At 42.3% G+C, this 60,948-nt stretch overlaps 1 protein-coding gene across 1 annotated transcript; it reads right to left on the reverse strand.

Moving 5' to 3' along the window:
- Nucleotides 1-2,126: 2,126 nt before the first annotated feature.
- XRN2 (5'-3' exoribonuclease 2) lies at nucleotides 2,127-44,740 on the reverse strand. Its single transcript, XM_072140614.1, has 30 exons — nucleotides 44,579-44,740; nucleotides 38,084-38,211; nucleotides 37,888-37,999; nucleotides 36,803-36,914; nucleotides 36,288-36,346; nucleotides 36,116-36,205; nucleotides 34,328-34,400; nucleotides 34,204-34,254; nucleotides 33,415-33,572; nucleotides 33,199-33,273; nucleotides 32,954-33,087; nucleotides 32,798-32,855; nucleotides 31,919-32,026; nucleotides 31,780-31,824; nucleotides 31,474-31,602; nucleotides 28,034-28,119; nucleotides 25,854-25,989; nucleotides 24,829-24,936; nucleotides 24,177-24,266; nucleotides 23,787-23,859; nucleotides 22,290-22,373; nucleotides 21,642-21,739; nucleotides 16,258-16,337; nucleotides 15,876-15,932; nucleotides 15,722-15,790; nucleotides 15,389-15,523; nucleotides 15,166-15,296; nucleotides 4,498-4,561; nucleotides 3,002-3,101; nucleotides 2,127-2,613 (listed from the first exon to the last, which is right to left on the reverse strand). Exons 1-30 carry the CDS (start codon nucleotides 44,651-44,653, stop codon nucleotides 2,551-2,553), a joined length of 2,781 nt encoding a protein of 926 aa, XP_071996715.1. The 5' UTR covers nucleotides 44,654-44,740; the 3' UTR covers nucleotides 2,127-2,550.
- Nucleotides 44,741-60,948: the final 16,208 nt, after the last annotated feature.

The following is a 60,948-nucleotide window of genomic DNA, read 5'->3' on the forward strand; positions in this document are numbered from 1 at the left end:
TCGCCATCAAAACCTAGTTAGTTGTTTAGCGCAGCCAAAAAGACTCAAAACACAGCCACTGAGCAAATTCAAGTATGGCCGCATGGCTTGAGGTGACTTTTGGGTCTAACTATTAATTATTGCCTATTACTACTGGTGTAATTCTTTCCGAATATTGTGGATATTAAATGGAACAATAAGGGGGGATATTTATATAGGCAGCTAGGTGTGAGAAGACTAAACAGGATTTCTAAGATTGTGTTGGGTGAATTGATACCTTTTATATCCGATTCCACCTAGATTCACAGGCAGTCCCTAGTTACGTACAAGATAGATTGGCTCATAAATTCAACTTGAGAACAAACCTACAGAACCTAAAGTTTTTTTTGGTCTTCGACAATTGGATTTTATTTCATAAGAAGCAGGATTAACAATAAAGCTGACCGATTTGTCAAGTTCTCTGTAGCGCTGCGTAATCTGTATACGCTATATAAAAGGAATTATTGGCAGACACCCAACGCGCATGTTATTAAGTCAGGGACTGGGTGTGTGTGTGTAGAAAAAAAAAATTATAATATATATATATATATATATATATATATATTTTATATTATACATATACACCCTAAAGAGTATTGTCATGAATATAGCCTTAACAAGAGTAAAGGAAGAAGGCTTTGAGTTATGTCATACATTTTTATATTAAGGCTACACCTTCCAGATTCTGGTTCACAAAATATTCTGATGCCAATTGAATAATCTCAAATTCCATATAAAGGCAGTCCCTGAGTTACGTACAGGATAGGTTCTGTAGGTTTGCTCTTAAGTTGAATTTGTGTGCAAGTAGGAATGGTATATTTTATAATCAACTCCAGACAAAATGTTTTTGGGTCTCTGTGACAATTGGATTTTAAAAATGTTGGGTTGTCATAAGAACCAGGATTAACAATAAATCTTAATTGTAGACACCTTTAATAACTATTATAGCTCTTTATTGTAATCTAAGGCTAAACTACAGTAAATTACCAACATCCAGAGGTCCGTTTGTAACTGTAACTGTCGTCTGTAAGTCAGGTGTTCTTAAGAAGGGGACCGCCTGTACATTTTAAGTGGGAATGTTTGGAGGAAATCTTTGTATAATCCCAGCTTGATTATTAGTGCCTATATAGCAGCAACAACTATTCTGTCTCCTTCATATGGTCAAAAAGTTTATTCTTCAGTACAAAACACACACATAAAGTTCATCCATTTCTACAGGTTTGCAGCTCATGTACCTTATAGAGTATTATGTGTCAGATATAGAATCTGTATTAAGATCTAAAAGGAATCCACATCTACAAGTTCTGCATATGTATGTTATGAGCTATACAAGTTCTGATACCTTCAATAAACAAAAAATAAATACACACAGCTTTGTTATGTCATGTAGCTTGTTGGAGACTTTCAATAATTGCACAAAAATGTTTAGAAAAATTGAGGAATTACAAATACAGATTTTTAGTTACTAATATCAGCCATGTGAATCGATATAATCTACAATTTTTGAAGATGCCTTGTAACATTTTCGGATTGTGCTACTTGATTATCAATAGAAGAAATACAAAATAAATTTTGAGGTACACGTTAGATTCTGCCCATTTGTTTTATAATGAAGTTTTTAAGGGGTGCTTATTAAAGAGACACAAATAGATCTAACTATCATTATTTAACAGCTAGATTTTTGGGTTAGGGTGCACACAAGCATATTTTTGAAAGGTCTACTTGGTAATTTGGCAAGTATTTGCATATATAAATAACATACAAATATACACACACACACACACACACACACACACACACCTTTCTAAATCTGTGTGACAGATAACTAAAATCAAGTGGAAAAAAAAGTAAAAGAAATTTTAGCTTCCTTTTGTTTTATGGATCAGGTGGTAAAATTAGTAATGCAAGTCAAAACACATTATTCTCAGAACAAAGGATTATTTCCACCAAGTATGTAAGTGTTGGCTTCACAGTATTTTCAGTTTATTTTTTTTTGGCTACTGGTTACTCTTTAACCACCTGGTAAATATATGTTCAATTTACCGCAACTTCTAGACATACAAAATGTTAAATAAAAGTTAATAAAGAAAAAATACACAACACAGTCACAGCCTTCTCATGTCTTTATAAAATCATTTAGGAAGAAAACAAGCAGTAAAACATTGCTCAAAATAAGGGATACATCATTTTCTTAAAATACCTCAGACATTGACTGACAAATTACATATTAAAGAAAAAAAAAATCATAATCTTCCTATTAAAACAGGAAGTGTGAATATTCGGCACCTCTGCGCTTATCGCATGATGCTCCACCACATAGAAAAGGTTGATGAATGTCAGAATAGTGGCCTAAAGTTTTCTTACAATTTTTTTTTTTTTTTAAAACATCAAGTGTAAATTTCCAAATACAACTCTACATACACAAAATTAAAAAAACATTTTACACAGTATGTTTATACCAAAACAGTCTACCAGCAAAAAAAAAAAAAAAAAAAAAAAAAAAAAAAATTGTAAAGAAAAAATCCTTAAAATTTATTTCCAATTGTATCTTCCCGACTGACGCGGTGGTGGGTAGTTTCTCCCTTGGTTGTAATTCTGAAAAACATAAATAAAAAAAAAAAGAGTTTGTAGTAAGGATTATAAAAACACAATAGCAAACAGCTTTATTCACACAAGTCAAAACCCAACAATGATTTTATAACAAAAGCCGGGACACAGAACTAATCAGAAGTTAAAATACGCTCAGAACATCTCTAAACACGGGGTATAGAAGGGGAGATTTGTCCGACAAGGGAGAAAGGACAATAGTCAAGGAATAAAATACAATAGGAAAAGGGGAAAGGAGTTACAAACTAAAATTTAGGACCAGTGACTTGGGAAGCCGTACAATGCATGGATACAGTCATATACTTCGCATACATGACGATTACATTACAAACTGATGGGGCTGCAGCCAAGTCAGTCCATCAATGCTCTTACTCACCTGCCGATTCCTGTCGTCTTGGTTTCTCTGGTAGTAATTGCTTGGTCCACTGTGTTGATTTGCATATGGATTGTGCATATTCGGCATCTGTCCATAGTTTCTATAAAAACAAACAAATAAATAGAAAAGGCAATTCCATCAAACCCAAATCATGCTTTCTAAATTGCATCTTGTGTCATCGGTTGTGTGCGCTCTTCCTTCTGAACTCTGAACACAAGGTTTCCAAGTCAAAGTACATGATCCAAAAGGTAAACATAAGCAACACAGGAGAATGCTTTATTTTCTCAAAGTCCAGGCCCTCTAAGGCTCATCATTCTTTCGAGTTAATTGCAGATTGCAAATGAATTCTTACAGCAAAGAATTTGGAATCTAGGGTAGGGTCCTTGTCAGATTTTTTTTTTCCCATCCATTATTCTGTGCAATATGTCACAAGGGCTGATCGGAGAGTGTGTACATGGAGGGGGGGGACCTTCCCAAGTTCTATTGATGTGGCTTTCAATTGACCACCGTGACCTAGCAACATCAGGACTAATTGGCATAGACTGACATTTGGTATACAGTTTATATGGGAACACAAATTCAACATCTATTAAGACCCCACATAACTAGTCGCAAAATGTTTTAATTGCCTTGTCGTAGTAAACCGATTCAAGACCCTTGGCAAAAGTGGGACACACCAATAAGACCAAACGCACGGTTATGAGAGCTGAAAAACTGTAAAACATTTGCGGCAATGTGTCAGTAAAGACCTAAATCTTTGCTTTTCTCTGGAAAGGAGGAACTAAAAATACGTGATCAAGGAGGAAAGGCAAGTGTCACCCTGGTAGCCCAGCATATCACTATGTAGCACTGAGATAGTTGTCGCAGTCTGACTCATTTATTCCTTCTTGGGGGTTTAAAAGAGTTCATTAGAAGTTTTACAATGGATGGAGACAAGTAGGGACCTTTACAAACTTCTGTGTTTTGTCAGCGAACATATGTATAACATCCCTCATTATTAAACCACGTCACATTCCTCCCCTTGCGCGCTACTTATTAGTCTGTGGATTCCATAATCCTTCCAGACCCTTCTGCTTTTAATTCAGCCGAGTCTTAAGTAGTTAAAGAAACTGTTTTCAGTGGCAACTAATAACTACTGACCTACAGTGACACCGGCCTACAATGGACTTGTCAGCCTTGAAAAAGTTGGACCAAAGAAGTTGATTAGGACTTCAAGAGGTTTGTAGCAAGAATCAATAGTGGGTCTGTGCTAACACTGAGCTTGGAAAGGGGAACATCATTAGTTATGCCTCGTTAATTTCCAGCAAGCTTCTGAAAAGAAATTTGTTTAGCCTACCCTAGGCATTCCAAATCTTTGTTCGGTTTCCAAACTTTGGCAAGCTATCGATATCCGACTACTGGGTGTCATTTTCATGGGATGTCTATGGTAATGCGCTCAACTGGAAGTCTATGATTTGACAGTTCTTTTTCGTTAAAAGACCGACATGAACCCTTACCTTTGTGGTGGCGGCTGGTTGAAAAGAGGAGGGCGACTTTGCCAAGAATTTGGGGCTCTGGGGTCTACAGGGAGCATAAAAACAAAACTGTTAGCAAAAGGCACACATATTTATATCACAACATTGTAAGTGCATTATTATCACATCCCTCTCCCTAAAAAATCTTAGCGTTTTATTAAACATTCTCCTACGGTGTGGCTCTCCTACACCACAGAATAATATTTAGTAAATATTTCCTCTGATATTTGGAAGCCAATAGCTCAAGCTAAATACCGAATAGGAACACACAGACACCAGAGCAGTTGCTTTTATACCTGCATCTAAAACAGAAGAATTTTTTTTTCTTTTTTTTAAACAAAGTTAAAGAATAGGAAGTTCCATGATTTACAAGGCATACACAAGTTGCACAGGTTTCATTTGTTGGATAGAGCTCAAGGCTATCTGGTTGAGATACAAATCATCTTTCAGCAGACCGTGCGTGTATGTGAGCTGAAGGGCCACCCACTCCTTCCTTTGTTTGTGACAATACTACAGTAGAAAACACGGCCACAACAAAACAGGCAATTAGATGGATGCTCTTCTTCTAAACAAGATTGGCCAGTGCACAGCATGAAAGGCTTCTAATCAATAGATCCTCATTCCGTACACAGCACTCCAGAAATTGTGGTGCTTGCAAATCTTTGGCCTTCTGTGGGATCCTCATTGTTTAAGTGAGACCTAATTAGAAAGGCCCAGTCAAGTATCTCCCCCCCTCCCCGAATCGATCGACATATCTGGCCCTATGCATTTTACAAAAATAGTGTAGAATTCTCAGTCTTGATATATATCTATACGATTCCCCATATAGACATGAGTATATATATGTGTATTTAGTCATTTACTTTAGGGGTAATTAAGTTAAGAAAAATGTAACTTACAAATTATGTCCATTATGCTCCATTAATCTTTATGAGGCTGACAGATTGCCGACCCCATGTTATTGTAATCTCGTCTCATCACGTGAACCCACTGTTAAGCAAGTTAAGCCCCATCGTGTGGAAAGGGCCTAACTGGGGCCCAAGTATGTTAAATAAGAGACCATACCGGGGAAATCCACCAATTCTCAACAAAACAAAATATTGTGCCACTCTGTTGGGTTCTGCATTACAATCACCATTTACTATGATGGACAAACCTAATAGATGCCACCATGTTCAATACTTCAGAGAAGGGAGTCTCCATACTTTAGCATTTTGATAACAGGGAGGGGACACTGGGAATTGGCTAGGTAAGTTAATTTAGATATGGAAGAGATCATGAGTCCGTATGGATCACAGTATAGAAATTTCCATTGCCCAACCTATGCTACTGAGATCTCTAAGTAGGTTAGTTATTCTACTTATTAGCAGAAACCCGCATGTTTTTTTTAATGGATGACAGGTTATGCATAGTACAGAAGGCTCCGAAGACCCTTCTGATGGTGTTGGCTCTAGCATAGCAGAGCACTAGATCAGAATTTTGCTGGGGAGAGGACAGGTAGGTGGGGAGATACGTCTTCTATATACTACTTTCAGCTTTAGTTTTGAGGGGTCAAAATTGCTTAACTTCTTTTATGTAATGGCACAATTGCCTTGGATTGTAGTACTCTGTTTTCAATGAGAATAATAAAACTAAAAAGGAAACCAAAAAAAAAAAAAAAATTCTGCTCAAAATAGTGGAACAGCAGTTTACAGGTTACTAAACATTGCACAACTGAATAGAGCAGATGATAATGGTAAATACAGGAGAAAGAAGCAGAACAATATCAAGTCCTGCACACAGCTTAAAAAAATTATGAAAGGAGACTACAGGTGAACTCCATCCATAGAGAATACATCACGTAATTCAGCTCTGTGGAGATTAGACTAGCGGAGAGGTGAGCGCCTCCTGCTAATTTGCATAAACTTTTAACGCATTTATGTCAGAGTAACGGACATGCCAGAATGTGGCAGGAGGACTCCATCACCCCCAAGGTAGCAAGCATGCATTTGGTTACAGTCTACCACCCCTAAAATGGGGTGGTAGGTGTCCTCTAAATGACAAAGGACAATTTATATATTTTTAAAATCAGAATACAACATGCAAAAATGCAAGGAATGACCAAGGACACACCATGGGGCCACAAATCCTTCAGCGCTAAACTCCAGAACCACGTTCAAGTACAATTTTACTCAGGCTACATTCACACTGCCGTTGCCCGTCGTCCCGTAGCACAGCGGGCACACTGCAGTGCCGGGGAGAGGAGGGAGGAGAGCGCCGCTCAATCCCACCCCTCTCCATAGGAACATAAGCCGCATGGCACCGTCCTCCGAAAGACAGGACGTCTTATCTTTCTTCGGGGTACGGAGCGGTATGGTACCGTTCCCGTTGGGCGCAAAGCGCCCCTTGCTGTCTAGATGGGCCGTATATACGTTGGTCGCATACATACCTCCCCCATACGTTAGTCTGAATGTAACCTTGCTCTTTTTTACTCTTACCGTTTTAGCGCCTATCACTGATGGTCAGTGTGAGCAAGAACTCTCTAAGCAGAGACTTCATGAATCCTTTGTGCTATGAGATGCTGTGTGCTGACAATGTGCTTAGAGAATTAAGTGTAGTTAAACCATGCACCCTCATAATCTAAGTGTCATCATCTGAACATTCACTAGTATCAAAATGAAAGACAGATCAGAGATGAGAGATCCACAAGATGCATACAAGACACAATGACATGGCTGAGATAGCAGAGCTGAGAATAACATACACTGTCAGTTCTGCTGTGAACAAAATATGAACAAAACCCAACAACAACTGTAAATTGCAGCAATTCTTAGGTTGTTAATAATTCTCAATCCGCTTTCTCGCTGTATAATGCTTTTTGCACGTGAGCTCCCATCTACTCAACCTTGTCTGTACTAGACTCTACACCTGTAGGTCCTGGACATTCCGCAGATAGAAGCCGCGCTAGCAGACATGTTACTGCCAGGAAAATCAAAGGGATGTTCATTTTCTTTACAGATGCAATGTATGTTAAGTATCCAAGCTCTCGAAAAGTGTGCACTTCTGAGTGTCAATGATAAAAATTAAAACAGGCAAAATGTTAAAAACCATATAACCCTAAACATTACTGGAAGAACAGGCTACATTCTGGGTGACATTCCACAAATATGAATATGCATCTGCTTTGTAAATGGGAACATGTATTTTGACTTTAAACCGTCATAAAAAGGAACCAAATTTGCACTTTTATACACTTCGACTTGCGTTGCAATTTAAATGGTGTGAACCCAGACTTAGACCTGTTAGCTGAGGCTGTGTTCAGATGGAGCCCTTCGAAATGTAATTGAGCGCAGCCCCTCAACATTGCGTTTCAATCCCATATGGCAGTGATTGCGAACCTTTTAGAGCCCGAGTGTCCAAACTTTAACCAAAAGCCGCTTATTTATTGAAAAGTGCCAGCACAGCAACTTAAGCAGTAATTTATTTCTCCTTGCTCTTTGACAACTTTCAATGATTCAGCCTCCGAAGAACACCAACACAGTTGAAAGGAGGAGGGCAAATTTGCTTATCATTGTAGGAAGATTCTTTGAGTCCTGTCTGGTGAACTTCATGTTGGGGCGATGGCTTGGGTGCCCACAGAGAGGGCTCCAAGTGCCTCCTTTGGAACCCATGCCATAGGTTTGCCACCACTTCCATATGGGTTTCCAGTTTACTAGCAAAAGAAGAGGTGCTCATTCTTTATCATGCGCGTTTCATTGGAAACACAAGTGATCAGACCATGCCCAAAGGATCCATCATATAGAAAAATCACTGGAGCGGTAGGTGGAGCATGTGCCATCAATGGCATGGACAGAAGTAGCCGAATACTGAACTCTGCCACCTCCTTCGGCGCCGTAGGGATTAATAAAGCAGAATGCATGTACGACCTGTTGGTTTATTCATCGGAACACAGACTCCATTCTCCGCATACGTGGAAGTGCCAGCACTGGAACCTCACACATCAGCAAGTTATCTCCTATCTAAAGGACAGTGGATAAACTTGTGCAGTTAAATTTAAAGCGGTATTTGAGTAACAACGCACCAAAGCACAGAAAATCATAACTCCCATCAGGAAACAATGATAAGGGAAAATGTGCAAGACGACCACGACAACCTTTGCAGCTTCCTTTACTTGAAGATCGGCATTCGGCACAGCTACCCTAATAGTCCAATCAGTAACACTACAAAAGTGTCGCAGTATATGAATATATATTTATTGAGTGATAAACCATAAACGCTCCATATGTTGAGACGCTCCTAAATCTCTTACAAGTGCACATAAATATTTAAAAGCTAATCTTATAGACATGGATTTCATATGCTGAACTCGAGCCACGAATGTATCTGATGAAACTAAATAACACTTCTAAAGTCCGGAGAGCCGAGGGAGAGGGTGCGTGATACTGACGCTAGAGCACAAGATGACAACAAAACTATAAACTAAAGGCTCCAAAACAGCTTCTTAAGAGAGGATTTAGCTAATCAGCCGGCAATCACAGACGAGACCTCGTGTTTACTGATTGCACTAATGAAAATCGCTCTCACACTCAGCTAAGTGACAAGTTTACCGAGAGCAACGGAACAAAGTCAGGAATCACATCCTCAGCTTTGCATAAACTAAATCTGCCATTCACCCCGAACGCCAGCAGACTGTACTTGACTCCTGCAAGTTATCAGCATACAGCCAATTATTCATCAGTCGAAAATTGGCACATCAATGTCAAATCAAGGAAAAGCAGAAGGGAACACCCACCGCGGCCACTTGAACGAGGTGGCGGTATGATTGACCGCACTGCCCTTCTCCATAGTAATGTCACTGTGAGCGTGTAACCAGACTGTCATCCCATAAATATAGCAATGCGCCTTCTCCTTCAAGACACGGTCATTCTTCAATCTAGTTGTCATTCAGTACCGCCAGCCGCAGCAATGCAATTTCCATCAAGATATCCTTTCATACCCAGAAATATGCAGACAAGCTCCCATGGCTCATTGAGAGCTTAACCAATGCTAGGTGGTTTACGGTGGCAAAATTTTATTAGCCCCATGTACATTTTGGACCTCCTGGAAGTCAGGGGAACAAAACAACCGTTTTAGCAAATGTCATTTTGGTTTACATCTGTGTGTAGAGTGGAAATTTGAGAATACAAATGCCATCATGCTACCGAATCAAATTCTTCATCTAACAAAACGTTTAAAAATGTAACCCTCCAGAACCAAGCCTGATTTATAAAGGTTTATAAATGTTTTATAGCTTTCTGACTCTTCTACGACAAGCTCTACCAAAGGGTAAGGCCTAAGAAAAGGGGCGTGGTTGTGTGCCAGAAATACTGCTGACCCCTCAGAATTGTGAGCTGGTGCCTGAGCTTACTTTCGTTAGTGTTATAAACCGCTGGATCCCGGTTCAATCACTTTTTAAAGTTTATAGCTGAAGCTGCTTCGGCGCTTGGTGCGCGCCCCCACATAGGAAATGCCGGTCGCGCGCAGCGCCGAAGCAGCTTCAGCTATAAACTTTAAAAAAAGTGATTAAACCGCGATACAGCGGTTAATAACACTAACGAAAGTAAGCTCCGCACCAGCTCACCCTGAGCTAGTGCTCGGTACTTACAGCTTACACCGACAATTTGAACTGGTAGGTTTCCTTTAAATGAAAAAAAGCTCCCCAATTTCGCCCGAGTAGGAGGTTGCCACAAATTTGTTGTTAAACTGCTGTATGGGCACATAGCCGGGCATAGAAGGGAAGGAGGTGCCATTCACAACAGATCTGCATCATCACATTTTACAGGCTATAAAATGTTTATTTTTTTTGTAATTTGGACACGGGGGATAAGCTAATCAGATTTTAGTAACGGTTTCTTAAAAAAAAAAAAAAAATCATCAATAAAGGGGTTGTCAGACTGTATACAAACAAACCCCAACACAATGGTGAAAAGAAGGAGGCTGTTAAAAAAAAACCCCCAAAACATACATTTACATACCTCCCAGAGTGCCGACAATTTATTTTTGGTCTCTGACAATTGGATTTTAAAAATGTTGGATTGTCATAAGAATCAGGATTAACAATAAAGCTTCATTGTAGACACCTTTAGCCTTGGGCTACAATGATCAGCTGTAAGTTATTAAAGTACAGTTAAATTGCCAACATCCAGTGGACAGTTTGTAACTAGGTGTCGTATGCAAGTCGGGTGTTCTTCACACCTGTATTTAAGTGAAATGGACTTTAGCTTTCCTAATTGAGGAAGGGGTCTTCTTTCTCTTAAGCCGAGCCAACTCTCTCTGCTACATAATTCAAGTACTATTCGTGTGGCTGATGAGAGTTCCTGAGGGAGGGCTGAATGCGAAACTATGTAACTGGCTGAAGAGAAATCCGCTCACCCCTGCCTCAGGAATTCTCTTCAGCATGGGGAACAGGAGGCAAGGTGAAAGAAGGACATGAAAGACAAAACTAGGAGAAAAGAAAATGATCAGACTCACATAGGGTCAGAAGGGAGTATTTTTTACTATCCTGGAAAAAAAAATTGGTGCGACATTTCTTGAGAAGTAGTTTTTGCCGAAGAGGAATATGATATTTTCAGTACTAGAAATACTACATGGTGACTATTTATGGGCAGTGATGCGGAAGATGGGCTTTGGACCGCAATACATGACATGGGTGCGCCTGCTGTATTCACGGCCAACTGCGAGGGTAAGGGCAAATGGTTGTCTATCAGAGGCGTTCGAGTTGGGGAGGGGTACTAGGCAGGGCTGTCCCCAGTCTCCCCTGCTGTTCGCGATAGCTATAGAACCTCTGGCCAGTAAGATACGAACTATGCCGGGAATCCAGGGGTTTCCATTAGGTACCAAGGAGGAACGCATTTCATTATATGCGGACGATGCCTTGCTCTATTTGGGTGATGTGAATAGCTCTATAGAACCAGTTATGGAAGTGATTAGGCAGTTTGGTGATAGATCAGGACTCAGAATAAACTGGGACAAATCGTCAATTCTCCCATTGGCCGAATTAGATATGGAATCTCCGGTACATGCACTGCCTTTAAAAATTGTTCAAAAATTTAAATATTTAGGCATAATAGTTTCCCCCGATCCTAGGGACTACATTGAAGATAATTTAACACCCTTGATGAATAAAAGCAGGCATAAGGTTAATACATGGTGCAGACTTCCTCTCTCTGTGATAGGCAGAGGAAACCTAATAAAAATGGTACTTATGCCCCAATTGCTCTACATTTTGCATAATACGCCTATATGGATACCCTTTAGAATATTTTATGGCATACAAGGTATGTTCCGGGAGCTGCTGTGGAAAAAGGGGCACCCTAGGATTAAATTGGAAACCCTGCAAAGAGCTAAAGATAATGGGGGCCTGGCTATACCTAACCCATGGATTTATTTCTTGGCTGCGCAAGCACAACAACTAAGAGGTTGGGTGCAGGATTTAGATAGAGCTGGACCAAATGGTAGATTAATTTCAATCATGACTGGCATGGTACCACCAATTGCAGCAGTAGAGATGGGGAAAGTGGGAACAATAAGTGGATTGAGATGTCCGACCTTAGCCCTCATGGCGAAAACTTGGCGCAAGATTAAAAGTATACTGGGGGTCAAAGGGAATAGCGAATATTTTCCTATTTGGCACAACCCACAGCTTCCGGAGATGTTCAGACTTGAAGGGTTCTCCCCATGTGAAGGCAAAGGGATTTGGTTCCTTCAGCAATTATTAGAGGGCGAGACCTTTAAATCCTTTGAGCAGCTACAAGAATCTACCACATACACAATTTTATAAGTTTCTCCAATTGAGACATGCATACGAAAAAACGATCAAAGATGAAAGGATTCAAACCTCAAACCATAGTGTCCTAAAAATAGTAGTAGGAGGGGGCTCGAGTAAGGGAATTATATCCTGTATTTATTCTAGACTATTAGAAGAATATCTAAAAGAACACCCTCTTAATATAAAGGAGAAATGGGAAGCAGATCTGGGGGACATTTCTGACGCTCAATGGGACGTAGTCTTGGAGAGTATACCATCATTGTCTCCGTCGGAGGCCCAAAGATTATCACAAATTTATATCCTACACAGGGTGCATAAGACGCCAAGCTTGCTCCATAAAATAGGACTTCGGAATGACTCTTGTTGTCCTAGATGCTCAGCTCCAAATGCTAGACTGCTTCATATGATGTGGGAGTGTAAGGAGTTGGAGGAATTCTGGAAGCAAGTTCTCCATTTAATCCGGAAAGTATTATCGGTAGACCTAGAACCGGACCCGAGGGCTTGTTTATTGGGTCTGATAGAAAGTGACACCATGGAAGGAGCTACATTGTTATGTGCACAGAAAATGTTATATTTGGCTTGTAAGGCCATAGCGGTTCGGTGGATTCAAGCTCTGGCACCTACAGCGCAGGAATTTATAAATAAGGTCAATAATATAATTAGATTGGAATGGGGAGTATATCTAAAAAGGAAGTGTCCTAAGAAATTTGACAAGATATGGGGCAGATGGCTGAATACGGCGGGACTACCAAACAAAGCTCTAATAGATCTGAGAAATAGTACTCGATACCAAATGATGTTACTAGGCACATAAAAATAGATACTTTTCTGTCTAGGTCCCTTACACTCTCTAGTGTGAAGTATAAGATCCGGATGAGCGGTCCTTTGGTGCAATCATAGAATTTAGCCTTAAACTGTCTGCTTGGGGGTAGAGGGGAAGGGGTGGGGTGTGGGGGTGGAATGTTAAGATGTTGTATTACTTTGGTCTTGTGTGTCAGACTGTATGTTATAAAAATTGTTAAAAAAAAAAAAAACACACAATAAAAAAATGTTTTTATCAAAAAAAAAAAAAAAAAAAAAAAAGAGAAATACTACATGGTAATAATTGGCTAGTTATATAGGCACCCAGACCAGGCTGATTTTTTCTTTTTTTTATATGACACACCAACACTACACACACAAAAACATACATAGAGTACAATACAATACATACAATCTACTAAAAGTTACTTTATACCCTTACTGCCAGAGACAGAAAACTGGTAGATAAAACTTCTAAATGGATCCCACAGGATATTAGGTGACAGGGGGTCTGTACTGTACAACAGAGAAGGCTGCATAGAAAGCTTGCAGACATGAGCTAGGAGCCTCTTCCCCCATCCTCACACAGTTGGTGGCTGCAGGAGAGGGGGGACTCAAAGCTTCAGCAGTGAGAGAGGCTCCCACCCGGCGTTTGGTCATGTGACTGGAACAAGATTGTAGCGCAGTAATTGTGTACACATTGGTCACATGATGTGCCTGCAGCACGGCCAGGACTGAGGGGGGGGGGGGGGGGGGAGAAATACGTGCAAGGCCTTTTTTTTTAATGGAGTAAATTGGTCTGTACATGAGTTAACGCAATCTTTGTAAAGCTGTTTTACCATCTAGGCAAATAATCCCATGCAGACTGCAGAACTATGGAAAGGAATATAGCGATAGTTGCACTGCTGTAAAATAGCAGTTTTCAAAGACATGTTAGGTTAGTGAGTTATTTTAAGTGCCAGGATCCCTTTAGATTGAAACCTTAAAACTTCATTTTATCTTGTGCCAAATACAAAACTTACAAAAACAAAAAAAAAAAAAAAATTTAAAAATCATTACATACATTTGTACCTAACATGCACATTCTCAAAAAGTTAGAATTATAGATCAATATACGCACAAACTCGCTAATCTGCATGAGAAAGTACCAACCAAAACACTGACAGTCTTGTAACATTTGGCTGTCATCCACAAACATGTTGTTTATACATTCTGGACACAGAAAGCAGCTATTACAAAATCTGCACTGTCTGAGAGCACATTAACGATGCAAAAAATAAAATAAATATAAAATTAGAAGCAGATCTAGATCTTCATGCAAGAAACAGCTAGACATGCTGAAACACCAGCAATTACTCAACTGTGTCTCCATGGTCAGGGACTACAAACCCTGAATATGCAGTCACACTTGCTTCCAAGCAATTTCCAATTTCCTACTTCTTAAAGAAAATCTACCACCAAGATCAAGGATTGATCAAGCAAACAGACATATTGGCAGGATCCGCTCCCTCCGAGCTTCCTGTGCCCTTGTTTTTAAGGAAAAAAGGCTTTAAAATTAAGCATACAAAAATGAGGGGCTGCAGGCTCCATTAACACCTTTGGAGGCCAGAGTCACTAATATTCATTTGCATAAATTTAAACACGAATACAGGCAGTCCCCGGGTTACGTACAAGATAGGGTCTGGAGGTTTGTTCTTAAGTTGAATTTGTATGTAAGTCGAAACTGTATATTTTATAATTGAAGTTCTAGACATTTTTTTCTTTTTTCCCAATGACAATTGAAGTTTAAAAATTTTTGCTGTAATTGGACCAAGAATTATCAATAAAGCTTCATTACAGACACCTTACAGCTGATCATTGCAGTCTGGGACTATAGTAAAGCATCCAGAGAGCTTTACCAGAGGTCACAGTGGGCGGAGGGGTCCGTCTGTAACTATGGGTTGTCTGTAAGTCGGGTGTCCTTAAGTAGGGGACTGCCGGTACACAAGATTCGTTTTGCCATCCTTTGTGCCTCACCATACCAAGACTACAAACAAAATTGTAAAAAATAACCATAAGCTTACTGTGCATTAAATTAGGAAGAGGTTGGTGATTAGGCATTCTGTATGTATTTCCACGACTGTAAATATTTGGTGGAGGGGCATTGCTGTACTGTCCACCTCTTGGGGGTCCTCTGTTTTGTGGCATGACATGGCTGGGAAGATAAAACAAAAGTCAATTTACCAGTACAAGTTTACAAAACCAGTAATGAGGTTAAGGGATATTAGAAATAGCACAACAACTTACCCCAATGTTCTAAAGGCTGACTGATCCAAGTGGACTTGCTTCCTATCCCGGTTGAAGCCCACTTGTGGCCTCCAAGGCCTGCCATTGTTGTTAGTTCTCTCCCAGTCTCCTGGTTTTAAAGTAATCGGTGGTTTTCTACAAGACAAAAAGGGGAAACAAGGAAAGGGATTGAAAAAAGTAACAATTTAAACCCTATCCCCCAACTTGCTCATTGATGGAACCCCTACAGATCACAAGAACAGATGCCCGCTGTTCCCACAACAGGAGTACCTTAGGGAAACCCTCTTAAAGTAAAAATGAGCATATCTGTGCCTACAAATTATAGTTACTTACTTTGCGCCTTGTAACATCACAGCTTTAAAAATATAACCATCTTCAAATTGTGGGTCTTTAAATTTGATGCTACAGTAAATAAAATAGCAAAAGGTTAGTGAAAATTTTTGATTATTCTCAACTGCGAGTAGAAAGTCTTCTCTGAAACACATACCTGATGGTATAATTTTGTGTTAAACTTCTTAACGTAGGAACAGGAGACTCTACCGTTCTGAAAAGTAATGAAATAATGGGTAAACTGAATAGCTGCCTCGGCAAAACAGAAGAACGTCAACATATGCAGAAGCTTCAGTAAAGCCCAGTTATGGGACGTTACTGCTGGTGGAAGATGAAGAAATGTATTACATAGCAACTCCACAAATGAAATAAAAACCACAAAATAAGTGGCTTCTAGCCAGTCTTCTCTGGTTAACAGTGAGGATCCAAAGACGAATCTCTGATCTGAGGGTTGCACTCCGACTAAAAACTTGATTTGTGCGAAAAGTAAAGGGGGGGAGAGAGGGGTGAAGCAGACAAGAAATGTGTAGGTTTCTTACACATTGGGAAGGACCGCTCCATCGTCCGTTTCAAGCAATCCTTGAATCCCGTGGCACAGCTCAGGTGGTATTCCAGTTGGCTGCAGATGTACAACAAAAACACACACAATATTAGTGTATATGAACGAGAGTGCAATATGGGAGTCCGCTTAAATGGGGTGTGTAGGAAGAGGGTCCCCTTCCTCTTACAGGTCTTCTACCCTTTACAAAACAGACTTAAGATACATCGCATGGAGAAAGAAAAAAAAAAAAAAAAAAAAAGAAGACATTATGACCAGGCAAGAATAATAAAAAAATTATAATTCTTTATATTGCGTACACATTCACACGACCGTGTAATTTCTCCAGTCCTGTATTTACAGGCCGTATGAGCCCGTATATACATGGCGTTTTTTATCTGTATGCAGCACGTATTTAACCCGTATTTTATACATCCCCATAGACTTCTAGGGCATACGGAACTGAAATACAGGAGAAAATAGGACATGCTCTATATTTTTATACGGCCAGTATACGGTACACTACAGTGTCAAAAACGGCAATATAAATGGTTGGACGTATTTTCCATTGAAATGAATGTGGCCATATGTAACCCGTTAAAAAAACGGTACGGATACGGACGTTTTCATACGTCCGTGTGAATGTAGCCTAAGGCTATATTCACACTGCCGTTGCCCGCCCGTACCGTACCGTAGCGGGCAACGGCAGTGTACGGGGAGAGGAGGAGGAGGTGAGCGCAGCTCACCCCCGCCCCTCTCCATAGCAACCTATGGCGCACGGCGCCGTATTACGGGAAAAGATAGGACAGGTCCTATCTTTCTCCCGGGTACGGAACGGTACGGTGCCGCACCGTACCGCTCCCGTAGGGTGCCGTGCGCCCATAGAAGTGTATGGGGGACGTATATCGGCCGTATATACGTCCCCCATACGTTAGTGTGAATGTAGCCTAACAGTGTGTTTTGGAGTGTGGGAGGAAACCCACGCAAACACGGAGAAAACATACAAACTCTTTGCAGATGTTGACATGTGTGGGATTTGAACCCAGGACCCCATTGCTGCAAGGCAGAAGTGCTACTCACTCAGCCACCGTGCTGCCCTAAAGCATAAAGAAGGATACCAATTCACCCACACAGTGTACACTTATGTACCCTTCCACAAAATTTCTCATTCCTAGCTCTGTTAAAAAGAATCCTCAACTTTGGTCAACCCCCACCAGCTTCAAAATAATTTTATATCAGCACCTTTTCGGAATGCTTTGTAGCGCCAGTACATTTGGCAGTTCCAGCTGCCAATCCCTCTAAATTGATGAAGAATCGTCCTGAACTGGCCGCCCCCACACCCCCAGAAGAAACCGAGTCTACTTGGTAAAGCGCGCGTTGGGACGATTCACTGTTTAACAGGGAGAGCAATATCTAGGGATAGCGTGCTCACCTAATTTTTTGTGCCGAGACCAGGTGAACTCAGCTCCAAATACAAACAGACGGAGGGCGACAGCTAACCACTCCGTCCGTGATCCTTGTATAGCGCGGTATCCCGTTGATCGGCACGGCCGCAGAATGAATCATGTGTGCAGAGACGCGGCATGTTTTTGTAATAGCTGCGTTGCTTCAGGATTTAACTGCACTAAGTGATGTGTAGGAGCGCGGCATGCTCTTGGAATAAGGGGTTAAAGTGTCAAATGTTACAGTTAGGGCTCATCCACATAAGTACACATGCTGCACCTGGGCGAGTATACATCTGCGTGCAGGTGGGAGGAGCTCTCCTCACCCCTCCTCTCTCCATTGAAAGGCGAGTGCGGTAAATACTGCAAAAACATGGGACACTTGCTATATTTTGCGGCACATCACTGTGTTCACCGCACTGTGACTGGGTGCCAAAAATGTGTATGTGTGCAGTGAAACTCCTACAAAATTGGGTGGCTGTATGGCCGGCCCCCATAAGGTTTGTCTGCATGAGGTCTTAGGTCAAACTATATGAAAACTGAATATGTTTAATAAACAGGTAAACTAGAAAAATTGTGAGATATAGAGAGAGATATAGCATGGAAAGAATCCAGACTTTTAGCTTTCAAGTGGATGAAGAGCTTTTCTATAAAATAAAATCATATGGTCCATTAGAAACAAGATTGTTGTCTTTGGATACGACCACCGCTGCTGGGATGATTGCGCAAAGAAAAATAGTTTTTGTATATGAAATGTCCAGGAGTTACTGCATGTTCCCCAGCCACCCTTATAACAGGCTATTGAATAAAAAAGTTATATATGGCAGATCTATACAAACTGGCGTGTGCCCCCTCTATTAAGATCTGCTATTATTTAAGTTGCTTATGCCCCTATATTTACAAAGAAAAGGCTTTCAAACTATTCAATTGAGTTTAAGGGGCTCAACGCTCTATAGATGTTACGCTGACCGGAGCTCCAACGATTCTTTATGAATCTAACAGTATATTGCTTGACGCATCGATCCTTTTCTATGAGTATTGCACGTCTCCACAGGTTTCTGACAAGGATAGGTCACCATTCAGACCAACTCCACCGCGTTTCCTAATCCTCCTTCATTGCCCTCTCTCTTTAAGACAATTTCACTAGAAGTATGTGTACGGATAGTGTAGTATATTCTTTGTAGTTTAAAATTTTATTAAAAATCTACTCAAAATATTTGTTAAAATGTGCATATCTAGACATAAGCAGGACGCCAGTCACACACATCCACCCGACCCTGGGTTTCGCCTACACAGCTTCTTCCGGGGCGTTCAATTCCTGATGGTAGATTTCCTTTTAATCGCATCTACCATAAAATTAACTGACGTAAGAGGACTAGTACTTACCTCCCTGTCCCATCCCCTGTGTGTACCAAGCTTAATTTCTTATATATTTGCATGACCGCATTTCTGTAAAAATATTAGTTTCTAAGATATGCAAATTAGCTTGTGGTGCTCTGCAGAGCACCATCAGGCTCCAGTGTAATAGCATTTACGCTCGCCCCGGGCCATTCCAGCCGCATTCTGAAAACCGATGAGATTGGAAAAGATCCAATGACATCACCGGATCTCAAAACACAGATGCAGAGCACCACAAGCTAATTTGCATATCTTATACACTTATTTTTAAGCAGAAATGCAGCCATGCAAAGATATAAGAATTAAAGCTTTGGCCATGAAAGATGCGCCCTTAAAATATAGGGCAAAATGGGAAGGAGAAGTGGGTCCTATTGAGGATGGACAGTGGCTCTAGAGTTAATTTCTACTCTCTCCCCCAGCGAAGCTCGCAGAATGTCTCACCTTTTACTGTTGCATAGAGCCTATAAATCCCCCCAACTTTTGTACCGAATAGGGATTAGTACAGTGGTATGTGGTACAGAAGATGCAGGAATACTTCATATGATGTGGGACTGCAGAGAATTGGAAATTTTCTGGAAGTCTATTTTGGAGTTAGTACGTAAAGTCTTTTCCATTGCTATAGAAGCAAGCCCTAAGGCATGTTTATTAGGGGTCTTAAGGGTTGATAACTTGATAGAACCAAATAACATCGCAATCCAGCGCTCCTTATACCAAGCCAAGAAGGTCATAGCCGCTCACTGGATAAGGCCTCGGCCTCCAGACAAGAGGGAATTTGTAAATCGCCTGAACGCGATACTACATATGCAAAACGGAACTGCATTCAAAAATTTGAGAAGATATGGGGCAAGTGGATGGGCACACCAGGCTTGCCAACAGCATCCCTGATATGTTTAAGGGAAAGTTTGGAATATCAGCTATCTTTGGTGAAATAGGTAACGGAGGTTTCCCTTTGTGAACAGAATAATTGGAAACAAGGGTGTTGGAGGGGGAGCTGGCTCATAGGGGAGGGGGGGGGGGGGGGGAGGTTTGGGGTAGGGTAGAGAGGGATATACACTCACCGGCCACTTTATTAGGTACACCTGTCCAACTGCTGGTTAACACTTAATTTCTAGTGTCTCAAATCGCCACCCGTTACAACCAAGGTAGGCAGAAGAGCATCTCTGAACGCACAGTACGTCGAACTTTGAGGCAGATGGGCTACAGCAGCAGAAGACCACACCAGGTGCCACTCCTTTCAGCTAAGAACAGGAAACTGAGGCTACAATTTGCACAAGCTCATCGAAATTGGACAGTAGAGGATTGGAAAAACGTTGCCTGGTCTGATGAGTCTCGATTTCTGCTGCGACATTCGGATGGTAGGGTCAGAATTTGGCGTCAACAACATGAAAGCATGGATCCATCCTGCCTTGTATCAACGGTTCAGGCTGGTGGTGGTGGTGTCATGGTGTGGGGAATATTTTCTTGGCACTCTTTGGGCCCCTTGGTACCAATTGAGCATCGCTGCAACGCCACAGCCTACCTGAGTATTGTTACTGACCATGTCCATCCCTTTATGACCACAATGTACCCAACATCTGATGGCTACTTTCAGCAGGATAATGCGCCATGTCATAAAGCTGGAATCATCTCAGACTGGTTTCTTGAACATGACAATGAGGTCACTGTACTCAAATGGCCTCCACAGTCACCAGATCTCAATCCAATAGAGCATCTTTGGGATGTGGTGGAACGGGAGATTCGCATCATGGATGTGCAGCCAACAAATCTGCGGCAACTGTGTGATGCCATCATGTCAATATGGACCAAAATCTCTGAGGAATGCTTCCAGCACCTTGTTGAATCTATGCCACGAAGAATTGAGGCAGTTCTGAAGGCAAAAGGGGGTCCAACCCGTTACTAGCATGGTGTACCTAATAAAGTGGCTGGTGAGTGTATATCGTTGTATTTATTTGCGCAAGTTGGATTGTATTGAAGAAATTGCAAAATATAGTATAAATCTGTTACATTCTTGATAATATTACTTGGTTGTAATGTATATTTGTAGTACTGACTATGCCTGTCAATGATTATATTTGCTGCGATGTATATTTCCCTCATTGTTGTACTTGTTGGGTTTGTAAAAGGGGGGGGGGGGGGGAGACTTTCAATAAAAATATCTGATTTAAAAAAAAAAAAAAAAAAAAAAAAAAAAATTAAAGCTTTGGACACACAGGACGGGGAGGTATGTAATAGTCCTCTACCATCAGGTAATCTGTTGGTAGTTGTCCTTTAACGCTAAGCCAGAGTGGTAACTAGAGTTTTTCCATTTCTTTAATGTGCTGGACCAGAAAAGAATTGCAACACCATTACACGCCTATGCACCTAAATACACCCCCCCCAAAAAAAAATTTTTTATTTTTATTTGAACAGTACTTACCTAGATTAGAAACACAGCATTCAACATGCGGTGAACCTTCTAGTTTTAAGTGCAACTTATATTAACATAATGAGACAATAGAATATACAGATATTTTTTGGTAATTTGTACAACCAGACAATCATGTACCTCTCTAGTATGGGTCTTGTAGAGCTCATGTATGAAGTCGTTTAGGGGATGATGTCTCCCAACAAATAGATGATCACCTCCAAGACTATTTCTTCTTACTACGGCAAAGAAAGCAAAGAATAGCGCTTAGCCCAAGCCGTTCCTTATTCCGAGTGTATCTTCAACAGCTGCCATTAAGTTCATTAACGTATAATCCAAACACACGCTAATTCATTCCCGCCGATGATTTTGGCTTTCATAAAGCAATTTAAAAACTTAATTACACGGCTAAAATTCCCACTTTTTCTAATTGTTTGGTGGTTGTGGTTTTAACAGATACTCATAAAAAGGCTTTCCTGTGAAAACAGATCATTTAAAGTCACACAAGAAACCCTGCAAATGAGAGTTTAATTAACAAGTTTTAATGCAAGGTGGCTCTATTCTACTTTGTACCCGCCAAGGCTCCATTTTTGCATCAAGGATCATTCAATTTACTGCAATTAAATCATCTATGAAGCAAAAGGTTACAGATTTGTTTAAAGGCAATCAATAGCAGCCATCCATTATATCCTGTTCATTTGCAGCCTAGCAGAGCAGAAATGACAAGTACGCTAATGCAAAAAACCTTCGTGATTACACAGACAACACAGACGAATATCATAATCTTACTTTCATCAGGAGTGAGGTCAGGGTAAACCTCTTCCAAAGCAGCTCTTAGACGCCGCTCATCAACAAATGGCAACAGAGCAACACCTGAAGGGGAAAGGAAGCAATCAATTAACCAAAGACGAATTGTAAGGAAACTAATGAGCCGGAAACAATATAGGCCAACTTCACAAAGTATGAGGGGGGAAGAGACAACTTTTCTCATCAGATCAAGCAAATCTACACATATTATACGTTGTGATCAGGTCTTCAAGTAATTATTGCATTACATTACACTGCAAGCGTCATAGGACTCAGGTAAACGTATTCTCCAAGACGTATACATTAAAACAAAGGTATAAAAGTGATGAGAGCAGGGCAACTATGAATGCGTTCAATGGAAAGATAAGGTGTATACAGAGTCTACCCTAACACATAACTTTGGTATATCGAAAAGACTGAAGGTGCTGGTGCAGGTTTCGCCCCGGCCATGTAGGAATACTAAGGGGACTGTCGCACGTAGCAGGTTTAAAAACTGAATCAAAACGCATGGGGGCGTGCCACAGCCCAATCGCATTAGTTTCCATAGACTTGCATATGTGATCGGAAAGCAGTACCCAATGTCTTATATTTAGACAATACAAGACAAGGTGGTTATGCCCCTTGCACTCCGCTTCTGTTTCTAAACAGCGACGTAATGTTATCATGTGATCGCTGCAGCCCATGACTGGCCTGGGGCAGTGTTCAAATGTAGTGTTTTCCCTTCCGTCATAGAAATCCATCAATAAATCCATCCGTTTTACTTTGGGGAAGCTCGCTGCTCGGAGTCTCAGCCCCAGGAGAGTGTTTGGTCAGTGAAGCAGGACCCAACGCGGTTTGTGGTTGTGATGCCACTAAGAATCGGGAAGAAGTTTTCATCCCTAGCCTACCTGCACCTATATGTCCGTGTGCCATCCGTTGAACTAACAGATAGAATCCAGGGAAAAACATTCGAGCAGATGCAGCCTTATAATGCATTAGAGGTGGTAAGTTCTGGGTAAAAAATACACTTCGCATTTAAATAATTACAAAAACTTAAAAGAAAAAAAAAATACGACAAAGCTGCATGGCCATAGAAGAATTTCACCCATAATGCATTAATACACAGATGAAACCACTGCAGACAACAGGACGGCACCAAGAAAGGCTCCTTCTCCACAGTCCCTTCATCTGCTCCTACACGCTCCAGTTGCCAGGGTTAAATTGATCCAAGAATTTGGAATACTTTATTTGCACTCTGTGTAAAAGAACTGTGTGGCAACTCAAGCCCCTACACAAGATCAAAAGCCACCAAGGAGATGAAAGACTACACTAAGCAGGTGGAATAGTGATCCGTCTGATCATCATGCAACTGCAGAAATGGCAGGATTTGAGTTTCCCATTTCCAAGACTACATGATTATATGCTCAGCATCTATTTTGATGAACTATACATTACACACACATATACATACACTTTTTTTTTTAAACTTTATTCAATTACCTTGCCAAGCAAACTTCTTTCCGTTTATATCGATTGCAAAGTCATCAGGATAGAAGTCAATGATACTGGAGTCCTGTGAGCAAAGTAGGTAAATTAGCAAGAGCTCCATTTATGGAGCCCACTCCATTGGAATTGCACTCATTGCCACAACTATATTTTAGTTGTGCTTCAATCATTGCTAACAGACTATGTAAAAGACACCCCCTTAATTCATATGAGGAATAGCAGTACGCAAAGCTATCAAACGATACAACAAAAGACAATTAAAGGAGCATTAAAAGAGTTTTAAAAAAAAAAGTATTTTTCACTTGAGTTGCAATATACAAGAAAGCTTATCAGGAATAGATTATTTAAAAAACCCCCCCCCCCCAAAAAAAACCCATAACTTACCGGATCTGACATGAGCCGTCTCCATGAGATTGGCAGGAAGTTACCGCTAGCAGCCGGAAATACTCCCATCAGTTGTTCAAGTGGTTTGAACTAAAAGGACAAGAATACACAACATACATAATCAGTTACTGTATCAAGACTGTTATGGAAGTGGCAGGTCAGGGCTGGGAGAGGAAACCTGACCAAATACAAAGCCCTGATTTTGAACAGTGTGGCACATGCCATGAAATGTGGAGAAGTAGAGGAAGGCAAGAGTAATCAATCACCTCCTCCCTGCAATCCATCATATGGCTGGGTAGTGGTGTATTGGCAGCTATACCCAATGTCTGCTCACATAAGACTACATGGTCTGTAGCTGTGGCAATGTGTGCTAGAGAGCATGTAAAGTAATGAAATAACTGGGTTACAAGAGCAGAGAGAGGGAGCTTCCTACTCACAGCCTGCTGTGCAAGTCTTCACAGGAATAGTAGTCTCAGAAAGTAAAAAATGTGCAAGAAAATTTAAAAGGAATAGTATATATTGGGATCGTAGAAATGTTCATAGCCATGTTTTTATCTTTATACCCCCTGATCCCTGAGACCCCTTTAAGAATTCAATAAGACACAATACACAACATAAAAAGCTCAGCACAAATCTTTATCAGGGAACCTACCGGCTTTGTGTTCTTCTCAAACTCCTTGAAAAGCTCGGAAATATTTTCAAAGTCTGAAGCAAAAGGAGCATAGTGGAAGGGGAAGAACCATTTCCAAGATGCGCAGCCCTGGTTAAAAGACAAAATAACAGATTATAAGGAGATTTATTAGCGTCACAAAATCTGCTACATGTTGTAGAATAAGTAGGGAACACTAAAGAGAACAACTTAAACGTGTAGATCAAGGGATTGTTCTCAGTGTAGGTGCAGGGGTCCAAAACCAACAAAAAATTGGTAAACAAATATACAGGTACCAAAGCCCCACCACAAGCAGCAAAGAAAACCATACAAGCTACACAGCAATGTAATTGAATCCTTCAGGAGTGAATGATAAACTCTGAAGGAAGGTTAGGACGTAATGTAAACTGAGCCCAATAGCAGAACTAAAATTTCATAGTGATCGTTTTGCCTCCGGATTACTCAAGGTTGTTCTTATTGTGAAGTCTCTGCATGCAATTCTAGCGTCTAGTGGCTTTTCAGGCCATCATTCTGCCAATAATGACAGAACACAGCGAGCTTAATGAATTATCATATCCACACTTTACACACACAGCAGATAAGTGCGACAACTGTTGCTTAGCAGGTAAACTTTAGCTTTCCTCAACCAGATATATTATGTGCCTACTCTTCTCCCCAGGCATGCAGATGCTTATTAGTCAGCCTTGTACAATTGCTCCATGTTTGTAACTAATCTTTTTGCCTAACATTTCAATTATGAAAAGATTTTCATCAGGCGCTGATCACTTCAATTACACTGCACTTCATGTAACATGACAATATTGCAGGGCGAGCGGCTGACTGTTCCTTTGACAGCTTGCCAGCACTTATTAAATAATTGCAATTCTTTGCAATTTTGTCTATTCACCCTACTGACATGCGACAGAGCTGCTGTAAGTGAAGTCTGAAGAATACACTGTTTACAAACTGGATTCCTACTAAAGCCGAGCCGTCTGTCATATTAAAGGAGACTGATATGTTACATGTACCTGGTAATAGTATCGGAGCACCCAACACAGGCCTTCCACGTAGGACTGCACAACCTTACGGCGGAAGTCATCGTCAGTGGCGTCCACATCAAATTTATTTTTATAGTAGCGTTGTTTCCATCCTTCTTCCCATAATCTGCAACATAGACAAGTCAGTAAAAATTCTTCGACCTTTAAAGAATAATATTTTTTTCACAACCCTAATATCTGGACATTTGTTTTCTCTAAAAGACAGAAGCCAAGTTTTTTCATGTCCTGAGCTGGGAATGGACTAAATGCTTAGACCAAGTGCTTTAAAGGGATTTTCCCACCAAACAAGTTAGGCCCAATTCTAACTTGCTGTCCGATGGGGATATCCGTGATAAGACCCCCATAGATCCCAAGAACAGGGGATCTGATGCGGTCTGGAGTACCTCAGTTCGCCCCTTCGTAGCTCCCAGAGATGACTGGAGTATATATGGCTGTGCATGTCCATTTGATTTTATTACAATTTTTTCTCTTTATAAAATTTGGTACCGATTGACTACAAATGTGAAAAAATAAGCTGTCATTTTCTGATTGATGGAATAATGCTATAAACACATTAAAAACTTTACACTTTCCCAGGGTGAGCTACAGATGCAGAGGGTGCATGTACATATAAAACATTTATTCGTACAACGGCCAAACCGCCATGTGCTGGAGGTGAGGAGAAGGTGACCCCTCCTCCCTCCATAGAAAACAGCAGTGCACCGCCACACACTTTCAGAAAGATAGAGCAAGCTCCATCTTTTTGCGGTGTGCAGATCGGTGCCACACGTGTGGCACTGGGCCGCCATTGCCATCCATGGGGACGTATATTCGGCCGCAAATTTCCTTCCACATGTACGTCCCCATGAACTGCCCTGCAAATGAGCCCTAAGGGTGGATACCTCTAGTTCTGTGAATGTGGCAAGTTTCAGGAGATAAGGTGGTTTGAATTTGTTCACCATCATCGTTTATATGACGTCCTTCCTGCACGGGGCATGTGCAAATAGGACGTGTATAGCCGTAGGGCAGTTGTGAAGGGCTTACAGGAAATCTATCCGTCCAATTCATACCTTAGAGAAGCATCGCTGACTGAATCCACTTTGCTCTTTGATGCAGGATCTGGCCTTGCAATAGTTTTTTTATGGTCTCCTTTTCCTAAGAGCGGGCTTTTAAAAATATGGTAATGGGTTGCAAGTGCTGAGGGGCATGTAATTGCCTCTAACTTGCCTTGTTAAACTTGCAGTTCATTAGCATATTTGTAAAGCGACTTTCTTGGGAAAAAGGAGACCAAAAACCCCCTCACTATTGCAAAGCAAGATTCTGCATCTTGGTGCCACATTGATTTTATCAGTGACTTCTTTATCACAAGCTTCTTTATCACAATCAGACACAAGCTTGCCTTCAACAATGATGTACTCATACAAAAGCCATCGGGGCAATAGAAATATTATTTCAGATCAAGATATGATATTGTGAGACAAAAAGTCCAACTCATTATAGTTTCTTAAAGGCCTTTTCCATCACAATGTATTCTTAAAGGTAACATTTCAAATACAATCATTGTGCCACTATAAGACAATACAGAGCTAATGTATCCAAACATTTACTTTGCCTCTCATTAACATCAAAAAGAAAAATTTATCTGCCAAAATATCACCAAAACCCGTCCACAGGAGCCACGTGGTAGGCGGTAATGGGACACCTGCACGATTAGATTTCTGAAGTACAATTTTACAGCCTACAGATCAAAGCCACACAATGGGAATGCTAAACAGATGCCCCATTGAAAAGCCGCTAATGTCACATACTTACAGCAGCAAAACGCAAGGGTTAATATTCATCAGGAATAACACTGGTATTCAGATCACATAATCAAATCAAAATCATTCGGAGACTAAGCCAATGCAGCGCCCGGTCTCAAAGGGAAAAGTGGCATGAAGAAAGAAAGCCAGCGTGCATACTAATCTCCATACTTGGATTTAACAGCTTTAGCTTACTCATCTCTCCGGAATTTACTGAATATTGTTACTCTCCATATTAATTACTGCTGGATAAAAAGATCATAGAAAATTATCCAAAGGCACCGCTGCCATAAGCTAAATGGCATTCATTAGACTATACTCAAATTCAGCAATTTGCTAACAAAGTGATACATAAAAAAAAGGCTTCACCTGATATTATCTTCTGGCTCGGACTCTTCGTCACTGTCCTCGGCTTTTCTCTTTGTTCCTGCAGGAGCCTGAGTGTTGTTAGGATTCTACAGGAGGGAGAAAAGACACAAATGAAATGCAAGCAAACACACCGCCTCACGTTCACCAACACAAGCCACAAGCTGAGAGTTGTAGGCTATACACACATACATAGGAGCTCGCCCATCATACTTCCATTAGCAGCTCCTAAATACATTGTCCAACTGAGGAAAGGCAGGACCTTTGTAAGCCAAATCACTTTTTGCTTTCATAGAGGCATTTCCAACTCAAACTGATTGTTTGGGATGTAACCTCTGAGACCAAGACCAATCCTAAGAATTAGAAAGGAACCAGTCACCAGAAATTGACTTAATAAACCACACCACGGTGGGAAAATGAAAGTTGAGCTCTGATTGGTTGCCGTGGACAACTAGAATAGTTATGCTCTAAGAGACTTAGTGTGGTGTGGAAGGTGTTAGCCTGCTTGACACCATACAACAGTGGTTTTGTGGTCAATATAAGCTGCCAGGTTCCCTTCAAAGACCCATTTAGATTCTTAACATGCAGGAGGTGTGGGGGGGGGGGGGCTGCAGTGAAACTACAGCATATAACTAGTTGTAAGGCCATGTGATCAGAAATGCTGTTGTGAAGGATTAAACAAAAAGAGCCCTCTCTCTGAATCAATGGGGAACATATTTGAAAGTTTTAAACCAACCTTTTATGCAACCCATAGGATATAGCATAAAGCTGATTGAATGGGGTCCGACAACTGGGACCCCCACTGATAACAAGAACAGGCCACTAGCAATGTGGAGAACAAGGGATCCGTTCTCATCAATTGATGTAGAAACAGGATGAGCATGTGTCCTGCTCCTCCTCGTATGGGAGTGTCAGAAATTGCAGAGCACAGTGCTCAGCTATTTCCAACACACCCATTCACCAGGGGAATGCCGAGATACCCAAACGCCGAGCTCTGCAATTTCCAACACTCCCCATAGGAGCAATATGCTGGAACTGGATCGGAAACCTATTAGCGTTTCACCCACATATACTGTGAATTGGGGATCATTTACGATAAAAAGGCCAGACAGTAGCAGTGAATGAGGAACAAAGAGGCAGGGCCTGGCGCGGATAGATGGAGATAAGGAGGTGTAGTTGGGCAATGATGCGGTCGTGGGGGCCAGTGCCAGCTGGATTGCTGGGATAACACCACCCCGACTGGATACCCAACAAAAACCTGGCCAGCAACAAGGAAAATGGCCATGTAAGGTACTTTAAAGGGGTTGGTCACTTAAGCTCATGTTTTTGTAATGTGTGTGGGCAAGATATTAGGGAATTTACCAATAAACATCTATTAATAGTTCTGTTGTAGTTTCATTAATATGTAAAGTGAATCCTCCTGTCTTTTACTTCATCAGCCAGACATCCCTGTCCAGAACATGGCGGCAGATAGAGGGTCATGTGATCTCTATATGTCCATGAACAATATTTAGGCAGAGATGACATGACCCTCTATTTTGAGGCTTCACTTTACATTTCAAGAAAGCGGGGCAGAATTTTAAATATAAGTATATTGGTAAATTACCTAACAGACACATAAAAGTCATGAGGTCAAGTGGCCAACCCATTTAAGTGCTTTACAAGCGTTTTGAGCTGGTGACTGTATCCCTTTAATTAGCACAATCTATTCAACACTTCATGTTATACAGAATATAAAAATTATGAACAAAAATGCAATAGTTCATCCACTAAACTGTGAGCCCCATATGACACTGGCTAAGAATCAAGCAAGTGCTTGAAAGCTTGTGTGAACATGGTCCTCATTCCAACTGTTTCAACTCATGGCCACATTATTACTCAGTAAGGTCTAATTTTGTAGGTTTATGCAACCCTAGATCTGTAAAGCTTTGCGCAATCTTTTGTTCCATAAAGATTTATTATCCACACCAATCGAACAGGGAAAACCACATGACTGAGAATAGTTCACTTTCAAAGTGGGGCCCGATTTAAGTTTTTACGAATTGAATAAAAGGGAAACATGCTCTATTCAATACTATGGGCACAACGCTCAGCTGCCTCTGGGCACTCACAGACTGCAGATGGTGCCGCAGGAGAAAGCAGAGTGCTGTGCGTAGCAAATACCAAAGCTCACATACTACTGAATGGAGCAAAATATGCATTCAATTAGTAAAAAATGGAGATGCATTCTAGGATTCCCAGAAGATAGATCGCCACTGATCAAATCGTGATCCCTATACCAGTGATGGCGAACCTATGGCAGTCAGAGCCACAGGTTTGGCCAGACAAGGCTTAATGATGCAGTCAGTGCAAGCCCAGGATGTGCCACACCATATAGTATTTTAAAGTGTCACATACTTCCCTGCCCAGAAGTACAGGAGGAGGGAAAGGGTGTGGAATATGATCAATATCAGTTCCAGGAGAACCTGGATGGAAGCTACAATGATAACCTTAATTTCTCCTCCTCCTTACCACTATATTGGCGTCACCAAGATGCTTGTACGATTGAAAGCTGTGAGATCAGTGTACAGCAAGTTACTGCTTAAATTATCACGTTGGAAATTGGCAATAAATAAATGGGTTTCAGTTTTACTTTGGGCATTTTGTCTCTAAAAGGTCTGCCATTAATACCATATACAGGCGGTCCCCTACTCAAGAACACCCGACTTACAGACGACTCCTAGTTACAAACGGACCTCTGGATGTTGGCAATTTACTGTACTTCAGCCCTAAGCTACAATAAACAGCTATAACAGTTATCAAAAGTTTCTGCAATGAAGCTTTATTGTTAATCCTGGTTCTTATGACAATCCAACATTTTTAAAATTCAATTGTCACAGAGACTAAAAATTTGGCTTGGGTTACAATTATAAATTATGCAGTTCCGACTTGCATACAAATTCAACTTAAGAACAAACCTACAGAACCTGTGTGTATACACGTGTAATCATTTATAACAGGTCGCTTCTGGGATAGCAAAAAGATTTTCCAGTATCAAGACAAAACATTCAAAGAATACTTCTAGAACAAGCTAGTATCAAAGGTTTGTTAAAACATTGTGATATAAGAATATACTAACAGATATAATAATTCATTTATAGAGCGCAAATTACACAGCACTGAACAGTTTGCCAAATCAGTCCCTGTCCCCAATGGGGCTCACAATTTAATCAACCAACCAGTATGTTTTGGAGTGTGGGAGGAAACCGGAGGACACGGAGGAGACCCACGCAAACACGGAGACAACATACAAACTCTTTGCAGATGTTGACCCTGGGACATGAACACAGGTCCCCAGTGCTTAAAGGCTGTAATGCTAACCACTAAGCCTGACACGTTTACATAATTTATCACAATCGTACAATTAAATAGCAAGGTAGGGGTGTAAATGAACTCATACTTACAGAACTTTGCATTCTCATTTCATAGGCCGTTTGTCTTGGGTTGACAACAGTGTTGGAGGACACATCTTTCTGCCCCAGAGCTTGGGGAGCATACTGCCCAGTAAGTGAAAAAGATGGCCTTTGCTCATTCTAAAACATTGAGAAAAAGAAAAAGCAAAACAAACCTTACATGAAAAGGTGGTGCAGACCTAATCAATTTCACCAATGTGGATAACAAGAAGTAGCTTAAGCCATATGAAGCACTTACCTTGATTCATACAGTATCATCTCAAAATAAAATACAAAGTAATTTTTAATACTGCTCACCTTCATCCGCTTATTCTTCTCTTTTTGTCTCCTCTTAAAGTTCTCCTAGAAAGACCAATGACACAAAATAATTAAAATTAACAAAGTGAAATGAAAAAATATATATAAAAAAAAAATATATAAAATCATCAAAACTTACATCATTTTCCTTCCGTTTCTTGAAAATGTTATCTTCAAGGACCCCAACAGCCAGCATGATCATCTGCACTCTCTCCAAGTTAACAAATCCACTATCCGTAAGGTAACCCTGTTAAATAAATGTAAAAAATAAATGAAAAAGTCTGTCTAAGCTAAAGCCAACCTGAACTTTTCCAAATGTGAGTCAAATACGCCAAAAATAAATATTGCCACAGTTCTGTAGGGCTAAAGCTATACAACTACAAACATTAAAATATATGCAGCACCCCACTGTTTGGAGACATGGATATACAAAAAGCCTACTAAATGCATAGCCAAGCTTATTTGGGCATCTACTGGGCAAACACCAAGACTTAAAGGGGATGTCTGAGAGTTATGAAAATTAACTTAAGCAGCCCCCCCTCCGGCCACCTTAAAAAAAATAAATAAAGAACTACTTGCCTTCCGGCGCCCCGTGGGGGTCCCGCACTGCTGACGCTCCAGTCCGGGCGCCAGGTAAACAAACATGGCCGCCGGAGCAGCGCTGGACTAAGCTTCCGCCTGGCCGTGGCCGGGCACGTCTATCCGTCCCTATTCACAGCATTGTGAATGCGGGCTAGAAGGTTGTCGGGTCCGGCCAGAAGCTGAGTCCAGCGCTACTCTGGCGGCCATATTTGTTTACATGGCGCCCGGACCGGAGCAACAGCAGCGCAGGACACCGGAGCGCACCGGAAGGCAAGTAGTTAATTTTTTAAGCAGCGCCCTCCTAATTTTCATAACTCTCAAACAACCCCTTTACAAAGACAAGCAATTGATCCTACACTGAATTAGACCATTATATTTTCAACATGGATAAGACAATATAATACTTAGAAATAGTATGTAAGGTTTAAACACTCACCCCAGTCTTATGTACAACATCTTTATAAATATTCACCAGTTTGTCAATTGCACCCTCCCTAAGATAAAAGGACAAAAAAAATAATAATAAATAATAATACAAGTATAGTATCAGTAAAAGTATGAAGCCTTCATGAAATATATAAACACAACTCACCTGATTTCAAGGGATGGTAGATGTGGCAAGAAATCGTTGCCCACAAAGAAACACATAAAGACCCAATCGTCGATAGTTCTTTCAAAGTCGTATGGGAACGACAAGTTTGGCATGGCCAACTCTCTTTCCAGATACTGAAACCAAGGTAAGAAATATATACTTATAGCTTAATGGAAATCATAACATAAAAATTTAAAATAAACTTAAAGACGTTGGAGAAAATCATCCGCTTTCTTTGTACATACCTCACGTAACACATTGAGACGAATGAAAATAAATTCCTGCTCACAGCCTGGGGGAGTATCAGCAAACTCATCGTGCTGGAAGGAAGCAAACAAAAACAAGGTTTAAAAGCAACAATTACAAGAAACTTTAGAAAATTTAAAAAATAAACATTTTGAACAACGACACTAGAATACAGTGAAAGCCCCAAATTTACATGACAAAAAAAGAGGCCTCACCTCTCCTTTCTTCTCACGGGGTAACCCTTGACACTCTTTTAGCTCATGCCCGACCTGACCACATAAGTTGCACGGTCTTGGTTGGTTAGGCTTAAACTCTTCTCGGATAATGGTAAAATTGGGTTCATGAGTAGCTAGCCCAAGCATGATGAGATCAGCTAAAAAAGAAAATTGCATTTATCATATAGGATTTATACTTGCAGGGGAACATCATGACAAAGGCAAAGATGGACGTCACAAAAGTTCTTAAAGCCAAGGTGGGAATAGTAAGAACCAAAAGGAACAGCAGACAGTGTTCAGCACTGCCCAGGTTACAATTACTGCTGAAGGAGTGCACTTCTCTTTTGCTACTCTGTAGCTAGCAGGCGCAATCTGATGACATCATCGCTCCTGCCCACTTCAAAGGCGACACGTCCATCTCGAGGTGGTGTGAAAGGAGTTACAGAATATCAAGTTTTTAAACAAGATTTTTAAAGTAATGACAAGCACTACCTGCACTTTAGATAAAGTTTATGAGAATATGTTTCTAATTGCCCTCTTAATAGTCACATCCACAAGGCATTCCCAGGTAAACATTAAACTATTTACTGTTAATTAGATAAAACTGCCACCAATTATTCTAGACCAGCGATGTTGTGCACAGAGATTTAGCGCAAGCTTCACAAATGTATTGGAGAAGTTGACCTATAAACTGCATGGAATGCATAATTTAATAAAAACAAGCATAAACTGCACAACGGAATTAGTCTAATCTCCACATTGAAGAGAAAGGCACAATCTAGTGCTTACCGTCAGCACCACATAAGCAATGATGAGTGTTGGGGTCATGGTGGGGCTGAGCTGTTCAGAAAAGAAAAAGTATAAATGGTTATCTTGTAAAGTAACACAATTTAAAGATTTTAGCACAATATACCTCTTTGTCGTCTGATGTAATCCATAATCTTGTGTTCACCTTCACCGGGAGCACTTGCATCTGATAAAATAACCTTCAAAGACAAGATCGCATATCATAAGAAATAGTAGCAAACAAGATTACTCAAATATACTCGGAATAACAAAATTATACTCCGTTCTAACAAAATAACTATCACTAATTCACTGTTATTTACAAAAAGAGAGCATTTCACAGATCTAACTCCAACCTGTATCAGTCCAGGCATTTACAATTTTGGTTGCCTCTGGTCGGATTCCTGTTATCTTCTCTTGTTTGTACACTACTGTGCTCTCTGCCTCCTGCATTACAAGACCAGCTCAGGCACAGGCACTTCCTACAAGCAACCAAGCAAGAAGCAGTGTGCAGAGATTTACTCTACAAGCTACTGGCAGATACAGTCTTTATCTCAGGGAGGCACATAGTAGAGCTGAGAGGGTCATTGCGTTTTACATCCATCTCATGGATTTCTTTATCTCTCATCTCTGAAATCTCATTTATTTTTCTGTGTGTCAGATACTAGTGAATGTTCAGAAGCGAAAATAAAAAAGTGTAGTGTAGAAACCAATACCCTGACAATCTAAGCACATTGTCAGCACACAGCATCTCATAGCACAGAGCAATCAGAAAGTGTCTGCTTAGAGAGTCACTGAGCTAAAAACTGTTACAATAAAACTGAGTAATATTGTAAAGTAAGGGGGTAAAAAATGATCTTTGTTGTGTAAACATCACTAGGGGAATCCCTTTAAAGTTGTTGGGCACTAATGACCTTAAGCCCGGCAAGTACAAGTTCCTAAAACAAATAATCCATATTGTACTTGCATGGCTAAAGCTTGCCTGAAGTATGTGGGAGATGGTACCCACTGGCAGCATTGCTTAGCATCTTTTCTGATGTCTTTTTTTGACGTCACTACAGGGGGGTGAAGGGGGCTTTGCCGTCATTACTGTATGCAGATGTTCTTAACATGCCACTGCCCCCAACATGGGGGTTGTTACCACAGAGGTGGCATGCAGACAGTAAAGAAAATACAGGTTAGGGAATACAGGCGGTCCCCTACTTAAGAACACTCGACTTACATACGACCCCTAGTTACAAACGGACCTCTGGATATTGGTAATTTATTGTACTTTAGTCCTAGGCTACAATAAACAGCTATAACAGTTATCACAGGTGTCTGTAATGAAGCTTTAGTGTTAATATTGATTCTTATGACAACCCAACATTTTTAAAATCCAATTGTCACAGAGACCAAAAAAAGTTCTGTTTGGGATAACAATGAACAATATACAGTTCCAACTTACATACAAATTCAACTTAAGAACAAACCTACAGACCCCATCTTGTATGTAACCCGGGGACTGCCTGTATTTCATTCCACGCTGGGACCCATTATAGAAACAGACCCCCTCCCTCACAAGAATGTGTGCTGGAGTTCCATTCAATAGTATGGGACTGACTGAAATGGCCAAGCACATGCCGGGCAATTTCCAATACTGAGTGGCATGACTCACTCAATGAAAAATAGTTAGGACAGGACCCCTGCTCCTAGGTTGACTGGGGGTCTGTTCTTTTGATCCGTGAGTGTTCCAGAAGACAGATCCCAACTGTAACCGCTCGTTTTTCCCCATCCTTGTCAGAGAGGATAAGATGCCAACTTGGTACAACCTTTAAAGAAAAGGCTTGCCTTCATGCCTTCACTAAAAACACACACACACACACACACACACAAAATTTAAAAAAAAAAACAAAAAAAAAAACACACAACTTACTGTGAGGTTTTTCCAGCCGGGGTCGTTATTTAACCGATCTGCAATATAGTAACGAAGGCATTTGGCCAAATTGTCCATAAACTCTGTGCCCTAAGGAAGATAAAAGAATCTTTGTCATTTACACCACAACATAAATGACCTGTGTGTTATACGGTAGGTATGTGCTACTTACAGGAGTGATACAGTTACTGTCAAACCTCTCCTTCACCTCCTCAGGAGGAAGGTAGCCACCTAGAGAGAGAATGGAGCGTACTGAACAATGCATAGCAAGTGAATGAAGTGACATATGGCTTTACTATAGCCAGAGAATACAGAAGCATCGTATTTTATGGTTGGAGTAACCAAGGTTCCCATATTCCTCCTAAACACCATTGCACAGCAAGTGAGAGCGTTCCTAGAACACACACTTCAGAGCAGATATTTCCTCTGTAGTAGCCAACAATGCAGAGCTGTTGCCCACATTTTAGCTAATTATCATCTTTAATTTACACAACGCCATCATATCCTGCAGCACTTCGTAAGTATACATATCATGATCTGTAAAGAGCAATAACATGGCCAGGTGGAACAAAAGGAATGCAGGCCCTGCTCCAAGAGCTTACAATCTGTAAGGAAGAATAGGGGACACAGGCGGTAAAGTGACTGAAGGCTTCAGTAGTTGTCAACGGAAAGAAAGTCTCCCTTTACCTTTGGAGAGGACTTCTTCACGGATACGGCTTTTCTCTTCTGTCAATTCTGCACCTTCTTTGGAAGCCCTGAAACGCCTGGAGCGCTGCTGGTTCATCTTAGCTCGAGGTGCCTGTTGAATGACATATAGGGTACAGTGAAAAATAAAACCCAAAAACCATTCAACCATGAGTAGAGATTGTGCGTTTTAACTTAACCCCTTCATGACTGCCATACAGCTATAAATACCCTAATTGCACATATGTAATGCAGATAAAAGGTGCATAGACATGACAGTGGTAGAAATGGCTATAACTTCTAAAAAATAGTGTGTGCACAAAAATACATGGCTAAAGCTGCAGTAAAAGCTGTGAATATTTTATACAGCTCTTTGTTTCAGATTGTAAAATAAGCAGTGGACATCCCCAGTTCTGTGGCACCTAGAAGCACAAGCCTCGTGAGAGATTGAAGGAGATTCCTCTCTTGAAAATGTGTTTCTAGGAGCCACGGTACAGAACATATAGCTCCAGGGAGACAGTTGACTGTCTGCAGATGTACATGTACCCTCTGCATCTAAACCAGGGGAAGGAGATTAACTAATATTACTAATAGTAAAAATAAATAAGAGAAATATAATATATATATATATTTTATACACACACATACACAAAAACATTTCAGATTTTTCAGTAATGTTTGCCAATTCTATAACAGAAACATTTAAAAAAAAAAAAACTTTAACATGACAAAAAAAAATAAAATAAAATAAAATGAAGTAAAAAATGTAGGATGTTCCAAATATATCATTTAAAAACGAGCAGAACAGAGCTGCAAAAATTGACCCGGACATTCACCAACTATTTTGAATCTTTAGCGAAAGAGCAATTTTAAATCAACCCCTTTATTCCAATAAGAGTAATCTATGAAGTGCCCCGTGGGAAACGTGTGACATTGTGTGATTTTATGCAGCATTCCCCTTTAACTCAATATTAATAAAAGAAAGACAAGCTTGTCTGATCATCATATGGATGCTCAAAGATCCTCTCCACAACCTTCTGCAAACTCATTGCTCCTCCTAAAGATCCCAGCGATTGCTCTGCACTTACCACGCCATCTATAGCCATGTACAGCACCCTCCTCGGCCGCACGATATTAAACAATCGATCAATGTACTCAAAAATGGCCACCATCATCTCATCTTCATTCTTAGGTGCTGGTCTGATCAGACAAGGAAAGTATAAATTACAATCTCATCTTTCATGTCAGAAACAACAAGAAATAAATAAAAACACTGATATTTACTTGTTCTCGGGGTGAGTGCAGGGATGGATGATGCCGTTCATATCCAAATACAAGTTATCGAACTCCACCTCGTTCGGGTTCGGCTTGCTGGTATCAGTGGGTATCATGACTCCATTGCATTCTTTGGGCTTTGAAAAGAAAATACAGATTGTTTTATATGGCATTTAACATCTTTCAAAATATAGGGAACTGTTCATATCTACATGGAAAAGAAAAAAAAATGGGAACAAAAACAAAAAAAAAAAGCTGGTGGGTTTCTAATCCACTTCTTGCCCTGCCCAGTTGGTGGCCTAGCAACATTTGAGAGAAAAAAAAGCCTGCATATGGATGTTATGCATGTGCCTTCAATCTTTGCAGATCCATTGACTTCTATGGATGCACATGGTCCGCATATGAGACAACACATGCTGCAATATTTTCTGTCTGCAGTGGAAAAAAACAAAAAAAACCTGACATGTGAACAACAGACCCAAAGAAACAATAGATCTGCTTACCATCCACAAAAAAAAAAAAAAAAGTTAAACACACACACACACGAAAAACACTCGTCTAAATGAGTCCTGAATTATACTATATAATATTAAGATGACCAGGACAACCTTTACGAGACATATTACACTGTCATAAAACACTAAAGTTTCTCCTCACAGAACACTGGGGGCCGTTACTGATCGCTAGGGAAAGGACATATAGAAATGCGTATGCGATCAGACGGGGCCCCGCCCACAGATGCTTACATTGACCGCACCCTAAACATTCAGATCAAACTTTTTTTACCTTGAAAGTATCATATCAGTATGGAGTACCGATTCTGAATTTTCCACTCAAAATTCTGGTATCGGTGCAACCCTACTTTGGACCAGATGTTCCAGTCAGCCCACGCTGCAAGTTGGACGCACCAAATTTGCTCGTGTGTAAGTGACCTAACTCATTGAAAATGACTGCACTTATGGATATAAATCTAGCGGCAGAGCAGCTGTTGATTGAACAAGGAGACTGCATGGGGGAAACCAGGAGAACGAGCGTTGAAACCCAAATTTCTAGGAATAAGTGGTATTGTGGCCTGACCCTTTCAACCTTAAAGCTACAGAATGTCATTTTTTTTTTAAAGACATTTTTTCACTCAATGCAAGAACTTCTAGGGAATCCATCATCAATTTAGACCACAAAAAGTTGCACAGAGTTGGACAGAGTTAGGCATTGGCCCTAGAGATCAGTGTAACTTATAACTTAGTAGCAGCAACACTATAAAATAAGTTCTAATCCAAGGTGAAGATTTGTCATTGCAATTATTTTCTCCTTTATGCTATCTCGATGCTTTTCCTGCCGAGTATTATAGCCTTTTGTAACCTGACTCCCAAAGTCAATGGCATTACTATTCTGCCTATGATGGCCGCAATTGGCACTACTTGCAATCATCCAGACCCAGTTAAGAACAGAAACCAATTTAAGGGGTTGGCCTGTGCCGTGCCACCTCCTCGTGGCCTCCGGCAGACTGAGTGTGCCGCAAATTCATACTATGGGGGCCCACTCCAAGCACTGATATGTGATAGCTATAGTAAACACTGCAAGCCCCTCCAACTGCTAGAAGCCAGATGGACATGGGACCGGCCTGCGTGCAGATTATCACAAATGTAAAATCTGTGCATATTTTGAAGCGTGCAGAATTTCAACTGTTTATCTCCACCTGTGATCTTACATCATTGCCCAGAAAATTCCTAGTCAACACAAAGTTTCCTTACAGATTTCATGCCGGTAACTTGCAGTTTTCGACTTCTAATTGCAAACAAATACGCAACATAATAGTCACATGAGCCTTTTTTTCTGAATCAAAATCTGGAATAATTTCAGCAAAATAAAAAAACACTTTCACCTACATTTATTAAAGTGTCTTCGCCAGTTTTGTGTCGCGGCTGCAACGTGTCTGGCAAGACAGAAAAAAAAAGGTGCCACTAAAGGAACGAGTTAGTACCCCATATCTGCAGCATGAACATATGAAAAAATGTTATAGTCTAGATTCCTTCTGCTTTGCACACTCTTGGCATTCTCTTGAAGAGCTTCAAGAGGTAGTCACCAGAAAAGGTTTTTACATCACAGGTGCTCCGTCAGGTTTAATAAATGGGTTTTCTTGCCTTATGAATGGAGTTTGGACCATCAGTTGTTGTGCAGAAGTCAGGTGGATACACAGCTGATGGTCCTACTGAATAGACTGTTAGAATTTGTATTATGGCTAGGAAAAAAAACAGCTAAGAAAAAGGAGTGGCCATCATTACTTTAAGAAATGGTCAGTTCGAAAAATTGGAAAAAAAAAACTTTGAAAAAAAGTGTCTCTAAGTGCCGTTGCAAAAACCATCAAGTGCTACAAAGAAACTGGCTGACATGAGGACTGCCCCCGGGAAAGGAAAAGCAAGAGAGGATAAATTAATCCGAGTCACCAGCAGCTCAGATTAATACACACAGTTCTGGCAGCAGACAAATCTCTACAACAACTGGTAACAGGAGACTGTGTGCAGCAGCCTTCATGGTAAAGTAGCTGCTAGGAAACCACTGCTAAGGACAGACAACAAGTACAGGAGACTTGTTTGGGCTAAAGAATACAAGGAATGGACATTACACCAGTGGAAATCTGTGACTTGGTCTGATGAGTCCAAGTTTTAGATATTTGGTTCCAACCACCGTGTCTGTGCGACACAGAAAAGGTGAACGATTGGACTCTACATTCCTGGTTCCCACCGTGAAGCATGGAGGAGGGGGTGTTATGTGGGGGAGCTTTGCTGGTGACACTGTTGGGGGATTTATTCAATATTGAAGGTACACTGAACCAGCATGGTTACCACAGCATCTTGCAGCAGCATGCTATTCCATCCGGTTTGCGTTTAGTTGGACCATCATTTATTTAATCGACAGGACAATGAGCCCAAACAACTCCAGGCTGTCTAAGGGGTATTTGACAAAGAAGGACAGTGATGGGGCGCCAAGTCAGATGACCTGGCCTTCACAGGCAAAAGGGCCAACAAGTGATAAGTATCTCTGGGAACTCCTTCAAGACTGTTAGACCACTGCCGGTGACTACCTCTTGAAGCTCATCAAGAGAATGCAAAGCAAAAGGTGGCTACTTTGAAGAACATAGAACAGTGATGGCGAACCTTTTCGAGATCAAGTGCCCAAAATGTGACCCAAAACCCACTAACTATTCCCAAAGTGTCAACATGGTAGTAACATAAATGCCCTAATACCGGTAGAGCCCCCTGAACAAGAAGAATTGTGGGGGCCTGGAGCAAGTTCTCTAATAGCTCTAAACCAACCCTAATCACACCTTCTCACTATTCCTACAGTCCCAGGCAGCCCAAGATGGGTCTCTAAAATAACACAGACCGTCTGAGACTGCAGTTTGCCATGTCTGGCAAACTCTGTGCCTGGAAAACAGCCTGAGTGCCCACAGGGAGGTCTCTGAGTGTCACCCATCGCACCCGAGCCATAGGTTCACCACCACTGACATACAATATAAGACATATACTTAAAGTGTGAAACAGCTGAAAATATAATTCCACATGTGTTAATTCATAGCTTTGATGTCTTTAGTGTGGTTTTACAATTTTTATAGTCATGAAAATACAGAAAATTCTTTGAATGAGAAGGTGTGGCCATACACTATATACGCACTGCTTAAAAAATATATAACTGAGTAAATTAAACTGTCCACTTAAGAAGCAACACACATTGACAATCAATTTCACATACTGTTGTTCAAATGGAATAGACAGTGGTTCTGCAGGTGGGTACAACAGTCCACTTCTCTATGCTTTTCAGGCTAAAGTGTTGGTTGCTATTGAATGGTGACGCTTTCACACTTGTGGTTGCATGAGACGGACTCTATAACCCACAGAAGTGGCTCAGGTAGTGCTGCTCATCCACGATGACAAATCAATGCAACCTGTGGCAAGAAGGTTTGCCGTGCCTCTCAGCATAGTGTCCAGAGGCTGGAGACGCTACCAGGAGACGTGGAGGGGACCGTAGGAGTGTAAAAACCCAGCATCAGGACTGCTACCACTGTGCAAGGAGGAATAGGAGGAGCACAGCCCTGCAAAATGACTCACAGTAGGACAAAAATGTGCATGTATCTGCACAGTTAGAAGCTGATTCCATGAGGGTGGTATGAGGGCCATCAGATGGGCTATGAGCACAACCCCTAACACCGTGCAGGACGCTTGGCATTGGTCAGACAAACACCAGGATTGGCCAATTCACCACTGGTCCGCTGTGCTCTTCACAGGCAAAAGCAGGTTCACACTGAACATGTGATCGAGTCTGGAGACGTCATGGAAAGCGATCTGTTGCCTGCAACATCCTTCAGCATGAGCGGTTTGGCAGTGGTTCAGTAATGGTGTGGGGTGGTATTTCTTTGGAGGGCCGCACAGTCCTTCATGTGCTCGCCAGAGGCAGACTGACTGACAAGGTACACAGATGAGATCCTCAGACCCATTGTGAGACCAGATGCTTGTGCAGCTGGTGCTGGGTTCCCCTTAATGCAGGACAATACAAGACCTCATGTGGTCTAGCATTGTCTAGCAGGGCTAAATGATGTAGTTGGATAGTTGTTAGACAAAAGTTGAGTTTAACATGCCCAATCAAATCTCCTGACACCCCCCCCCCCCATCATGTACATCATTTCTGTATGTCAGCAGCTCCTGCAAGATAAAGGCATTGAAGCTTTGGACTGGCCTGTTCGTTCCCCAGACCTGAATCTGATTGAGCACATCTGGGACATCATGTCTCACACCATCCACCAACATCACAATGTACCACAGACTGTCCAGGAGTTGGTGGATGCTTTAGACAAGGTCTGTGAGAATATCCCCTAGGAGACCATCTGCAACTTTATCAAGAGCCTACTGAGGCGTTGTAGGTAGGTCATACAGGCACGTGGAGGCTACACACACAATACTGGGCCTCATTTTGACTTATAAGGATATTTCACTAAAGTTAGATCAGCCTGTTGCACATTTTTCCACTAATTTTTTTGCCGACACCAAATCCAGGCCTCCAGTGGTTAATAAATGTGATTTCCATTGATTTTTTTGGAGATTTTGTCAGCACCATCAACTTTGTACAACACAGATGCATATACATGCACAGACGTATCTAATAAAAGACTTAAAAAGTGGTCAACCCCTTTACAGTACTTTTTTTTGAGGGGGGGGGGGGGCTTTAAAAATCTACAAACTTAATAGTGATGTGGATTTCATTCAGTACGCAAGAGGGGTCATTCCGTGAAATAGAGACCTTGCAGATTTCATGGACCAACCACAGTGCTGGGGGCAGGACACGGTGCATCGTAGTGATACATGATACAAAGAGTCCCTGCATCTTCACTAAACAGAAGGACTACAATTTGGCGCTGCTGTCAACGGGGAAGCCATGCATCCTATATCATTAGTGTTGTCAGTCTATGACACAGGACTCCGGATGCTCCGCAGTTCACAGACCAACAACTTAGCTGTGCAGCTGCCCTTAGCTGGCGAACTAAACTGCGGTGGAAGATTCTACACTCGCATCAGGTCAACTTCTATTGTATCATTGCAGATTTTTCTCTTTGCAATGAATGAAATGATGAACACACCCCTTATACAAAATGCAGATTACTCTATAGATTCATATGCAAAGCCTGAAAAGATACAACGCATTTAATGCCTGATTTTGGTGCACCCCAAATGCCATCACAAATATGGTTTCCCTCCTTTTACAGACACCACACTGACACATTAAACTCAATGACCCCGTGAACTTGAGCACGCGCTTTAAGTCCACAAAAATGTAAAAAAAACTATACACGTGTGAGTGCGGTCCAGATCTGTGGATCATTTGCTGTGTGACCCTCCGGGGGGTTGGAATAAGCAAATAACATCCTACACCAGACTATTTACCATTTTATTTAGAGGATTGTTTTATTTTTTTACATTATTGACTTAAAAAAAAAAAATGGCCCATGGATCAGCTGTGTGCAGCCATAGAACATCACGCACATGAGGACTAAAGCAGTAAGTGCTTACCGCCAACAAAAGTGCTGTCTGATCAGGGGATCTGTAAAAGGAAAGGGGCCTGTTCCTGGAGTTCTCCAAGCAGGGAGGGCGCTATATACACATGGGCAGAGTATACGGAATTCCAGTCACCAGCTTTGTAATGGGACCTAATTGATATTATGCACGTTGCCATGTTGTGTTTACAATGCTGTTACGTTACCGGCAACCTAAAAGCAAAGTGTGAACTCAGCCCCACATACTAAAATGCTGTGGAGTCAGCCATGTGCGTCGTGCAGGGTGTGAGTAGTCCGTGTATATACGGCCCGGTTCGGCTACGGCGTTTGCCGCTGAGATGTAACAAGGATGCAGCAGACATGTGAGGAGGACGCGGCATGGTACCGGGCCGTGTATACAGGGACATACACACCGTTATTATCTCCCCAGGGCACGCGATTTCATATCCGCCATTACTCACTTTCTCCTCCAGGCAGTGCACTACAATAGACGCGTACTTGCGGCTGAGCCATCTGAAGAAAGCCGGGACTCCCATGCTGCAGAGCCGGGGAGCAGGAGACTAGGCCTCGGTACACACACAGGAAGTAGAGGCAGAAACGAAGAGCAACACTTCCGCCCTCCGTAAGATAACGGGCGGAGCTGTGCCGTGCTCCGCCCCCTCCGGTATGTCTGAGAGGACACAGTCCGCATAACGTGCGGTTATTACAGGAGCGTCTTATCCCTGCAGCCACAGAACTAATAAAAACACGTTTCTATCGTCTACTTTATGGTGTATAGACATTAAGTAAACTGTGCGCTTAAAACCGCATCAAAAACCGTATATATCATTTTACATGTGAAAACTAGGTGTGTAACTTCAAGAAGAAATCTTTGATCTTGTTCCTTGAATTATTGGTAATTAGTGCGCTGTTTGGTCAGTTTTGCTTCAATTACTTGTTCAGTAATATATATATATATATATATTAAATACAACATTAAGATTATTTTTTTTTTAAATTACTTTTTTATGCACTATGGCACGGCATGGCACCCCGTTACAAGATTGTAGGGTGCCATGTTAAAATGACCTATGCCAGTGATGGCAAACCTTTTAGAGACCGAGTGCCCAAACTATAACAAAGACCCGCTTATTTATCGCAAAGTGCCAACACAGAAATTTAATTTGTGATTTATACTCCCTTCTCTGTCACCGTTTTCATTGATACCAGCACCCTGAGGACGCCAATAAAGCAGAAAATAGTCCCAGGCAGAGCTGTCATAGCTCTGTGCACAGCAAGTCCTGGGCTGTCTGAGACTGCAGGAAGATACCTGGAGTCATCTCTGGTGATGGCCTGAGTGCCCACAGAAAGGGCTCTGAGTGCCACCTCTGGCACCAGTGCCATAGGTTAGCCATCACTGACCTATGCGATCCTGCTGTAGACAGGGGCAGATTTAGACTGACATGGGCCCTGGGCTGTATGAATATTATAACCCCGTCACTAACTACATGTGGAACTAGAATCAAGCTTCTTGGGGAATGGAGGACACGTCCCTTCTATATGCTTTCAATCTGCGGTCCCGTGACTAAGGGTCCCGTGGCTGCATTTCCGTCGGGTTTTCCGACTTTTTGCGTGTAGGACTTTGTGCGTGTACATAAATGTGTGTTGAAATATGTATATATTTATTTTTAACCCCTTAAGGTCCAGGCTCTATTTTGTTTTTGCATTTTCATTTTTTCACACCTTCAAAAAACTTTTTTATTTTTCCATGTAAAGAGCTATGTATGGCCTTTTTTTCTGCGTAACAAATTGCACTTCATAGTGATGGTATTTAATATTCCATGTTGTGTACTGGAAAGCGGGCAAAAAATTCTGAATGCAGTGAAAGTGATGAAAAAGGAGTTTGTGCCATTTTCTTGTGGGTTTGGACTTTACGGGTTTCACTGAGCGCCCCAAATTACTAGTCTACTTCATTCTTTGGGTCAGTACAATCAAGGAGATACGATATTTGTATAGGTTTTATAATGTTTTCATACATTTCCAAAAATTAAAACCTCCTGTACAAAAAAAATCCTTTAGTTTAACGTCTTCTTGCCGTTTTCTTTTTCATAAGTTTTTCATCCTGTGTGTGGTGTTATTACTTTTGAAAACTTTATTATATTTTGATAGATCAGGCATTTTTGGACACGGTGATACCTAATGTGTTTCTGATTTTTACTGTTTATTTTTATTTATATGAATTTTACGGAAAGGGAATTTTAAGGGTTTTTTAATATAATTTTTTTTTTACTTTTTTTTAAATTTGTATTTGTACTATTTTTCAACCCCCCTAGGGTACTTTAACCCTAGGTTGTCTGATTGATCCTACCATATACTGCCATACTACTGTATGGGGATTTTGCACATCATCTATTACAGTGTGCAAATCGCTGCGATGATCCGAGTCAAGATGGCGGCGCCCTAATGCCGCCAGCAGCTTTGCCGACCACAATCAAATGGTTAACACCCGCTATCGATTTTAGCACTGATCACGGCTGTTAGCGACAGATGTTTTCTCCATTGTGAAGCAAATACCCAGTGAGTATGAAGAGGGCTCGGCCCATGAGCCTGCTTCATACTCCCTCCTACGCATCAGGAAGTTCAGTAACGTCTTTTTGCGTTAAGGGGGACCCCATGCAGAAATCAGCCTCTCCTAGTTATGTCCCTGCAGAGGGCACTCCTGGAATAGACAGTGGAGAGACACTTAGAGAGGAGCGGAGGAGCTCATGTTTCCTGTTATTGGCAGGCTTAAAACAGCAGGTTGGTGATAAGCCCTTCCTTTTGAGGCTAGCAGGGCTATAGATTGGCTGCCTCATTTTATAATGGCTATCAATGGCCTGCCGGACCACCAGCGTGCTCCAGTGGTCAGCTTTCTGGGTAGAATCTCCTGTGGAGGCAGATTGGCTCCTTTGCATCAGCAGCATGACAACAATACATCATCTGGTTCTGTAGTAGATTCCCAGGACTGAGACAGAACACACTAATCTCTAGAAGGAGACAAATCGAAGAGGAAATTAGAAATCTTAGGTATGATACAAACTCAGAAGAGCCCGGAGCTCTAGCCAGAACCTATATGTGTCGGCATTCAGCAGTAGTGGACCCTCTGTACCACCGCGAGCGATGGCGCAAGCCGACGTCTGGTATTTGACTGGCACATGACTGGTATATGACTGGTGGTGGCAGTTGGCAGAAGACCAGGCCCGGCGTCAGCACCCGGCCAACCCGGGCAAGTGCCGGGGCCCTGGGGTACTGGAGGGGCCCACTCGGGCCCCCGGATCAATTGTACCAGTGTCGCTATAAGACACTGGTACAATTGATCACCTTCGGGATCGATCACTTTTCTGCCTCTATGCTGCAATGGTCGGGAACGCAGCATAGAGGCAGAATCTACAACTCACCTGTCCCGGTTCCCACGATGCAGCGCTCCGCAGGGTATGCGACGGCTTTGAAGCCGGCGCACATGATGACGTCATCGGATCACGTGTGCCGGCTTCAGAGCCGGCGCGTACGGGAGGCCCAGGCCGAAGACAGCTGCAGGCGCTGCTCCGGGGGAACCAGGAAAGGTAAATTTTTTATTTTTTCTTTTCCGGAGGGGAGTCAGGGTGTCCGCGGGGGGCGGGGGTTAGTGTGTCAGCAGGGGGGGTCATTGTGTCCACAGGGGGAGGGGGGGGGGTTCCATGTGTCTGGAGGGGGTCATTGTGTCAGCAGGGGGGGTTCAGTGTGTCCGCAGGGGAGGGGGGGTTCAGTGTGTCCGCAGGGGGGGGATCAGTGTGTCTCCGGGGGGGTGGGGGGGGATTAGTGTGTCCCCAGGGTCAGTGTGTCCGCAGGGGGAGGGGGCGCAGTGTGGCCACTGGAGGGCGGTCCAAGGAGGGGCCCACTAAGGCTCTGTCGCCCAGGGGCCACTAGAACCTGGAGCCGGCCCTGCAGAAGACGTCCAGTAAATATATAACTAGAGGAGATCAGGACGTGTCAACACACAGGGGGAGATAGCCCTCATCTTTAGGACCTGTCATCGTCCATATATACAGACAGCAGAACCTCAGGTCCTGTCATCCTCCATATATACAGACAGCAGAACCTCAGGTCCTGTCATCCTCCATATATACAGACAGCAGAACCTCAGGTCCTGTCATCCTCCATATATACAGACAGCAGAACCTCAGGTCCTGTCATCCTCCATATATACAGACAGCAGAACCTCAGGTTCTGTCATCCTCCATATATACAGACAGCAGAACCTCAGGTCCTGTCATCCTCCATATATACAGACAGCAGAACCTCAGGTCCTGTCATCCTCCATATATACAGACAGCAGAACCTCAGGTCCTGTCATCCTCCATATATACAGACAGCAGAACCTCAGGTCCTGTCATCCTCCATATATACAGACAGCAGAACCTCGGGTCCTGTCATCCTCCATATATACAGACAGCAGAACCTCAGGTCCTGTCATCCTCCATATATACAGACAGCAGAACCTCAGAACCTGTCACAGTGAGGTCACAGCTCAGCTGCTCCATGACTCCGGCTGTGACAATGACTCAATGGAGACCAGGAGCAGAGGACGGCGGCCATGTTCACACCAGAAGACCCCGCTGCCCCTCCATCCAGACCTCCAGAATGATAGACTCCTCCTGTTCCCCGGAGACATCTGAAGAGAGGGAGGTTGCTGCACAGAAGGACTCAGGAGCCGTGGGGAGGCTTTATCTATGGCCGGAAGAGCACTATAATGCAGGTGAGAGCGGGGTAGAGCGCCCCCTGTCTCCTAACTGGTTACCCAGGACTCAGAGTGATGGCCATTGATGTTATTGGGAATTGTAAAGCTTCCTGACCCGATAGCAGTGACAGCAGGGGGTCTGGAAAGTACATTTATGTGGGAGCAGTTTCCAAAACAGACAGGTCCTTCAGGGATTAACTATGGACAGTCAGATGGCCATACCCTGTGCCCCCCTATTACATGTATCGAACAGGAAGAGACGTTTACTATAGGGTGTCTGATACTGTACATGGAGAATGTGAATAATGTCCTATAGATGACTGTGTATAATGTCCTATAGATGACTGTATATAATGTCCTATAGATGACTGTATATAATGCACTATAGATCACTGTATTTAAGGATGTATATATAACTATATGAGATGAATGTATGTGATGGGGGGGGGTCACTGCATATATGACTGGTGTATGACTGGTGTATGACTGGTGTATGACTGGCACATGACTGGCACATGACTGGTGTATGACTGGCACATGACTGGTGTATGACTGGTATATGACTGGCACATGACTGGGGTATGACTGGTGTATGACTGGTATATGACTGGCACATGACTGGTGTATGTCTGGCACATGACTGGTGTATGACTGGTACATGACTGGTATATGGTACATGACTGGTGTATGACTAGTATATGAATGGCACATGACGGGTATATGACTGGTATATGATTGGTGTATGACCGGTGTATGTCTGGCACATGACTGGTGTATGACTGGCACATCACTGGTATATGACTGGCACATGAATGTCACATGACTGGCACATGACTGGTATATGACTGGTGTATGACTGGTGTATGACTGGTGTATGACTGGTTTATGACTCGTATATGACTGGTGTATGACTGGCACATGACTGGTATATGACTGGTGTATGACTGGCACATGACTGGTGTATGACTGGTGTATGACTGGCACATGACTGGTACATGAATGGTGTATGTCTGGCACATGACTGGTATATGACTGGCACATCAATGGTGTATGACTGGCACATCACCGGTGTATGACTGGCACATGACTGGTATATGACTGGTGTATGACTGGCACATGACTGGTATATGACTGGTGTATGAATGGCACATGACTGGTGTATGACTGGTATATGACTGGCACATGAATGTCACATGACTTGTATATGACTGGTGTATGACTGGCACATGACTGGTATATGACTGGTGTATGACTGGCACATGACTGGTTTATGACTGGTATATGACTGGTGTATGACTGGCACATGACTGGTGTATGACTGGTGTATGACTGGCACATGACTGGTATATGACTGGCACATGACTGGTACATGACTGGCACATGACTGGTATATGACTGGTGTATGTCTGGCACATGACTGGTGTATGACTGGCACATGACTGGTATATGACTGGTGTATGAGTGGCACATGACTGGTATATGACTGGTGTATGACTGGTATATGACTGGCACATGAATGTCACATGACTGGCACATGACTGGTGTATGACTGGCACATGGCTGGCACATGACTGGTGTATGACTGGTGTATGACTGGCACATGACTGGTGTATGACTGGCACATGACTGGTGTATGACTGGTATATGACTGGCACATGACTGGTACATGACTGGTGTATGACTGGCACATGACTGGTATATGACTGGCTCATGACTGGTGTATGACTGGCACATGACTGGTGTATGACTGGCACATGACTGGTAGATGACTGGCACATGACTGGTATATGACTGGTGTATGACTGGCGTATGACTGGTATGACTGGCACATGACTGGTACATGACTGGTGTATGACTGGCACATGACTGGTGTTTGACTGGCACATGACTGGTGTATGACTGGCACATGAGTGGTATATGACTGGTGTATGACTGGCACATGACTGGTGATTGACTTGTATATGACGGGTGGATGACTGGTATATATACAGACAGCAGAACCTCAGGTCCTGTCATCCTCCATATATACAGACAGCAGAACCTCAGGACCTGTGATCCTCCATATATGACTGGTATATGACTGGTGTATGTCTGGCACATGACTGGTGTATGACTGGCACATGACTGGTGTATGACTGGCACATCACTGGTGTATGACTGGCACATGACTGGTGTATGACTGGTGTATGACTGGCACATGACTGGTATATGACTGGTGTATGACTGGTATATGACTGGCACATGACTGGTACATGAATGGTGTATTACTGGCACATCACTGGTGTATGACTGGCACATGACTGGTATATGACTGGCACATGACTGGTGTATGACTGGTATATGACTGGCACATGAATGTCACATGACTGGTATATGACTGGTGTATGACTGGCACATGACTGGTATATGACTGGTATATATGACTGGTGTATGACTGGTGTATGACTGGTGTATGACTGGTGTATGACTGGCACATGACTGGCACATGACTGGTTTATGACTGGTATATGACTGGTGTATGAATGGCACATGACTGGTATATGACTGGTGTATGACTGGTGTATGACTGGCACATGACTGGTATATGACTGGCACATGACTGGTACATGACTGGCACATGACTGGTATATGACTGGCACATGACTGGTATATGACAGGTGTATGTCTGGCACATGACTGGCACATCACTGGTGTATGACTGGCACATGACTGGTATATGACTGGTGTATGAGTGGCACATGACTGGTATATGACTGGTGTATGACTGGTATATGACTGGCACATGAATGTCACATGACTGGCACATGAATGTCACATGACTGGCACATGACTGGTATATGACTGGTGTATGACTGGCACATGACTGGTGTATGACTGGTATATGACTGGTGTATGACTGGTGTATGACTGGCACTTGACTGGTGTATGACTGGTATATGACTGGTGTATGACTGGCACATGACTGGTGTATGACTGGTATATGACTGGCACATGACTGGTATATGACTGGCACATGACTGGTACATGACTGGTGTGTGACTGGCACATGACTGGTATATGACTGGTACATGACTGGTATATGACTGGTATATGACTGGTGTATGACTGGCTCATGACTGGTGTATGACTGGCACATGACTGGTATATGATTGGTGTATGACTGGTGTATGACTGGCACATGACTGGCGTATGACTGGTATATGACTGGTGTATGTCTGGCACATGACTGGTGTATGACTGGCACATCACTGGTATATGACTGGCACATGAATGTCACATGACTGGTATATGACTGGTGTATGACTGGCACATGACTGGTATATGACTGGTGTATGTCTGGCACATGACTGGTGTATGACTGGCACATCACTGGTATATGACTGGCACATGAATGTCACATGACTGGTATATGACTGGCACATGAATGTCACATGACTGGTATATGACTGGTGTATGACTGGCACATGACTGGTGTATGACTGGTGTATGACTGGTATATGACTGGTGTATGACTGGCACATGACTGGTTTATGACTGGTGTATGACTGGCACATGACTGGTATATGACTGGGGTATGACTGGCACATGACTGGTGTATGACTGGTATATGACTGGCACATGACTGGTATATGACGGCACATGACTGGTACATGAATGGTGTATGACTGGCACATCACTGGTGTATGACTGGCACATGACTGGTATATGACTGGTGTATGACTGGCACATGACTGGTGTATGACTGGTATATGACTGGCACATGACTGGTGTATGACTGGCACATGACTGGTATATGACTGGTATATGACTGGTGTATGACTGGTATATGACTGGTGTATGACTGGCACATGACTGGTTTATGACTGGTATATGACTGGTGTATGACTGGCACATGACTGGTATATGACTGGTGTATGACTGGCACATGACTGGTGTATGACTGGCACATGACTGGTACATGACTGGCACATGACTGGTATATGACTGGCACATGACTGGTATATAACTGGTGTATGAGTGGCACATGACTGGTATATGACTGGTGTATGACTGGTATATAACTGGCACATGAATGGTATATGACTGGTGTATGACTGGCACATGACTGGTGTATGACTGGTATATGACTGGTGTATGACTGGTGTATGACTGGTATATGACTGGCACATGAATGGTATATGACTGGTGTATGACTGGCACATGACTGGTGTATGACTGGTATATGACTGGTGTATGACTGGCACATGACTGGTGTATGACTGGTATATGACTGGTGTATGACTGGTAAATGACTGGTATGTGACTGGTGTATGACTGGTGTATGATTGGCACATGACTGGTGTATGATTGGTATATGACTGGTGTATGACTGGTACATGACTGGTGTATGACTGGTGTATGACTGGCACATGACGGGTGTATGACTGGTGTATGACTGGCACATGACTGGTGTATGACTGGTGTATGACTGGCACATGACTGGTATATGACTGGTATATAAATGGTGTATGACTGGCACATGACTGGTATATGACTGGTATATGACTGGCACATGACTGGTATATGACTGGTGTATGACTGGTATATGACTGGCACATGACTGGTGTATGACTGGTGTATGACTGGTACATGACTGGTACATGACTGGTATATGACTGGTGTATGACTGGCACATGACTGGCATATGACTGGCACATGACTGGTGTATGACTGGTGTATGACTGGCACATGACTGGTATATGACTGGTATATGACTGGTGTATGACTGGCACATGACTGGTATATGACTGGTGTATGACTGGCACATGACTGGTATATGACTGGTGTATGACTGGTATATGACTGGCACATGACTGGTGTATGACTGGTGTATGACTGGTACATGACTGGTATATGACTGGTGTATGACTGGTATATGACTGGTGTATGACTGGCACATGACTGGTGTATGACTGGTACATGACTGGTATATGACTGGTGTATGACTGGTGTATGACTGGCACATGACTGGTATATGACTGGTGTATGACTGGTACATGACTGGTATATGACTGGTGTATGACTGGCACATGACTGGTGTATGACTGGTATATGATTGGTGTATGATTGGTGTATGACTGGTACATGACTGGTATATGACTGGTACATGACTGGTATATGACTGGCGTATGACTGGTACATGACTGGCACATGACTGGTGTATGACTGGTATATGACTGGTGTATGACTGGTATATGACTGGCACATGACTGGTGTATGACTGGTGTATGACTGGTGTATGACTGGCACATGACTGGTGTATTACTGGTATATGACTGGTGTATGACTGGTACATGACTGGTATATGACTGGTGTATGACTGGTGTATGACTGGTGTATGACTGGCACATGACTGGTATATGACTGGTATATGACTGGTATATGACTGGTGTATGACTGGTGTATGACTGGCACATGACTGGTGTATGACTGGTATATGACTGGTGTATGACTGGTACATGACTGGTATATGACTGGTGTATGACTGGTGTATGACTGGTGTATGACTGGTGTATTATTGGTATATGACTGGTACATGACTGGTATATGACTGGCGTATGACTGGTACATGACTGGCACATGACTGGTGTATGACTGGTGTATGACTGGTACATGACTGGTACATGACTGGTATATGACTGGCGTATGACTGGTACATGACTGGCACATCACTGGTGTATGACTGGTGTATGACTGGTACATGACTGGTATATGACTGGTATATGACTGGCACATGACTGGTATATGACTGGTGTATGACTGGTATATGACTGGTACATGACTGGTATATGACTGGCGTATGACTGGTACATGACTGGCACATGACTGGTGTATGACTGGTGTATGACTGGTACATGACTGGTATATGACTGGTATATGACTGGCACATGACTGGTGTATGACTGGTATATGACTGGTGTATGACTGGTACATGACTGGTATATGACTGGTGTATGACTGGTGTATGTCTGGCACATGACTGGTGTATGACTGGTGTATGACTGGTGTATGACTGGTACATGACTGGTGTATGACTGGTGTATGACTGGTGTATGACTGGCACATGACTGGTATATGACTGGTATATGACTGGTGTATGACTGGTATATGACTGGTACATGACTGGTATATGACTGGCGTATGACTGGTATATGACTGGCACATGACTGGTACATGACTGGCACATGACTGGTGTATGACTGGTACATGACTGGTATATGACTGGCACATGACTGGCGTATGACTGGTATATGACTGGCACATGACTGGTACATGACTGGCACATGACTGGTGTATGACTGGTACATGACTGGTATATGACTGGCACATGACTGGCATATGACTGGTATATGACTGGCACATGACTGGTACATGACTGGCACATGACTGGTATATGACTGGCACATGACTGGCATATGACTGGTATATGACTGGCACATGACTGGTACATGACTGGCACATGACTGGTATATGACTGGTGTATGACTGGTATATGACTAGTATATGACTGGTGTATGACTGGTGTATGACTGGTACATGACTGGTATATGACTGGTGTATGACTGGTATATGACTGGTGTATGACTGGCACATGACTGGTGTATGACTGGTACATGACTGGTATATGACTGGTATATGACTGGTGTATGACTGGTGTATGACTGGCACATGACTGGTATATGACTGGTGTATGACTGGTACATGACTGGTATATGACTGGTGTATGACTGGCACATGACTGGTGTATGACTGGTATATGATTGGTGTATGATTGGTGTATGACTGGTACATGACTGGTATATGACTGGTACATGACTGGTATATGACTGGCGTATGACTGGTACATGACTGGCACATGACTGGTGTATGACTGGTATATGACTGGTGTATGACTGGTATATGACTGGCACATGACTGGTGTATGACTGGTGTATGACTGGCACATGACTGGTGTATTACTGGTATATGACTGGTGTATGACTGGTACATGACTGGTATATGACTGGTGTATGACTGGTGTATGACTGGCACATGACTGGTATATGACTGGTGTATGACTGGTGTATGACTGGTGTATGACTGGCACATGACTGGTATATGACTGGTATATGACTGGTGTATGACTGGTGTATGACTGGCACATGACTGGTGTATGACTGGTATATGACTGGTGTATGACTGGTACATGACTGGTATATGACTGGTGTATGACTGGTGTATGACTGGTGTATTATTGGTATATGACTGGTACATGACTGGTATATGACTGGCGTATGACTGGTACATGACTGGCACATGACTGGTGTATGACTGGTGTATGACTGGTACATGACTGGTACATGACTGGTATATGACTGGCGTATGACTGGTACATGACTGGCACATGACTGGTGTATGACTGGTACATGACTGGTATATGACTGGTATATGACTGGCACATGACTGGTATATGACTGGTGTATGACTGGTATATGACTGGTACATGACTGGTATATGACTGGCGTATGACTGGTACATGACTGGCACATGACTGGTGTATGACTGGTACATGACTGGTATATGACTGGTATATGACTGGCACATGACTGGTGTATGACTGGTATATGACTGGTGTATGACTGGTACATGACTGGTATATGACTGGTGTATGACTGGTGTATGACTGGCACATGACTGGTGTATGACTGGTATATGACTGGTGTATGACTGGTACATGACTGGTGTATGACTGGTGTATGACTGGTGTATGACTGGCACATGACTGGTATATGACTGGTATATGACTGGTGTATGACTGGTATATGACTGGTACATGACTGGTATATGACTGGTATATGACTGGCACATGACTGGTATATGACTGGCACATGACTGGTACATGACTGGCACATGACTGGTGTATGACTGGCACATGACTGGTATATGACTGGTATATGACTGGTGTATGACTGGTATATGACTGGTACATGACTGGTATATGACTGGTATATGACTGGCGTATGACTGGTATATGACTGGCACATGACTGGTACATGACTGGCACATGACTGGTGTATGACTGGTACATGACTGGTATATGACTGGCACATGACTGGCGTATGACTGGTATATGACTGGCACATGACTGGTACATGACTGGCACATGACTGGTGTATGACTGGTACATGACTGGTATATGACTGGCACATGACTGGCATATGACTGGTATATGACTGGCAAATGACTGGTACATGACTGGCACATGACTGGTATATGACTGGCACATGACTGGCATATGACTGGTATATGACTGGCACATGACTGGTACATGACTGGTATATGACTGGCACATGACTGGCATATGACTGGTATATGACTGGCACATGACTGGTACATGACTGGCACATGACTGGTACATGACTGGCACATGACTGGTACATGACTGGCACATGACTGGTATATGACTGGTGTATGACTGGTATATGACTGGTATATGACTGGTGGTGGCAGTCGGCAGAAGACGTCCAGTAAATATATAACTAGAGGAGATCAGGACATGTCAACACACAGGGGGAGATAGGCCTCATCTTTAGGACCTGTCATCCTCCATATATACAGACAGCAGAACCTCAGGTCCTGTCATCCTCCATATATACAGACAGCAGAACCTCAGGTCCTGTCATCCTCCATATATACAGACAGCAGAACCTCAGGTCCTGTCATCCTCCATATATACAGACAGCAGAACCTCAGGTCCTGTCATCCTCCATATATACAGACAGCAGAACCTCAGAACCTGTCACAGTGAGGTCACAGCTCAGCTGCTCCATGACTCCGGCTGTGACAATGACTCCATGGAGACCAGGAGCAGAGGACGGCGGCCATGTTTACACCAGAAGACCCCGCTGCCCCTCCATCCAGACCTCCAGAATGATAGACTCCTCCTGTTCCCCGGAGACATCTGAAGAGAGGGAGGTTGCTGCACAGAAGGACTCATGGGGAGGCTTCATCTATGGCCGGAGGAGCACTATAATGCAGGTGAGAGCGGGGTAGAGCGCCCCCTGTCCCCTAACTGGTTACCCAGCACTCAGAGTGATGGCCATTGATGTTATTGGGAATTATAAAGCTTCCTGACCCGATAGCAGTGACAGCAGGGGGTCTGGAAAGTACATTTATGTGGGAGCAGTTTCCAAAACAGACAGGTCCTTCAGGGATTAACTATGGACAGTCAGATGGCCATACCCTGTGCCCCCCTATTACATGTATCGAACAGGAAGAGACGTTTACTATAGGGTGTCTGATACTGTACATGGAGAATGTGAATAATGTCCTATAGATGACTGTATATAATGTCCTATAGATGACTGTATATAATGTCCTATAGATGACTGTGTATAATGTCCTATAGATCACTGTATATAATGTCCTATAGATGACTGTGTATAATGTCCTATAGATCACTGTATTTAAGGATGTATATATAACTATATGAGATGAATGTATGTGATGGGGGGGGGGGGGGGTCACTGCATATTAGAGATCAGGGATTAAATACAAATATTGCAGCCAGTATATGGAAGGATTTCCCGTATATGTATAATACCCTGTTTCCCCAAAATTAAGTGTCTTATATTAATTTTTGCTCCTAAAGAGGCACTAGGTCTTATTTTTAGGAGATGTCTTATTTTTCCATGATCTAGAACAGTGATGGCTAACCTATGGCACTGGTGCCAGAGGTGGCACTCGGAGCCCTTTCTGTGGGCACTCAGGCCATCACCAGAGATGACTCCAGGTATCTTCCTGCAGTCCCAGACAGCCCAGGACTTGCTGTGCACAGAGCTATTTTAAAGTGACAGTTCTACCTGTGACTATTTTCTGCTTTATTGGTGCCTCAGGTGCTGCTATCAATGAAAACTGTGACAGAGAAGGGAGTATAAATCACAAATTAAATTTCTGTGTTGGCACTTTGCGATAAATAAGCGGGTCTTTGTTGTAGTTTGGGCACTCGGCCTCTAAAAGGTTCGCCATCACTGATCTAGAATATATCAATATCCTGTAGTCCTGCATCACATTCATCAGTATATAATTCTGAATTCCATCAAGAAAGTCTTGTTACTCTCTGTCTGGGAACAACAATCTCTGGTACATTTTCAATCCTGGTATTTATGCACAAAACGCAAGATTCTTTATTAACCCCTTAAAGGAAACCTACCAGTTAGAATGGTCGGTGTAAGCTGTAAATACCGAGCACTAGCTCAGGATGAGCTGGTGCCGGTACTTACTTTCGTTAGTATTATAAACCGCGGTATCGCGGTTTTAACACTTTTTAATAAACTCTAGAGCAGAAGAGGCCTTATATTTCTAAGCTTGAAAAAAAAATTGCACTAGGTCTTATTTTCGCCCAGAACTTTTTTACCACCACTTTACTTTTCTTTTTTTTACCACCACTTTACTTTTCTTTTTTTTACCACCACTTTACATAGATTTGCTGCTAGTGCTACGTAGTGCAGACCCTAATTTATAACTTGGGACTTTTGCAAAACTTCCTATAAAAAGTTGTATAGTCACTTCAGTCCCCTGCTGGCATATTTGTAACTTTTTTGGGACTTGTTGAAAAAAAAAATCCCACACGGAAATAAGAGCAATCGAGCATTTATTAAAGGACACCTGTCATCAGGTCTGTGTCACTTGTCCTGTCACTACTACCTGTTGGAGCAGCTCCCAAGGATCCATCCCAACCTTTATCTAGTTATTTCATACATTATTCATTGTAAAATCATCTATTCTTTATCATGTAAATGAGGCTGGTCACATGGTCAGAGGCAGTGATGTCACTCCTGTTACCCCTCCCCTCTCCTCCCCCTGCTCATGTCTGTGTGTAATGTGTAGTAAAGCATGGCTAGTGTGTGTGTGTATGTCATCTGCTGACATGCTGCATCCTCCTAATACACAGAGACACAGACATCAGCTACACATGAATCTGACATGTTCTGCTGTAACATGGCTGCCTGGAGCTGCTGTATCTCTCCTATACACACACATGCACACACAGGCTGCAGGGGGTGTGGCCACCAGCACCAGGAAGCACATCATTATACAGCCTCACATCATTATACAGCCTCACATCATTACACAGGCTGTCAGTCATGCACTGGGGGTGTGGCTGTGCCTCCCACTCATGAATAGAGTGGACAGCTTGAATATGCTAATGCTTCATTGGACATTTCACAGGTCATTTGCATACAGCTTTAGGACCTCATTGCTTAGGTTTACAGGCATGTAGAGGGACAATGAAGGGATAGAGGCAATGCTCTCTAATGGCAGTTTATGAAAATATATTTAGTTTAGGGGGGTTATTTTGCATGACGGGTTCTCTTTAAAGGGCCAAAGCCACATCAATGAATCTGATGGGCAGCAGACTTCAAAATCAGATATAGGGGGTTATTTATCATAAGGCAGGATACTTGCCAAATTGTAGTCAGTTTTCGGAGCTCTGCTGCCCTTCAGATTCATTAATGTGGCTTTGGCCCTTTAAAGGGGATTTCCCACAAAGAAAAGTTAGGCCCTATCCATGGGATAGGGCCTAACTTGCTGATCAGTGGGGGTCTCAGTGCTGAGACCCCCACAGATCTCGAAAACGAGGGGTATGTCGGACCCCTTTAATAAATGTTCTTTTGCTCTAATTGCTGTGTGGGATTTGTTTTTCAAAAAGTTCCAAAAAAGTCTCAAAGTTCATAGAATGTCCCAGCTCATACACCAGCAGGGGTCTGGAGTGACTCTTATGGGACAGTCATAAATCTGGCTTTGTACGGTGTTGCACTTGCTGTAGTTCTATGTTTATGCCAGCTTAATGAAATGGTGGAAATAGTTCTGTGAGACTTCTTAGAAAACTCCCCCAAAAAACCTCAACGCGACTTTTATGAGCCTTTTTTTACCCCAAAAAAGCCCATGAAAACCAATGATAAATAACCCCCATAGAAGTGTTGCAAGGAGCCTATTTAAAACTAACTCTCATTGTCTTTTAATTTTTTTTCCTTGTTTAGAGAAAATTTATTACATGCACCCCCTGCAGTTATA

Source organism: Engystomops pustulosus, chromosome 3 (genome assembly GCF_040894005.1).
Source record: "Engystomops pustulosus chromosome 3, aEngPut4.maternal, whole genome shotgun sequence".
NCBI classification, from domain to species: Eukaryota; Metazoa; Chordata; class Amphibia; order Anura; family Leptodactylidae; genus Engystomops; species Engystomops pustulosus.

Excerpts from the sequence above, each read along its gene's own strand:
- XRN2 (XM_072140614.1), bottom strand. The coding sequence starts at position 44,653 with ATGGGAGTCCCGGCTTTCTTCAGATGGCTCAGCCGCAAGTACGCGTCT. Across the intron at positions 33,274-33,414 it reads CCCGTGAGAAGAAAGGAGAG|CACGATGAGTTTGCTGATAC; the intron begins GTGAGGCCTCTT and ends GCTTCCTTCCAG. Across the intron at positions 25,990-28,033 it reads GAGCCAGAAGATAATATCAG|ATTATGGGAAGAAGGATGGA; the intron begins GTGAAGCCTTTT and ends TCTATGTTGCAG.